General features: G+C 45.5%; 2 protein-coding genes across 11 annotated transcripts; one reads left to right on the forward strand and one right to left on the reverse strand.

Annotated features, from left to right (window-relative positions):
* The first annotated feature begins 15,716 nt into the window (after positions 1–15,716).
* On the forward strand, positions 15,717–27,674 carry HIKESHI (heat shock protein nuclear import factor hikeshi). 3 transcript variants are annotated; one of them, XM_086475780.1, is made up of 6 exons: positions 15,717–15,773; positions 16,216–16,326; positions 16,639–16,819; positions 22,561–22,712; positions 25,183–25,301; positions 27,572–27,674. In XM_086475780.1, the coding sequence occupies exons 1-6, from the start codon at positions 15,744–15,746 to the stop codon at positions 27,624–27,626; spliced, it is 648 nt and encodes a 215-aa protein (XP_086331906.1). In that variant the 5' UTR covers positions 15,717–15,743; the 3' UTR covers positions 27,627–27,674. The 3 variants fall into 3 exon arrangements, with proteins under 3 accessions (XP_086331906.1, XP_086331914.1, XP_086331918.1); XM_086475788.1 differs by lacking the exon at positions 16,216–16,326 and having other exon boundaries at positions 16,582–16,819; XM_086475792.1 differs by lacking the exon at positions 16,216–16,326 and having other exon boundaries at positions 16,582–16,819; positions 25,243–25,301.
* A 7,769-nt stretch (positions 27,675–35,443) lies between these two features.
* EED (embryonic ectoderm development) lies at positions 35,444–54,098 on the reverse strand. 8 transcript variants are annotated; one of them, XM_086475722.1, is made up of 12 exons: positions 53,979–54,098; positions 51,044–51,196; positions 45,697–45,789; positions 43,646–43,711; positions 42,777–42,902; positions 42,577–42,658; positions 40,904–40,995; positions 39,879–40,012; positions 38,637–38,742; positions 37,688–37,846; positions 37,177–37,250; positions 35,444–35,773 (listed from the first exon to the last, which is right to left on the reverse strand). In XM_086475722.1, the coding sequence occupies exons 1-12, from the start codon at positions 54,096–54,098 to the stop codon at positions 35,647–35,649; spliced, it is 1,332 nt and encodes a 443-aa protein (XP_086331848.1). In that variant the 3' UTR covers positions 35,444–35,646. The 8 variants fall into 8 exon arrangements, with proteins under 8 accessions (XP_086331848.1, XP_086331863.1, XP_086331856.1 ...); XM_086475737.1 differs by lacking the exon at positions 45,697–45,789; XM_086475730.1 differs by lacking the exon at positions 43,646–43,711.
* Between the last annotated feature and the right edge of the window lie 16,752 nt (positions 54,099–70,850).

The following is a 70,850-nucleotide window of genomic DNA, read 5'->3' on the forward strand; positions in this document are numbered from 1 at the left end:
ATTGGGGGAGCATCATGGCTTTGCTTTCATCAGAAGTTGTGTAACTGCATGTAATGAGCTGTAGATCACACGACAGTGCAAACAAGAACTAAGAGTGAGGAACCTTTGTATGCGCTGTAGATCAACAAGTGTAGGACAACACCTGAAGCTGCAGTGTCACATCGTCTGTGCTCCTTTTACCCACTGACATATTTCATTCACAATATGCCCAGTTAGCAGAGGTCTAATATTGAGTCTGTTTAAACTAACCCAGCTTATTTTGCTCAAAATAGTTTGCAGATATTTAGCAAGCAACCTGAAGAAGCAAAAAGCTTTAACACGAGGAGTGATGACCATCTACGGTTGGGCAGAAGACACAAACCTGGAGGTAGAACAGCTGGACCTAGAAAACTGTTCAGACAACATCTTAAAACTGTTCGGACAATACCTTTGGTTGTCATCCATCAAAAAAGTCGAGAGTATGGGTGTCTTGCTTATGCTATAAATCAATCCAAACTTTTTTCTTAAGCAGTCATATGCTAGTTTCTTTCTATTCATGTATACAGGAAGGAGGCAGAGCAACTTTAGATGAAAGAGAATTAAACTGATGTTAATAACATTGGAAAAGCCAGACTTGGCCATTTGAAGTGTTTAAGAAAAGCCGTGCTTGGAAAGACACTCAGACAGTGTAGGTCTCAAATGGGCTGTGTAACTTAAGAGGATTTTACATAACCAAACAGAAATGTCTTCAATAAAATCCCTACACAGTGACCTATGAAAAATAATTTTGCTATGAAGTTGATTTTAAATTCTAAATGCAGATGGAAAGTGAAGCGCTGGGATAGCACACCCAGAAAAGGTTGGTTTGCTTGTAACCCAGACCTTGGGGCAAGGAGTACCTGTGGGTGGGGGTGGGCAAGAGGGGGACCGATGCTTCTTGGGATTAGTTGCAGAAAGGTGTTTAAAACTTTAATAACATTCCGTAAGGGTCTGGCGCTATGGTTTATCTGTTGTATTACCAGTTTTGATCCTGAATGCATAGCTCACTGGCTGCCAGTTAATTACATGTCATTAACACATAAACTCTTTTATTCCAATCATGGTTTAAACTGAACGGAGCAGGTTTTCCCCTGAGATACAATCAGAGCCTCTCTCCACTTCTGACCCAACGGTTTGCTTTTAATAGGCCAAACCCTGGTATTTTATCACCATCTGCTGGAGATAAAGTGTCATTCACTTAAAAAATGTAAATTCAGCCTCAGCCCTAAAACTTTTGACTTCATGGACAAAATAATCCTCTCCATAAAGACCGAAAGATCTTAAAGGCAGCAAGGACATGTGAAACCTCCACGGAACTCGGCTCCCAAAAAGTCATCTGAGGAACAGACAGGAATTACACAATCTCCTATATTCTCCTACAATTAATCTGCTCTGTCTTTGCTAAATCTTTCACTGAACCAAAGTCAGGTGCCCTCAGATATCACTGTCATGACAAAGGCTTCAAGGTTGCTGCTAAGTGAAATAAAATTCACAGCACAGAGCCGATGTCCTCTGTCACTGGAGAATAAAAGATCACCCGCAGGCAGTCTGCCAGGCATTTATTAACCACTACAAGCCCAGTGAGCATCTCTTTCGGTTGCCCAGAGGATCTTAAAACTGTTTCTCAATTCTCTAAAAAGCAGCATGGTTTCCAATGCATTACTAAAAAGTAAATTATATACTCCCTCCTTCCTGCCCCTTGCTACAACCTAATGCCCTTATGGCTTCCCCCGTCTCACTATTCCTTCCTTCCCCTCTTGTACCTCCTATCACACCTAAACACCAGCACTGAGACCTGCAGAAATGACTGGATTCATCCCACTTAAATTCCAAACTAACTGGGGCTCCTCAATTAGAAAGTTGTACCACCAAGGTGTCTTCTGTAGTTACTGGCAATAAAGATGCTCTTCCAGATGACAATTTCAGTCTTAGAGGAGGCACTATCTAGAAAGAAGAGCAGGAAACCATGGTTTTAATTTAAGTACTTTCTTTAGGCTGTTAGGTGAGAAGGCCTTGGTACTCCCTTCTTGGCTTGGTGCTTAACCTAGAGGCAGCTACAGAGGAATTTCTGCAGTCCCCGGTGAGACCTGTTCAGCATGGATGGAATCTGTGGTGCTATCTAGATTTCTCCTGATAATGTATAAACTCGGATCCTTCAAATTATTTCATACATAGATACAGGTGAGCTTATTTTCATGGCATCATTTCTGACTCAAGGCTACCTGCCACCAAATCACAAGCCCCTCCTTTACAACATGATGGGATTGGGGCTTCTGAAAGAACAGGTCATACAATTATCTTTTTTTTTTTCTTTTCTTTTAGCAAAACGATGTCGTTTTTGACCCATGTCTTGGAAGCAACTGAAATGTTCTGGCTGAAACTTTCACATATTAAAAAAATAACCTAAGGAAAGCACTTAGTGAAAAGAACTTTAGTCCTAACAGTCAAAGTTTGGAAAAGTTGAGCAGCAGCCAAGGAAAGGTTATGGTAATGGCAAATTATAATGCAAATTAAAATATTTTATTATAAAACAGTACCACTAATTGCACCTGTGTTCACCGTCTCTGGATTTTGATTGCTTTACACAGTTATTTGAACAGACCCAAAAGAACACAGCTAGTCTGCTGTTAAGTTGGGCACTTTGGGTCTTTTTTCCAGTCCGCAAGTAAATATTCAACCTCTGCAGATTTATTGGGTAATTTGATCACTATTTCTGTGATGTTCACTGGCTCCTAAAGGGTGAAGATTAATACCACTTGGTCAACAGCACTGAAGAAAGCAGCAACACAACAAATACAGGCCACTGCCCAGCAGAAAGACAATTAAAATCTCTTTCTGAAATGACCTTAGAGTCGCTGACCCCGAACGATCCAACATCGCCTTCCCGTGTGCTCCGTGTAGCCCTGTTCCGCCTCTACCCCATAAGGCAGCTCCTTCTTCACCGATACGTAACTGCATCCTTCCTATCACATATTTCCATTGCCCCAAATGCCCTCAGCCCAATCACCTGCTGGTACCAGGGTGTCTCTGTGCAGCCTCATCCGATTTCTCAAGAAGCAGAGCTCTGAGATACATCAGCTACACAGAGGAACAAGTTCTTGAAACGTCCCAGGCCTGTTAAGTCAGGGGAACAGGTCAAGAGTCCATTCTTCAATATCGTCTGATGTCACGTGGCCATCAAAGAGAGCTTTACGACCTTCCTGAAATGGGAGAGACACCCACCTGTGTGCAGAACTGGCTAGTGTCTATCTAACCACTGACAGCTAGAACTGGCTACAGGGCTGACGGCTGCCCTGCAGTCACTCTGGGGGAAATGAACCACGGACAGCTTGCTCAGCCTAGATCCGGTAGATACCTCGTCTGGCAGTTGCAGCTGCCTGAATACTAAGAGGAAATTCTCTCCAGTTCCTTCCTCGCTGGTAGAGCAGCAGAGAGGAAAAGATCTCTGTCCCTGCAAAAGCAGATGCAAAGCCCTAACTCCCTTGTGACCATGAAATGAAAAGAACGATCAAAAATATGGAACAACTTCTGCACAATAAATTACTGCATAGGCTAGGACTCCTCAGGTTGGAAAACAGGTGAGTGAAAAAGGATGTGACATAGGTTCATGAACTCATTAATGGCCTGGAGACTAGAGAGACAGCAGAAAAATGCACTGGCAAACCAAGAGAAAAAGGTATTCAGAGAAGGAGGAAAGCAGAACTACAAAAAAACCTACCACACCAGCCTTTTACAAGCTATGGTTGCTTTTCCAGCTGTGACTAATTTGAAAAAAAAAACAACTTCAAAGTACAAGAAAATTACTCTTTATTCAGGAAAAAACTTACTTTTCACAGCTCTTGCTCATCCAGCATCCACACCTCACTGAACCTACTTTCAGATATCTGTAGACGCTGTTAGTCTGTGTGTTCAGGTGGGATCCCAGTATGTATTCTGGCACACCCTGCACCATCGTATGGGTGAAGTTTTGTATCTGTCTGGACTGAACTTGCCCAGGGTTTCTCCCTCTTACTCACACCTTTGTCTCACCCAGGAACTGCTACCTTCTTCTCAGAGGTTCTCTAGACATAACTGTTTCTTGTGCTGGGCCGCTATCTCTTAATATTGAATAGGAAATACTTTCACTTACTGCACAGAGGGAACACGCCTGCCCATATGACCTTCTTTTACCTAAACACCACCAAGCCACAGATCCTAGTGGAGATCAAAATTTCACAAGTACGTTCTAGGGCAACACCACAGCCAGGCTGAAATGAGCTTTTGGAGGGGTGGCAACAACAGCTCTGCTGCTGTCCTTGCACAGAAAGCTCAAGAAGTTTAGGCAAATACTAAAGAATTAGGTTTAAATTTAAAAAAAACAAACCACCACCTCATGGCTCAGCAAGAGTCATGAGACCCCTGCTGAGATCAGGCCTGCAAGATGGGGTTACCCTGCACCTTTCAGACATGGTGTAATCTCAGAGGTCTGTAGCAAATTGGCAATGTGAGATGAGCTCTTGCCTAATTAGCAGATTTCTCGTTGTGCCTCAGTGACTGCACCGCAGAGCTTGGCCATCCTCCACTAATTTGCAGCATCTCAAGCTTTAAAACACTTTCTTTCATTCCAGTTCATCAGGGCCAGCTGGAAAAGCACCTGCCAAGCAGAGAACTCACTTGCAAAGGTTCACATCCAAAATGAGGCCTGGGACTTGGGCAGTTCTGCACTGCTGCCTCAACACTTCTCACATCTGGGCTTCTTACTAAATCCAAGGGGTGCATCAGACAGGAACACTTATTCCAGTATGCCCATACAAATAACAGTGGGCTAGCACCAAGATTTTTAATAGATCTTGGTCTCATAATTCCCACACATTAACACATTGCAAGGCACAGGTTGGTTGCTGCATCTGGCAGCAGGCACCAGGGTCTTTATTTTGTATTTCTTAAGTTTTTAGCATTTGGAAAGGCAGCACCACCCTTTGCTAATAACTCTACTACTGCAAAGTGGGCAACAAAAGCAGCCCTGGGAGCTTTCTCAGTGACAGACTTCTACAATGACCCACAGGGGCAGCGCCCTGGGCATGTCAAGGCTGTGATGGGACAGCCAAGGACCCTGCCCAACAGCAGAAGCTGTCCGCCAGAGCTGAGCCTGGCTGCAGGAAAGACTCTGCCTTTTCCTACAGGGATGGGTCTAATCATAGTATGAGAGCCCAGAGCAGCACACTGGCACAGTAAGAAGGGTTAAGTTTTATAGAGATTTGTAACACAAATCATAATCACAGAATCACAGATTCACAGAATGTCAGGGGTCCAAAGGGACATCAAAAGATCATCTAGTCCAACCCCATGCTAGAGTAGGTTCACCTACAGCAGGTCACACAGGATCATGTCCAGGCAGATTTTGAGTATCTCCAGAGAAGGAGACTCCACAGCCTCCCTGGGCAGCCTGTTCCAATGCTCTGCCACCCTCAGGGTAAAGAAGTTTTTCCTCATGTTCAGCCTGAACTTCCTGTGCTCCAGCGTATGCCCGCTGTCGCTTGTCCTGTCACTGGGCACCACTGAAAAGAGCCTGGCCCCATCCTCTTGACACCCACCCTTTAGATATTTCTAAACATCGATAATGTCCCCTCTCAGTCTTCTCTCCTCCAGGCTAAAAAGCCCCAGGTCTCTCAGCCTTTCCTTATAAGAGAGATGCTCCAGTCCCCTCATCATCTTTGTATCCCTCTGCTGGACTCTCCCCAGTAGTTCCCTGTCCCTCTTGAACTGGGGGGCCCAGAACTGGACACAGGACTCCAGATGTGGCCTCACCAGGGCAGAGTAGAGGGGGAGGGGAACCTTCCTCGACCTGTTGGCCACACTCTTCTTAATGCACCCCAGGATGCCATTGGCCTTCCTGGCCACAAGGGCCCATTGCTGGCTCATGGTCTACTTATTGTCTACACAACCTCCAGGTCCTTCTCCACAGAGCTGTTCTCCAGCAGGTCGACCCCCAGCCTGTACTGGTGCATGGGGTTATTCCTCCCCAGGTGCAGGACCCTACACTTGCCTTGTTGAACCTCATCAGGTTCCTCCCCGCCCAGCTCTTCAGCCTGTCCAGGTCTCACTGAATGGCAGCACAGCCTTCTGGTGTGTCAACCACTCCTCCCAGTTTTGCATCATCAGCAAGCTTGCTGAGGGTGCACTCTGTTCCTTCATCCAGGTCATTGATGAATATGTTGAATAAATACTAAAACAGGTATGATTAAGATTGAAGCATGAATGAAAATACCTGCGTAAATACCAGAAGAAACAACAGAACAAGATTTAAAAGAATGGCTTCTATAGAAACTGCAGAACACTGTTCCCAGTCAATGAGGAATGATTGGTTTACGTCTAGCCCAGACAGCCTGTGCTGTGATACCCAGGAGAAGATGAGCAATAAAGCGTAGGAGCTTCCTTTGACCAAAAGAACATGAGTGCAGTTTAACAACTACTGCACTAACTTGGGAGAGAACTGCCCCATGAACAGAGATTGAAACTCAGTCCTTGTGTCCTGAGCTGTCCTTTCTCACCCCTCCAAAGCTTACACTCTACTCACTCAGTATTTTATTTCCTGTCAAGAAAAGGTGGATAGCAATGGAAAATTTGTTTTATTTAAACATAATTACCATAGAAATCCTACAGAATATATTCCTATACAAAAAGTTCATTGTCGGTCAGCAGTGATAAATAGCAATACGGCCTATTATTGATCATATTATTACAGCATTGCAAATTCAAAGAATGAACTAATTCCTTGCAAGAGAAAATATAAAAGGTGATGTGCAGGATTCAGGGTTGTATCTTGTATCTTACGTTATACTTTTCAGTCTTGTTAATATCTCATTTACATAATCTGCAATACTTAGACCCTCTTGCACTTGTCCTGTAGGTGGATCTTCCCCAGAGCAGCAAGTAATTGGAAAGAAAGATATTAAGTTTTAGGTTTTAGGAGAAAGGCAGAGAAATATCATACACTGACTTCCACCTGTACATTCTTGGTTCTACTTTTGGATGAAGCTTCAGTGGCCCCTGTAACATGATGCAGGCTCTGTGTCCGAGCCTTACTGTTGTAAGGTAACATTTGCAGCTAAATCACCTTGGAGCTAAACAAGACAGGAGCTGAGAAGGCTGCCTAAGCAGGTACCAAACCTGCTTTCCAGGCTCTGAGAGAGACAACCTACCCAATTTGAAAAGGCAGAATGCAACACCCGATACTGACAGAGAAGCCTGTAGCCACCAGCTGCCTGTAACTGTTTTCTCTGTATTTTTTAATGCCCAAGGACCACAGGAAACAGGAGGGATGACTGTCTCCAAAGCCTGCTGATGTCTCAAGAGGCATGTTGCAAAGATTCTTTCACCAAAGAGCTGCTTGGATGAAAGGAAGAGGTTTGAAGGAGAGGGGGAATCTTTATCATAATTTATGGAGATTTACCAGATGAACAGCTTCTCTTCATCTCCCTGTTCATTTTCTTCCTCTATTGTCTGCTTGACTTCATCCCACGTCTAGATTGCATTAACATAGATCTATCATAACGAAGCCTAGCTAAAACTAAAGCAAAACAAAGCCTAGATGAAACTTAAAAGCACAAAGATTCTCTCATTCCTCAGCTGAGAACACTCCTGCTCCTGCCTGCTCACAACCCTGGGCTGGGGGAACAGATACACCTTCTAACTGGTACCCACAAACAGAAGTTCAGGACAAGTTCCTGGCATGCACTTGGGCACAGAGGTCCTTAGAGTTAGAGTTTAATTCAGGTGATACCAGAGGAAGCTGTATCATTCTCCAAAGCTCAGCAGTTTTGACTCCTGACACTTCTGACGGGTTCCTGTCACCCTGCTTTTCCGGTGCCAAGTGGGCCTAGTGCATGCACACTTATTCATCCAGTATCCTCACCACCAATCTTGTTCCCTTCTCATTCATTCCTGTGGAAGAACAAAAAGTATTCTTTTTCTTCTCTCTTTTTCATGGCACTTCTCATTTTCCCAGGCATTTCACTGACTTCTTTTTCTCAGTTACATAGTTGTGAAACAGGAGTGCTGACTGAGCTTAATCACTTGCAACTTTACATAGAGCAGTTCAATCTGCAGAGGAATTAGATGAAGATACTACCGTGGCTCTAACCTCTCTCAAACACTTTGATAACACAGCAGTCAAAAAGCTAGTGATGAAAAGCGCTAGCCAGTCATCCAGCCCCCATGGTCTAGTTTGGCTTCATAAAGCCCACACGAATTATTCCACCAGGCATGGACATTTCCATAACAGCAAGATAAACCTAATCATTTCCATTCAGTTTTCACAGAAATGTCACTGTTTGATTACACTTTTACTCCAGTGTCCACTTGGCCACCCCTACATCCATCTGATATCACTCAGGACATCATAAACTACATGAGGCAATGGCTGTTTGCATAACAAAAATTAGAAAATTAATGCTACAGTGGGTTTTAGCAGGTCACACAAAATGAACCCAAGAACTCTTCCTGGCCAGGGCCTTCATCTTGGTCTTACTACTAACTGACCAATTGCTTCTCCAGAAATAGCCTAGAAATTTGTCCTGTGGACAAATATGCTTGACTTGAGCGGAAGACCCACTTTCCAAGGTTTCTTTGCTTGTTATGTGGATTCTGAGAAATAACTCTAGAGCTTTGACAAAGAAATTACCAGGAATTTTTTTTTTCTTTTCAAAACCAGTTCTTCCTGAAGGATCTCAGTTCAATACATATTATTCTTTCTCATCAGCTAGGCAAGCTTCTCAACATACAACCATACTCCCTTCCTTTACTGTTTTTCTGCCAGCATTTCCATCTACTTTGCAAGGAAAAGAATTATAATGCATTTTAGGTAAACGCAGAAAATACCACTGAACAGCCTGAAAGGCATTTAAGTAGAGTGTATCCATTTTCTGGACAGCCCACCTGGAGCTTTCTGCCAAACGACCTGTCCAAAGGAACCATCTCTCTCACATAAGTACAAAGGCACAGCGTTACCCTCCACCGTCTCCTGAGCAGGTTCAGCTAACTGAGGACTCCCTTCTCTTGATTTCCGTTTTTGGTCCTTCCTTCAAATCAACTGCAAGAGCTGGAAGAAACCCTGCGAAAATTAAGCAACACCTCTCTTAAAACAGCACCTTGGTGAGGATTCACATGAAAATGACATGCAGACATGTTCAGTCAGGTCATAAAAACAACTACGACCATTAATTTCCCATGTCTTACCCTTAGGCCCTTTTGAACACTAGAACTTGTCCAACACTTTGTTTCAGTCATCATTACTCCTGGGAGTAAATTTTTTGCCCTATTTTATCTTGTTCCTATTGTGAAAAGTTGGTTGACAGATGCCAGCGACCTAGCGGAGTCTCTTTTGAAGAAGCAATTTCATTTCACAGAATATAAGATCTCTGTATTTCCCCTGTCTGCACAAATTCAAACATAGATAATCTTCTGAGGAACTTCACAACCAAGCAAGAATGAAGGCCAGGCTTCCCAACTTGAAAAGTGAAGTTCCTTTTTGGTACAGGAAAGAAGCCATTTCTACAACCATCTCCAGGCGATGCTTCTCCTCTGAAGAAAACAAATGGGCTCCGTGAGAGAGAAAAACACCACCACTACCAGCAATTTAAGGCAGAACTTGGTATTCAGTGGCTTGAAGGATGTCCCTAGATGTTTACTCCCTGGTGCACAAACCAACTCAGAAAAGGAAAGAACAGTTTGCAGCAGACACTAGGCCCTAGAACATCTCCCCTGGTAGAAAGATCCACTACAGCTGTACAATCCTGTGCTACACAGGGGGCTTTAAATGTGCAAGAAGGAGAAAAGACAAATGCATAAAGCTTTCTGACATTACTTTTTCTTTCAGTGTTTTCCTGAAAATCATCTTCTCTCTGCTTCTTCTCCTGTGAGGGCTTTATAGGTCCCTCAGAGGAGGATTTCACAGCTGATGTAGGTGTTATCTTATGCTGCACGCTGCAAACAGGAAGACAACAGCAGTATGTATGAAGGGTACCACATTCCCTCTGCAGCTTTCATGAAAGACCTTGCCATGCCACAGAAGTATCTTACTCCTGGGATATGCCCTGCTGTCAGACAGAATAAAAGCGAGAGCGGGGTGGCTGGAAAGAAAAGACTCCTTCAAAACGTAGAGTAATACACCAGCCAGGGAAATGAGTCAGATCTCTCATTGCAGCCACCAGCTCTGCACTTCCACTCACCCGCCCGAGGCTCCAAGGTCGCAATAGCAATGTCTATAGGGTAACACTCTCTAGGAGCTCTGATAAAACAGCATCCTGAAGGCCTTCCCATCAGGGTTGAGCTTCCTGAGTGCCGGAAACATGAGCTTCCTTATATCACTGCTCATTCCTCCTCGACACCTGACAGAACCACCATCAAACGCTATCCCACTGGCTCCCTTTGCCTCTTCTTTCACACTGCAGAGCAGCTCTCAAGAGAAAAACAGCTGCGAGAGCAGCAGGCACCACCTGGGACCTCACAGTGACCCGCAGGCAGGTGAGGCGAACAGAGCTGGGCAGCAAAAGGGGCTGCTGGGTCACAGTCAACTCCACTGTCACCCCCACCCATGAGGCAGAAGAGTGGCTGCAGCCTTCTGGGCCCCCAGCCCTGGTCAGGAGCCAGGTCTTGAACTGGCTGTTTTGGACAGGACCAAGAACCAAAACCTGCTGTCCCTCCGCTAGGACTCAGCTCATGCACTGCGCAGTGCAGGCCCCTAAGACTGCCCCTGGAGCAGAGGACTCCTCTCACCCCAAAAGACTTCCTTTGACCACAGTCATTTTGAAAGAACTTACAGCAAGCCCACCATCAACATCTCCTAATAAGGACAGACGAAAACATTAGAAAGGGACAAGGAAAACACTTCTACACCTCCTGCCCTAGAGAACAACTGGGCAAATGCTGTATTGGGTGAAGGGGAGGGTTCTTTTTTTAAGTATGTGACCAAAATCTCACACAATGAAACAGAACAAAGTGTAGGAAGAGGTTTAACATTTTCTTTCAAGCCCGAACACTGAGTTTTATTGCAAGGTTTTTTTTGAGAAAATAAGACACGAAACTTAGGTGTGAGCCCACAAGACTCCCAATTCTGGTGGCACTGAACAAGTCCCCTGCAGAGCAGCATCTGTTGTATGAACTCTGACGATGCACACAAAGGGTATAGACATGAAATCTGTTCCACCAAGTTATACCTTTCCCACGGCCATCAGCCACGCCTGAGTATTCCAAAAGCACAGGTTCTTTGCCCACCTGTGTATGAGAAGGTACTGCAGAAGCGTGGTCTGTTTCACCACACACACACATCTGCAAAGGAGAGTCTAGGTGCCTTAAGTAAGAACTAAGCTTTCCTCCTGCTTTCTCTCTCGCTGCTTCTTTCCTATGCCACTTGCTCCAAAATTTTCAGAGGAAAACAGAGTCCAGGGGGTGGCACTCCTACTTCAAATATCCAACCGCAATATTTTCCTTTCAATAGCCCCCCCAGGATGCTCAGCTTAAGCAAGGCTGCTCCTTCTGCGATCCTTAAGACAAAGATGGTTACATGGAAAAAAAAAAAAAAATACACTTATAACACACCTGCCCAAGAAGGAAGATGGCAACCTGTCAGGCTCAGCTTCATTTTCATTTGCTTGGCAATGCCTGCCCTGTGATTTATGAAAAGCAGAACTGCTGGCAACATGGGGATCATCTCTTTCTTAAGCCTCTGGCTCACCTTGGCTTTTTCTAGGCAGAAATTAGATTGAGGCTCTGTCATCATGCAGTACCGGAGTTCGTACCTACGTGATCTGAATGAGGCAATTTGTACCCACAACTTTAAGCTTAGGATGAGTTTCAGCTACAGTCATGGTTTGCCCACAAGCATTTAAGAGGTAGGGTTTCATCCAAGTTATTTCTGTGTGTTAAATAACTGGAACAAGGAGCACCAAGCCCCAGGGCTCACTGATTCATGCTCTTGGCACCTCTGGTGGATTAATGCCACTGCCTGTTTTCAGGCCTTTGGAGGAGCTACCAACCTTGGTTTTGAGGTTCAACCTTGGTTTTGAGACTACTGCTGGTGTCACCAGCTTCTCTCCACTTAGCTTAAAGCACAATGCTTATTAAACTTCCCCATGGCACCAGTTGGCATCTGCCGTGTGGAACCACCAGCCCCTCACATTGCCACTGCTGCCCCGCCTGGACATGGCAGCCACCCCTCAGGCCAGAGCTCTTTGTCCTCTCTGCCACGGCCCTGCCCTCTCAGGGAGCAAGCCACACCAAGTAAAAAGTGTTGAGCTTTTAATTTCCCTGAAGGAACACGTCAAACCCAACCCTGAGGAAAAACAGGAGGCAGTAACGATACAAGAAGCATTTGTCGCCATGGCTGTTTTTTTCAGTCTGATGTAAATATGGCTTTTCAGCCACACAGATGCTCTTGCCTATGACTGGTTGGCCCCGCCAGTTTCAGGCACCAGATTTCTACAGGCAGGTCGGGCACCTCGTCTCCATCAGTCCACTCTTCGCCAGGGGCAGGTCTCGTGAGTTTAAACCAAGAAGTTGCCTGCTTTCGCTGAGTGTGGGAGGTCCTTAGAGGGAGTAGTCAGGCAAAACCTGGCCGTTTCACCTCACTCCCAAAGCTGGTAATGCCATTAGTGTGTTAGTTTTTAATTTGAACGTGGTAATTGATTCTGCCAGGAGTAAAATGACATCATTTCTCTGCTGAACTGCTCCACGGATATGACAGCAGGGATACCCACACAGGAGAAGAATCTTGGTGCGGTCCATAATCAAGTGGAGGCCCTGCTTAGCACCAAATTAAAGGAGATACTAAAAGAGCCCCGAATCCTGAGGGGTGCCTCCCTCTGCTTGAGCCTCAGCTGCCAACCCGGAGTGAGCCAACTAAAACAACCTTAGTCTTTCTTGAGAAAAATGTCCCGTTGCTGTTCCACAAGCAAGGTCTGGTAACCGGTGTGCAAAATGCCAATATACACACAGAACTGAGGTATTTTATCTCACTGATGCGCATCAGTGGGTGTCTGTGTCTTTTCCAGCAATCCTCCTGGAAAGGCTGACCTTGTGCAACCATTAAAGAGACACGGGAATGCCGGCAGAGTCAGTTACCTCTCTGCGTAGCCTAAGGAGCTTCAAGGTCAGCTTAGAGCTCTGGACACCTGATCTCTGCTCCTTCTGTTCATGCATTAGTATCCTCCTGCTAGGCTCCTTCTGGAGTATATGAACCTACTTGATAACCTTCATGCAGCAGGAAGTAATATTTCAACTTCCATTTTCATGGTGACTTTCCTACTAGCGTCAAAGCAAAGTCAGGAGAAATCTACTTACATAAAACTGCAGGAGACCAGGTATGAAGTGGACCCACCCAAACAAACTCCAGCGCCACATAATCCCCCAGAACAAAATAACTGTTTGCTCAAGGGGACTGACAGTGCCTGGCAGAGGCCTGGGGGTGGAGACCTCTGGAACTGTACTGGGAAATGTCTCAAACACTCAACCTCAAGCAAATGCTTAAAAGGTGCTTTGCTGTACGAACAAAGCCAAACAGCCTTCGCCTTGGAATGGGAAAACTGTCAGGATGAAAGGTGCAGCTGTGCTGAACTGCGCTCCCTCAAGAGCCCTAACTCTGCTTGGTAACGATCCAGCTATGAAGGTGTTAAAACCTAAAAAGAAGGGTTGCATTGTCTGGGGCAGGGTGACCATCCTTAAATTACCAAGAATGGTTAGTTAAGGAAACCTTATCAGGGACTGCTGTCCTTGAAGGCAAGCACAACCTGAAAGACAAGCCCCTAAATCCAGAACGAGTGGTTACTCCCTTGGGATGGTCAGCAGAACATAAGCTCGATAACTAGGTGAAAACCATACCATCAACCCAAAAGACAGCAGTGAAGATTGAAGATTAAGCATGAAGACTGTAGCTAATCAGGGACATAAACCCCCTGAACTGGAGAGTCTGTGGACTATACAAGGGGAGAGGACGGCACCCGAACTCAGAGATTCTCTGAGGACCGCAGTAACCTGACATTGGCTGGCCCAACACTGGATTCAGGACATGTAACTTCGTCTCTCTCCCTCTCCCCCTGCCCCCTCCCCCTCCTTTCCTATTTCCCAGTCTCCTATTTTCCTCCCTATATCGATGTTGTCACTTTCTGCAAAATAGACTTGTTTCGTGCTTGTTGCTTTCTGCAAGGTAGACTCGTTTTATACTTGTTGAGTTCTTCCTGCCTCGCTAACCTGATGATTTGCCAGATGTTGTGCAGCCTGTAGTAATCAATACATCCCGTACGAAACAGACCCTTGGTATAGGTTTACCTTAATCTGACTGCGGATGTCACAAGTCTGAGTCTGCCCCCCTCCCCTTCTGAGAGTGGGGCAAGACATCTCTCCTTCCTATTTTCTCCATCTCTCTTTCCTACCTTTCCTCCTTTTTCTTCCTCTTCATTAAATCTTCTCTGAAAACATGGAGTGCTAAGATAAAACACTAAAAATCATTTGGCTGATTATCTTGATATGATTGTTACGACACTGTTTAATGGTTTCTATTGTTAATTAAGAGTACACATTCAATTGTTTCGTTGTTTACCTGGGTAAGAAACTTAAAATTGCACTAATGACCACTTAATCGCTTATCCTGTTTAGCGAGTTGCTTTTTTGTAAGACACTGGTTGTTTGTCTTGTTAACACCGTGTTGGAATTTGCTCCCTGGGCAGCCTATTCCAGTGCTTTGTCAGCCTTAATGGAAAGAAGTCTTTCCTCATGTTGAGGCAGAACTTCCTGTGCTCCAGTTTGTGCCCGTTGCCCCTTGTCCTGTCACTGGGCACCACTGAAAAGAGCCTGGCCCCATCCTCTTGACACCCACCCTTTAGATATTTCTAAACATCGATAAGGTCCCCTCTCAGTCTTCTCTTCTCCAGGCTAAAGAGCCCCAGGTCTCTCAGCCTGTCCTCGTAGGAGAGATACTTCAGTCCCCTCATCATCTGCAGGCTAAAGAGCCCCAGGTCTCTCAGCCTGTCCTTGCAGGAGAGATGCCCCAGTCCCCTCATCATCTTCACAGCCCCCCCGCTGGACTCTGCCCAGTAGCTCCCTGTCCCTCTCGACACGGCGCTGAAGATCGGTTTGCACAGCAAACACACACGATGTGCGCACTTCTTCGGTGCAAACTCCCAGAACCTGACCTGTACCTGTGAGGACAAACCGTTTCTCGGTAGCGCAGCGCCACACGCCGTTACAGCCGCTGTCTCTCAGCACACGTGCTGTACGCCGGTAACCAGGTAGTTTTTCTGGTTAACTTTTCCCTTTTTTCTCTCTTTTATTTTTGAACGCAGACTCTATTCGTCAGCTTGGGCCAGCTGTGTCCGCATTGAACCACCTCGGACCGAGCCTTCCACTTCCACGGCGCGATCGACGCCGGTTTCGCGGCGCAGAGGACGCACAACCGCCCTCAGCGCGGTCAGTCACGGCTCGCTCCAGAACACGGAGCCGGGCACGGCAGCGCCGGGGAGCCGCAGGGCCGCGGGGGCGGCCCTCTCCCCTCCGCCCCACGGCCGCCCCGCCGTACCGGCAGGCGAATCCCGCCTCCCGCCAGGCCCCGCTCCCGCCCTCCGCCCTCCGCCGGCCGCGCTCCGGAAGTGACGCGGCGGCGCCGGGGTGAAGCGGGGCGGGTTGGTTTCCGGGAGACGGCGCCCATGGAGGCTCCGGAGCAGCGAGGCGTCTGAGGGGGTTCGGCGGCCGCCGCCATGTTCGGCTGCCTGGTGGCGGGCAGGCTGGTGAGCGCTGCCCGGGCCGCGGGCGGGGCCCTCAACCCGCTCGGGGCCGGGCTGGAGCCGCCGCAGGGCCGCCCCGCGGGGCTCGTCCTTCCCCTCGCCCGGCTCCGCCCGGGGCTGGCCCCCGGCAAGGGCGGGGGGGGGGCACCTCGCCGGCCTCCTCACGCCTGCCCGGCGCCTCGGCCGGCTGCTGCCCCTCGTCCCCGGGGGCAGCCGTGCTGTAGAGTCCCGGTGCCGGGAGGCGGTGGCCGTCCCGTCCGTGAACGGAGAGGCTTGGGCTCCTCGGAGACAAGCTGGGAGCTCAAAAGAAGCTTTTTAAGGCTAGATTGTGCGTTGGCTGCGAGGATGTGGCATCTCGGGTAAAGAGGAGGGTATCTTTTGCTCTGGCATTTCGCCATCCTGCTGCTGCCTGTCTCAAGGTCTATTGTATTTCCTATGTGAACAGGTTTCCATGATCCTGGGGTTGTGCCAGCCAGGTGGTCAACAGCCACTGCTTATAGACTTGGCAACCTCTTCTGCACCCTATTTTCCTCCTACGCACATGGGGAGCGAAGGTATCCTGATCCTGTAGTCCCGGGTGGGATATATGTTCAGCGCAGGTAGAACGAGAGTGTTGTGCCTTTTTGGTAATATTTTTTGCAGTTGTTCTTCTGCTGTGTTTGACTTTTATCTGGCGATTTGCTATTTAGGTTAGTACGTTCCTCACGTTTTGTTATGTTCCACTTTAGGTGTGTTTCTGTAAAAGGAAATTCACAGTTGCAGTCAAAGATGAAAAACATCATGATACTAATACAGGTTTTGTTCTCTTTAGGTACAAGCAGCTCCCCAACAAGTGGCTGAAGACAAATTTGTATTTGATTTACCGGACTATGAAAACATCAACCATGTAGTGGTCTTCATGCTGGGAACTATACCATTTCCAGAAGGAATGGGAGGATCTGTCTATTTCTGTTACCCGGACCAGAGCGGGGTGGCAGTGTGGCAGCTGCTGGGGTTTGTCACTAACGAGAAGCCAAGTGCCATCTTCAAAATTTCTGGTCTGAAATCTGGTAAGACTGGTAAAACGTAGCAGACTGTGAAACATGTGCCTGCATGAGGGGGTAAATGTTTGAAGGTGGTTTTGAACGAAAAGCTGCTCGTAAAAGCAGGCCACCGTGTGTTTTCAGATAGTTCCGAGCAGATGTGGTACTAGAAGCAGTCTGTCAGCTTCGTGGAAGTCTGTCTGTGTGTTTATGTTCCTCATGACATTTCTCACTCGTCTTCTCTTGCGATGCTGATCCAGAAATCCCTTTGAGCAGGCTGGGCGTGTGTTCCAGCGCTTCTGCATAGGGAACCTGAGGAAGAATGACCCGGTACCTTCCGTAGCGCGGGTTTTAGGCGCTTTCTTTCAGCTTCCCCTGTTAAGCCGTTGTATTCTGTGTAGGCACAGAGACAGGTTTTGTGATGAGCCGAGTCTGACGCAGTGATTGCAGCCGGCTGCTCCCCGTTCGCTGTGGTTGCACCATAGAACTGTCCAGCAGAGGGTGTCGTCATCGGAAAGCAGTTTTCCAAGTGGTTTAGTGTTTCTGATACAGACCCGAGTCGAAGAAGTCTGACTGGTATGGGAGGCAGAGAGTGCTGGTGCCACCTGAAGTAGGTGCGAGTGTGTTTCCCTAAATATATGGGGGGATGCCATGCTTATTAGAAAATGAAGTGCCCCAATGGCACACCTTTGCCTTATGAAAGGGACAGATGGGTCAGTCAAGCAGCTTGAAGCGTTACGGTGATAAAGTAATACCCATCTTTTGTAGGCTTCAGTGTGGTCTACAGCCTGAACTTGGATCTCTGCTCGGTGTTGAGGTTGCTGTGATAAAATGTAGTCGTGCATAACGTGGCAAGCTTCCTTTTGAGTCAGTCCTGGAGGGCGGTGTGGCATCAGATAAGGGCTCTCAAGATGCAGAGCAAAATGAATTCTGGTCGTAGGTGTTCCTCGGGAATTTGGGCTCTCTTCCGAAAAGAGAACAGGCAGAGGAGGCAGGGGTGTGTGTGAGGGGCATGTGTTTTTGTGTATTCCTAAGTTGTGTTATTGGTCAAACAGTAAAGTGTGTCGCCAGTTCTTTTGCCACCTGTTTCTCATGCTGGCTTATTATTGACCTGTATTATGTATGACATAATGCAGACAGCTTCATAGGAAAACATATTTTTTGTGTTAATCACTTTTTGCGTGATTGAGGGCTGCTCTTGAGGAAGAGCTCTGTGACGTGGTTGAAAGCATCTGCAGTGCCGTGAGGCAGCGCTGTGCTCGACCTGCGCCCCACCGTTCCCGTTGTTGCTCACAGCTCGCTCTGACTGTAGAGGCAGTATCAGCTACACAGCCTGGGTTTCCATGACCATAAACAGTTGTACAATGGAGACGACTGTGAGGCTGTAGGAAGGGGAGGCCAGAGAGGGATTAGAGAGAGCTGGAATTGTTGACAGACATTATTGACTGTTGAAATCGGCGGTTTGGGTTTAACCCCTTGTTGAGAGGAACAAATGTGTGTCCCTGTTTGTCAGCTCCCAGGACGCAGCGGTTGTAGCAGCGTTTCTTGCCGTGTGATGAAGAGAGGCAGCATGTTTCTTCCAGCGGCCAGCTGAAGTGGGATAGTGTTTTATTGCACAGACTTTGGGAAAGGTTAAATGGATCACTTGCAGCTCTTCTATCAAGTTTATGTTTAGTGTCTGAAATGCCGTGGAACTGTGCAGGTTCTGTGGTGTTTATAACTTGCCCACATTGGATGTTGTTGTAAGGAGCGGTTGGGCTGTTAAATACAGTATGTGGGGATGTGGTGGTAGACTTCTGGACTACAAGGGTTGAGTGAAGTGGAGTTGCCCCAGGTTTTTTTTTGTTTGCTTTGCTTCTTTCCTCCCTCCTGTCCCGTACTCACTTAGGAAAGGCAGTGCAGGTGAACATGGTGTTTCCCAGGGGGATACCGGGAGGTCGTCTCAAGAGACGAGCTAAAGGGGAAATCACTTTTGTGGAGTGCACTCGTCAACGTGCAAAAGTGATTCGTGGAGTAGAGACTAAATTAAGAACTTGGACACTTTTTCCTTGACTGCAGGTGCTATTTAAACTCCTGTAACCTTTGAATAAGACATTTCCAGATTGGGCCTTGAAGGTGTCTCACGGGATGTCACAGTACCCTTTAAAAGATTCCTTTAGAGCTCTTCTATAGCCATGAAGAGTTGATAGAATGGTGTCTCTTAATAGTCTGGGTACAAACTTAACACATCTAAAAGCAGGCTTTTCTGTTGTTCTTCTTGCTAACTTTTAACCAGCCTTAAAAGCTATGCTGTGAGGCTAGAAATGGGTGTGCTTGTGTGCTTCGTGGGTTTTTTGTGTTTGGTTTTTTGTTGTTGTTGTTGTTTTGACCCCTTGATTTAGTGAGTGAAGTCTTGCATCTGCTGATGTTGATTGTAAGTCTAAGACTCAAAGGCCCAGAGTCTCCAGCATTATTATGTGTTTCTTTTTGAGGATTAACTGTCATGTAAGATGGTGACTGGCTTTGCTATGAGCATTAAATCTGAATTTTATTCTTTTTTTCTCTTCAGATGCAATCTTCATGTTTGTTGGAAATAAGACTATTATATCAACTTACACCCGCCCCTGAAACAAAATTGGTAGTTGGATTTCATGCTAAAAGCTGGATAATGCGTGTTTGCGAGGTTTGGCGTTTTTCTGGTCGTTTCCCTGCCCCCCAGTGGGGTGGCAGTCAGTGTGTATTCTTTCAGGCCCTTACTGCTCCTGGATTTTTCATTACAGGTGAAGTGTTTAACAGCCTGTAGTCAAGGCAGAATAGAGTATTTCTGGCCTTCACAAACCTGAGTGCCTTCTTTAGAGCCACGAGGAATAAAGTAGCAAGATACCTTTGTGAAAGAGGCGGAGTCGATCTTCTGAAATTGTGCAATTTCTGTACTTGTGTAATAAGCTGCAGCTGAAATCAGATGTTGTGGTAAGATCCCTTGGTGCCTGCTGGAGCTGCACTGGTAGTGCTGACTGTGTGCATTTCTGAAGGTCACGGGCGTTCCTGAAGGCATCGCTGTGAGGTTCGTTGCTCAACACGGAGTCGTGGTCAGTTCTCGTGGTGCCACTGAGGAGGTCAAGTTTTTTGCGTGGGCTCCTGCAGAGCGTGGCTGCTCTTGGAGGGCAAGACGCAGGTTCTGCTGGGTTTTGCCACAGGTGTTGTGTTTAGGTCGCTTTGGAAAACGTTGTGTGTGGAATGTTCCTGCCTTTTCAAAGCAGGAGGTTAGGTTGCAGGGAAGCAGTTTGGGCCTAGAGAGTCAAGCTGTAGAAGAATGGCATCGCTGGCAGTTGTCTCTGTTAGTTACTGGGCAGTTGTCCCTGTTACTGGCTTGTCTGTGCTTTTCAGATCTGCAGAAGAGTAATGGCGGGTAACACGTTAGTGCGTGCAGTTATATTCTTCTCTGACTACGTGTTGTTTTACTGATTGAAAGCAGATGAATTTCATGTGATTGTGCATAAAGAAGGGGCTTGGAAATACTCCTTGCCTTGGAGTTGTGAGGTTTTTTTATCTTCCAGTTGTGCCTGGAAGTGCGGGAGAAACAGAAAGTGAACCTTGGGCTGGGATGTTGCACCCTTACTGGGATATCCTGCTTGTCAGCAGGATAAAAGTTCCAGGACGGCCTTTTCCATCACAGGCCTCTTCTGCCGTGCAGCATGCCGTGGTGCTGCTTTCTGCTCACAGGTACACCCTCTGATACAACGTCTGCGTTCGAGGCGTGCACGTGGGCAAGGTTTTTGTCACAGCTGGGCCGAAAGGCAATGAGGGCTCGGTGCCTTGAGCAAAGAGCTCAATGGAGTGAAAGAAAAGGGTGGAAAAAAACCCATTTTTCTGATTGCAATTGCTCTGCTACGACCTAATTCGTTGGAGAGCGTAGGGTCTGCATGAGAAAACCTGAGCTTGTGTTTCAGTACCAAGTACCGTGCTGTGTTCCCTCTGTCTGTAAGGTTGGGAAGGCGAATTGTGAGAGCCAAGCATTGAAAATACGGAGTGTGTTTCAGTTGCTGTAAGGGTGCTGTTCTCTCACCCTTCTCGTTTGACATCTTTCCAGGAGGGGGGTTCCAGGGGCGTGCGTGCAAAGTGACAAGCGTGGATGTGTTTTGTTATTTGGACCGTGTCTTTCTGTAGCGGTGATACGTTCTGGTGGAGCTGGTTGCTTGAGGATGTTAAGCTTTTATTGTAAGTGTCAGCTTCTCAGGTGAAGGTGTTACAAGATGTAAAAATTCTCTCCAGGTCTATTGCTATTGGGACTTTTAGTAATGAACTTGTGTGATATTTGGTTTCTAATAGATTTTCTTTCTTAATACTTTAATGAACTGTACATTTATCAAGCAAGCATCTATCTACAGTAATGGCTGAGAGCATACAGTAATGGCATGTCTCAAAAGTGCTTCTAAGTAGCATTTCAGGAGATGAACTCTCTTCTTGCTGGCCCTGTGTTAAAGTAACAGTTGAACAGCAAGTACCTCAGTTGTAAATGTAGCACTACAACGCAGTTGTAGGATCTAGGGTGAAGAGTAACACTTGGCTTCAGCTGAAAAAGGCGCTGGGTTTGTGAGTGTGCTTTCCATCTCAGTTTGCTATTGGCTTCTCTGTGGTAATGCCTTGTGTCCCTGCAGGAGAATGGTCAGGTTTCCAAGATCTTCAGTCTTGAGCCTGAGTTTGACTTCTCAAACCTGCGCTGGTTTTGCTGGCTGAGTTTCTGACCCTGGAACTAAGTCAGATGGTGCTTTAGATTTCAGTCTTTAGCCTTTCTTGCAGCTCAGTGAACAGGTGGTGTTCACTGGTCTGTGGGACAGCTCTTGATTAGTTTTGCTTTCTCCTGCTAGTAAGAGGCCAGAGGGTGCTACCGGAACATCACTTCTGTGTGAAGGCGGTACTTGGCTGTTGTGTTCTTAGGTGTTACTGTTTGTTTACTACTGGCATTGTGGCCCCCCTGACTTTTTCCTGTGTTCTCCTTTACAGATGCTGACAAAGAGGAGTGTGTGATTTAAGTGACTCTAGGTGCCTGCCATTGTTTGCAGAGACCCCAGCTGAAGCTGGGACTGAAAGTACTGGTTAATATTCAGTTGAGACAGGTCAGAAGTGAGCACAGAGGGTTTTTCTGCCTGATCCAGTGTTTTCTTTGTGGCTTTGGCAAAGTCAGAGGCCTTTTCTGTTCCATGGCTATTTCTTTGACCTTTGCTACTGTTGGTGGTTTTGAGCAGTTCAGATGAGACCTGGGGCTGCCCAGCCCTCCACAGGGACAACTTTGAGTCACAGTGGTCCTGAAATAATGCTCTCCATTTTGCAGTGCACAAACGGGTTCACAAGAACCTGGTTTTGAATGAGTGACTCGCAGTGCAGCAGTGCTGCGTGTTCCCTGTTCATCTGCACTTGTTACAGCGTGACTCCAAGGCTCAGTTCCTATGCAGGAAGGTTCTGCTGTCCTTTACTCACAGATTGTATTTTCTGTTTAATCCTTTTACTTCAGAGCAAGCTTTAAAATTATGTTTTTCCTTTTTTTTTAATAGAAATTTCCTTAAGATCTGCAGTGTTTTTTAAATGTACCTGTCACACTGTTTCATCTGTTGTGCGTGTGTGTACTTGTCCTTGTGGGAGGACTGTGTGATTTTTCTGCATTTCTGAGATGGGGAGGCCTCTCTGGTGGGAGCTGAGTACCACTTTCTACAGAACAACCACGGTGATTTAAGTAACACGGTCTTTCCATGTGTGCCAAATCTAACGTGTGCTGTTCGTGGTGCTTTCAGGGAAGGGAAGTCAACATCCCTTTGGTGCCATGAACCTCCCTCAGACGCCAACGGTGGCCCAGATTGGAATCTCAGTGGAACTGCTGGAGAACCTGGCCCAGCAGACTCCTGTTGCAAGTGCTGCTGTGTCATCCGTAGATTCATTCACAGAGGTAGCTTGGACGTTCTGTTTTCAGAAATTCTCTGCACTACGGAAGTCTTAAGAATTGAGCCTCTGAAGAGCTAATTAAAAAGAATTTTTTAAAGAGCTGCTATGGGTGGCTGTTGGTTTGTCCCCAGCCTAATCGTTGTCAGATCATTTGGCTGGATGCTTTGATATTTTGAGATGACTTTTTCTTACACTGGAGAGCTATGTCTCCCATAAAGGGTTGGATTTTGTGTGCTCAGTGGAATCAGGCCAATAGACTCCCTTGTGTTGATGTAGCTCTGCTGTAACTGTGTTTATGATACTTCCTTACAGAAGCAGCTGTGACTAAATGCACGTAAGAGACACTGGATCTTTGGCGATCTGTAGGTGCTGGAACTCCAGTGCATAGACTTGCAGGGATGGCCAAAAATTATTCAAAAGTCAAGGCAGACGCAGGCGTGGATGCAGATAGATGTCCAAGTGTACCACCAACCCGTGAGAAATCCTGATGCAGTTCTGTAGAACTACAGAATCGTGCACTCTCCCACAGAAAGGTGTGGGGTTTTTCCCACTTCTTTCACTGTGGACGAGGCCTTGGGTTGCAACTCTTGCCATTTTTTTACCCAAGCAAGCTAGATCTGCCTGGCAGGTCTTGCTTTCCCTAACACTGACCACTCTGACGTTATCTTTTAACATTTCAGCGCTTGCTGAGGCTTTTCTTGAGGCTTTCTTCTTTTTTTTTCCTTGTTCTTTTCTTGCTCGCTTTCCTTACAGATGCTTGCTGAGGTAGATGCTGATGTTCCTTGGTAGTTTATACACATAATACCTCCAGTTACCTAATGTGTCTTGGAGAAAGTGACTAGGAGGTGACTGACAGCTGGTTTTGTACAGTGTGGTTAACTGAGCTTTTCTGGAGTTGTTGGGGGCAAGTGACAGCTAAATAATATTTCTGATTCCACCAATTTTTATTATAGCAGTAGTTAAGTCATGAGGTAATAATGTGCCACTTGAGGTCACTTGCAAAGGTGGCTGGTGGATCTTTCTGGGAATTGTATTTAAAGGAAAAAAAAAACCCACCACTTCATGATTGCAGAACTTTTTTACAAATGTGATTTCTAGTTAGGTGGATTTTTCTGTTAAAACAAGAGTAGCATCTTAGCTGAAATTGTGTGTTGCTTTCAAGGAATGCAGTTGAGCCAAAGGTTGAAGTAATAGTTCCTCTTACAGAGAAAATACATACAGTCATAGCTGAAGGAAACCTTTGAGGGAGTAGATGGCAGGGGAACGGGATATGACTGGGAGTATGTTTGTGAATGACGAGTTGCTTTTATTTAATACTTGGCATCATCTGTTTGGAACTGCTACACTACAGCAATAAAAGTTGTAGGGTTTTTTTAAAGGCAAAATCATCCGTTGCTACTCTTAAGTTAAGGGGTTGCTCTCCCACTACATTTTTAGTAAGCTTTATGAAGCTTTATGATTGTACATATATTTTTATATATATATATATATATAGTTATATATATATAGTTATATATAGTTATATTGTAAAAAAGTTGTGTGGAAAAAAAGTGGGACAAAAGCACATAGTTCTGCATGTGAGTGGGGTGAGACTGAGGGTAGGCTCCTGGGTTCTAGGACATGAGTTCTTCCACTCATGTTGTCAGAGCAGGTGGAGGGAAGCACGAGAGTATGCAGATACCACCCCAGGCTCTGGTTTCATCTCTCATTTCACTGTCTACAAAAATAGTTTGTTCTCCCACCAAAACAACGCATACTTCCTTTAAAATAAAAAGAGTAGGGGAAAGAAGGGAGGTACCAGCAGTACCAGTGTCCTGCAGCCTCATCCTCTGCACGTGGGGCTTGCTACTTCTTGGCCTCGCTTTCACTCTTTTACTTCCTTATTCCTACAGTTTAGGAGTTTCCTATGCATCTCTTTCGTGTTTTCCCCAGCGAGACCTTGCGGCAGAGGACGCCAGGATAGCAGCCCTTCTGTGGTGAAAGCTAAAAGGAATTTCCCCGTTGCTGGAGTCTTGACGATTCGTAACGAGGCAGATGGCAGGGTCTTCAGCTGGCTTAACAACGGGTGTTTTGCTGTGAGCTGGAACAGCAGCCTTGCCCTGGCCTGCAGTTCTTCTGATGGTTTAATTTGGAGGAGAGGGAAAGCTCTGGTCACTGCATCACTGTCACAAAGAGAAAATGTTCTTCCCAAAGCTGTTCATCCAGTTGGATGAAATTGGGCAGGGAGAGGGTGAGTGAATATTCTGAAGGTGATTTCTGAACGCTGGATGGATCTGAGGGCCAGACTGAGAGTTAGGATGTGTGGGTCAATTTAAAATGAACACCCTGGGACCTACCGTATCTGCCTTCCCGTGGTGTTTTAGATGACAGTGTTAACTTTACTTCCTGTAGGAGTTGTGTATCTGTGAAACTTCTGCACAAAAACTCAAACTGAGAAAGGAACTTACTTGAACTGTCTCTCTGTTTTATTTCAGTTCACTCAGAAGATGTTGGATAACTTCTATAACTTTGCTTCCTCGTTTGCTGTTACTCAGGCACAGATGACCCCAAATCCTTCTGAAGCTTTCATTCCTGCCAACGTGGTTCTGAAATGGTAATGGCAACGATCGCTGGCAGCGAGCGGTCTGTTTTCTGGGCGTTAAACCAGCTGATTTCTGGGTATTGAACGACTGTCATGCTACTCAGTGACATGACTCAAAACTGTTTAAAAGCGTTTGTTGCTGTTTATCTCAAGTCTCGGAGGTTTATTTGCCAGCATCTTCCTATCAGGTTTTTTTTAGTTAAAGTGCCGTACAGCCTACGACATGGTTTTGCTTCTAGAAATGTCGCCCTTGACACGTGGATTTGCACTGTGTTGCTGATTATGCAAATGCTCTGGAGTCACGGGAAGGCAGAACCCACTGATACTTGTCAGTTTGTGCGTATTTGTTATGCTTGGTCTCTTCCCAGACATAGTTCCAGCGTAGCTACGTTGTTTAAGAGTGTGGCAGAGGTGGAGAAACCCTGTTCCTAGCTGACCTGGTTCTGTCGCCAAGACCCTTGAGCACAAACACAAGCGGAGAGTGGTTTTCCAGGGACTGGTTTAAGAAGTAACTGCCTGTGGGGTAGCCCATGTGAACTGCAGGCAGCCTGTTAGCATGTCTGAAAAATGCTTTCCTACAGTTTATCCTTCTTGAGCCTCTACAGTACGAACCTAAACCCTCTTTAAACCAGCATTGTGGGCGCTCTGACTGCGGTTTTATCGCTAGTACAGATCTCAGGAATATGCAAGGGGTTAACATAAGCAATGGATTTTCTTTGGGAGTGTAACTTGGTGCAGATCCCTTCTATTGAGAAGGTAACTCTACACACTTCATGAATCTATGGGGGTATCCATAACGTCCCTGAGGGAAACCAAAGGGGAGAACAGGCTGAAGAAGGAGGGTAATGGCTGGTCATTGCCTGGGTGATGCTGAATTTGCTTTTGGCTGTTGTTCAAAACTGTAGTGAAGTGAGGCGTAACTCCAATGAACTGAACTCATTTGTGTATAGGAATCTGTTAACGTGATTACAGCCACAGAAATCCAGCAGGTGTTGGCTCTGTTCATGTTTGTGAGCCGTCATAATTTGTTTAGAGCGTGTAATGTGTCAAGTATCTTAGGTCTCTAATGGAATGGAATTAATGGCCTGATTGGAATGGAAATTCAATAGTTTGGCTTAGAAACTCATTCATAAATAAGTCTTTCTAATTTGAGTGGGTTTAAAACCTTCCAGAGTCTCTTCTCATTTGAGTTGGGTCAGGAGCTGTGAGATGGAGGAAAGCCTTTTTGTTTGTTTTCTGTCTCATCGGCAGTACCTTTTGGTACCTTACAGCTTGGGTTTGTGGGGATTGCAGGGGGGGTTTTAGGCTTTTATAGCTCAGAGCCTGTAGGTTTTTGGTTTTGTTTGTTTTAGAAAGTCACAGAAATTACTTGCCCTGTTTCTTCACTGTAGGTCACTAATGAATTCTGATGTTCAGTTTGTTTGCACTTTGCTTGTTTCTGTGGGTATGGAGAGTGAAATTAGGACAGCACGTGTGTGTATGTGATTCCAGTATGTGCCAGAGAGTTATTTTTCCTCCTCAGATTCTACTAAAACATTACTGTATATAAAAAATGTGGAAGTTAGAATTATTTGGCGAGGATGGGAAAAATAACAGGGACTACTTTCTCTCAAGGTTTCTTGAGTTGTCTGAGTTGTCTCAGTCCCTCTGCCTTACCTGTGAGCAGGGTACACGCAGCAGCGAGGAGGAGATCCTGAGGCGGAGGCTGTGGTCTCTGTGCCGTCCTGCTCGCGTCTGTCCTGTGAACCGAGCAGCGCGAAGCCGGCTCTGTGCTGCCTCGGTGGAGCAGCACGGAAGGGGTAGGACAGGGACGGCAGAACTGGACTGGGAAGCACTGGTGTTACCTTGTTTTGTCCCAGTATTACAGGGTATCGCCAAATGGCAGGATTTCTTGGTTGGGTTTTAGTGGGGTTTCTTCTGTGAGATACTTGGCCGGATTACTAGGAGGATGGGCAGCCACAGACCCAAACTTCTACCTGCCCCAAACAGTGATTTCCTAGCCCAAAAAATGTTATTACAAAATAGCCACTTCCAAGTGGCTTACAGTTTTGCTAATAGGCATCCATTGGGACAGGCTTTAATGAAATAGTGTTTGACATACACAAGCCTCACTGTGAATGTTCTTGATACGGAATCAGAAAGGAGGATTTTGGATTTACTCCCTTCCTGGTGTGGAGTAGATGTGATTTATCGTGTTTTCTGCATAGACTAGATTATTTGTGTCATTGTTGAAGCCACTGTATTTGCAGCAGCTTTTGGGGTTTGTTTGTTTGTTTTTCTAGGTATGAGAACTTCCAGAGACGCCTGACACAGAATCCTCTCTTCTGGAAAACATGAGCTTACGTTGTGTCATTCAAAGTGCTTTCTAAACAGTGTTACCTGGAAGATGCAGCAGGTAACTCCACTGAAGAATTTCTCCACTGGAAAAAAAAAAAAAAAACAACGATTAGTCTGAATAGACAAACCTGTAACTTTTGTATTACTCTTGAAAATTATTTAAAATTAAAATCCATGAAAACTACTTGTGTGGTTGTTTAATTGAAGTACTTGACTGCAACAGGAAATCACTGTCCCCTGTGTGTCATAGAAATGTTCTTTTGAAACTGCATTTAAAGTGGAAGAAATAACAAGATGAAATATGGCAGCACTGTTTCATACTTATGTGATGTTTTGGGGTGTTCAGCTATAAACAAAATAAACAGTTTTTCCTTCTTTACCTCATTCTGAAGGGTGATCAGGCAACTGAGAACATGCTGATGGTTCTCCTGCTGGTTCTTGCACTGAGTTCTTTCACTTTGTGGACAACCAATATTCCTCTCCCCGGCTCATACAAATGGGACAATAGTGTTTCCCTCTTTTTGGTGTGAAGACGCTATTGAGGAGCTTGACCTCAGGGTACCGGTCTCTAACTTCTCCTGTAAGACAATGTAGTGAAGAGAAACCTCTGGGGACTCTTTCCCTGCTGCAAGTCAGATAGATAGCTTTGAGTGGCCGTTACAGGCCAGTTCAGAGTTGTAGGTTTGTACTTTGCGGCCCCGGACGGTTCAGCGAGACGAGAGTTGTTGAATTACTGACAGTGGAGGTATTGGATGAACTTGGCTTTCTCTTCAGCTTTCTCTGGTTATGGTATGAAGAATGATGTGGAGGAGGACAAAAATAAGCGTGATGGTCCTTAGTATCTGGAAGACTTTTCCTGTGAGGAAAGTGGGTTACATCAAAATGTCGCAGTTGTTTCAAGGATTTGTGGGGTATAGTGTCCGTTGTTTGAGAGGAAGCTGTTCTGCTTTAAGAAACTCTGCAGCACAGTGAACTGACGCTTGTTTTGACAGTCCCATGAGCCTCTCTTGGTCTCCTTAGAACTTGCCTGTGATTCTGCTCAGAAGGTCCAACAAAGCATCTCTGTAGTCTCCATCAGAACAAAGAACGTTGTTCTAAACTCTTCTGGAGGAGTTGGAAGAAGCTGATGTCCCTTCAGTTTGGTATGAGAAAGTGTGTGTTTTCTTCAGTAGTTTCAGTAACGCTCCAGACAGCACAGTGTCCCAAGGACTGCTCAAGGGAGTGAGAGCTTTGCTCCCAAGCACCCTTGGCTGTCACAGAGGCTTTGCTTGATGTTTGAAGTACACCTGCCACCCCTGCAGCCTGTTTTCCTGTGCGTCATGTTGGGGCAGCCACGTATGAAGGAAGAGGTGAGAGAAAGCAGGAGACCTTGTTCCCTCCACCCAGTTGTTGATGTGTGAGAGAGGGAACACTGGTGCTTACTGCAAGAGGGGAATAGAGGACCTAGTGCTTCTGAAAGGCCTGAGTGCGACTGATGGGGACTGGGGAGAGCTGTCATCCCTCAGAGGGGGTTCCAGGCGTTGTCTGGGCGCGTCACCCCGGTCTCTGCTGCTGGCTTGTCCGGCTGCCTCCGGGAGAGGCTGCCCTCGAGCCCTCCACCGGGAGACACGCAGCGCTGCTGGGAAGGAGCTTACTGCTCGCCGCCTGGTTAAAGGCTTGCAACCGAGTTTTATGTTCTGCTCGTACAAAAATTCTGCAAGTGGTTTCTCGTGGGGAAATACTTCAGGGCAGAGGGTTTGGGGGCTCGTTTTCCCATATGCTGTTCTAGGTTTCTCCCTGGCTGTCAGACCCTATGGACACGTTCATGATGGATTTGCATAAGAGTTTCTGGAGATAACAGTGGAAGTAAATGTGTCTGTAGGTAGGAGGAAACTTCTCTTCCTCCCTTCCTCAGAGCACCAAATAGTGCTCAACTGCTCCTTCCCTGACGCTGCAGAAACAACTCTCTTGTTTATTCATTCAGGGGAGAGAGAAAAACGTGCTCCCCCAGCAGGGGAGGCTGGGGTCCCTCCTGAGATCCACGGGTGATGGTGGGGCTGGTTGAGATCTAGCGGCCTCTGCTGCCCGGCCCTGTTGTCCTCGCCTGTCGCTGGGAGGCCCCAGCGCTGCCTGCTGCTCTGGTGGCAGCTGCTCTTCTCTTGAGCCGCTTTGCAGGGCGAAGGAGGAGGGAGGCACAGAGGTAGCGCTGGAGGACGGTGGGGGGGGTTGTAATAGCACAAGTGAGAAATATCTTTCCCCTTTCAGGTCCAGGTGCTCACCTGGAGTGGGGGTGTGACACCATGATTCCCTTTTTCTGGCCCTGGGAAGGTGACTTCAAGGCAGCTGAAAGAGTCTTGTTTCCAACGCTCGTGTCTCACACGACTGAAGGTAGGAGCAGCAGGAGCTATTTCATGAGTGTTCTCATACCAGCTGCTAACTACAGTGGCTGCTGTCTCAGCCTCGGGGTCTGGGGGGGGGGGGGGGGGTGGGCATGCAGGACTGGTGGCAGCTCTGACCACTTGTTCCAAGGGGGGCAGTAGGGCAGCCACACCACCTGGGTTCTGCTCTGAGCCCTGGCCCTGACTTCTAGCAGATCCGGATGATGCTGGGCACAGGATTCCAGCTCTCCCCACAGTGGGGATCAGCCAGCCTGGGTTTCTGCTGGGTTCAAAGAGCTGGAGCTGCTTGGGTGGAAGTTTAGGGGCTGTCTGGCCAAGGATCAAATGTGGGGGAACGTGGCCACGGCACACGACAAACTTGGAGACTCACATGTCTTCACAGCTCCTGTGGAGCCCAGCCCTGACCTCTTGCTTTGATGGAGCTCTGTGGCCAAGTTTCCCTGGTCATTCGGTTACGCTTCACGATCAAGGTCCGAAAGGGACAGTCAGAATGAACCACTGTCGTGCTCTGCTGCAGAGAAATGCTCAAAATTCATAGGTGTGAAAGGAATTGTTTTACTTTCCATCAGTCAAGCTTGAGTGCTTTTTCTTTCTCATCTGTGAAGTGTGTGATTATGGTGGGTTACTCACTAGCTATGTGAGAGCTGGTAATGTCACGGAAGCGGGCATTTAGTTATCTAGGAAAACTGAGCGTAAGAAGGCTCCAGGGGCTTGGAGCAGCAGGTGGTTTTTTTGTCATTCCTCGTTCTGCTTGATTAATTTGGGATTTGCCTTCAGGCCCCTCGTCAGCGTTCACTGGGGATTCAGCATCCTCCCAGGACCTGCGGCAGGCACTGGGTGTGCTGCAGGGAGAAGAGCGAGTTCCTGCTGTTCTGCACCAGCCCGTCCCATTCTGCTGACTGATCCGCTCACCGATGAGCCTCATACCCTGCAGCAGGTCCTGTATTTTCTACCTCATCCAGCTTTTGTTCCGTATTGTTTTGTCCTGAGAGGTATCAACAGTCTTTACTATTTTATTGTCATGACAGCGATAATAAAGATTTCTTGGTCTGCTTGCTAGAACACAGAAGTATTGCCTTGATGAGGAACGGAATAATCCTCTTACTGCCTTCTCCTGTTTCAGGAGTGTTTTAGTGTCTTTTCTCTGCACCTTTCAGATAGGAGATCCCAGGGAAGGGATTAGATTTTGTACTATATCTTCAGGACTGAACAGCCAAACTCTTCTGCAACCTATCTAGCTATATAGGTACTTTTTATACTTTGTCTATTTACAATACTTTCTACCTTAATGCAGTGGTTTAAAATGGGAGGACAGGATTATAGAGTAGTTCAGGAATAAGCCTGAAGAGAAAGAGGCAGATACAATGCATACAGCAAACTACCCTGCCTTCTATGTACATATTGTTCTTTTTTTTGCTCCCCCTCAAAAAAAAAAATCTTTCCCCTGGGTACTTCCAGAGAAGTAATGCCTGTAATAACAACCACCTCTGTGTAATTTAAATTATCTTGTAACAATCCTCCTACATTTATAGAGTATTTTTTTTCCCTTGTGCTGTTCCCACTTTCTTGCTACTAGGAGTTCAGGTCTCTTAAATGGAAAACCCCTTAAACCAAAGCAAACCAGCTTTCTGGTCAGTAGGCTGCCAGACTCATAACCATGACATTGATTGATTTATTTCCCTCCATTTCGGGACATTTTCCCAATCATTTTTCTTTCCAAGTCAACATGAACAGTCAGTGGGGATTCTTTTCACAAGGGCTGAGTCCGGGTCTGCCCTCACCTCCTTGCCCCAGCCAGAGGCAAATTGAAAAGAACAGAGGCAGCAACAAGTGCATGTACTGCTCCTGGTTTGTGCTGAAACAGCTGTGAAATTTCATGAAAAGCAGTCAAAATTCTAATGATGCAGAGGGGTTTTTTGTAGTTTTAAGAGTTACAATAATGAAGTGAACCAAACATTTTTGTGGCACGCAGCTCATGCTGACAGCTAAGCCTTCCCCGCAGCACTTGCAGAAGTATATTTCTTTCTTTCAGCCATGGAACCAGAGCTCCCCAACACCATCACTGGTGAAACATGAGCATGAAACGCACCCAGAAAACATGCACTCCTATGTGTACTAGGAAGGGCAAATTCAATCCATATTTGCATGAAATTCTTTGGCTTAACGTTAGAAGCCTCAAGAAGAACCGAATTTAAAATTGCCTTGTGGCAGGATTTTTTTTTTTTCTTCAGTCACCACCAGATGGAGTAAAACCCCCGCAAACAGGGCCTTGGCCTCTGAGAGACTCTTCTAACTGAACCACTGATTTAACCATCAGGAACCTGTTTTGTACCTCCAGCTATGCTACAACTTTCCTTGCTGACTCTGGGCAAAATCTGCTTAAAAATCAGGCTTGTAGTCCAAGCCAATCGTTTAGCCAGCTTCTAAGTCTCTGAAAGTTGGGGGAGAAAGACAAGGACCTCCAGGTACCCCTTCTCTCCAGCTTATTTTTTTTTTAATGGAGGGATGAAAGATTAATGTCTTCAGAGAGCTACTCGGTGTGCAGTAGCTGAAGGAAACAGCAGCTCTCAAATTGTATTGTACCCTCCAGGCAGAGTTCCCCCCGCGCAGCTCTGTAACGCCTGCAGCCTCCTCAAACAGCTTCCTGGCTGGACCGCAGCGCTCAATCAGGGAGAGGGGAGCCAGGCAGAGCCTGACTTTACCGCTCCCCCCGCCGCCTTCTGCCGAGGTGGGAAACAGAAGGACTTGAGGAAAGTGTTTGTCAAAGAACAGAACTCCAGCTGGCTTGCAGACAGTGGGGAGAAACACACGTTAATGTCTTTCAGGATATTTTTGGTAGGATTCTCCAATACTAGGGGTTCAAACCACGCTTCTTTTGCTAAAGAACTTAAGCACTGGCGCTCTCAAGGCACGTTACACAAAAGTATATACTAAAAGGTTAAAGGTTTCGGAGAATATTAAACTCCCCTTTAAATTCTTTTGCAATGATTCTAACTCTACTAGCTTTGTATCTATCTTCCAGAAGATGCACAATAACATTAATTACGTTTTCCCCTTTTTTTAAGTCTAAACAAGGCAACTCCAGGAAGAAAACACCCTAATGAAATATATGCACAACTTTCATGTTCACTTGGGCCTCACAGATCTGAACGTTGATGAGGATTTGTTTTCCCTTGTGCTGTATTTTCAAGATACTATTAATCCTAAAAGCAGATGCGGCTGATTGTAGTAAAGGAGATTTCCACACACACCCCCACCCCCCCCGGGGCTTGCTCCAGCTTGACTTTTGCAAGTTCACACTCTCTAGTTCCTTAACACCTTGAATCTGGTCTCAGCTCCATCCAGGTTTCTCAGGGCAAACCTCCTGGAGCATTTGTCTGCTCTTGAAAAGAAGTTTTCAGCACATTCGTACGTTGAGACATAAGTGAAAGCTGACCCTGATGGCGTTAGGCCCCTCTCTAGCCAAGCACCACCCTTCCTTTCCTTCCTCTGAAGCAGAGCAGCTCAGTCGCCAGAACGTACCACTTCCTTACAGGCCAAAAAAACCAACCATGGCCGAAAAATCCCAACAGCTTTTGTGCTTCCCAGTTCACTCTCAGCCCTGGACACGGGAAACCCCAGCAGCCCTAGCCCCGTGGCACGCTACCGTACAGCATTCCCAAAGGCTGAACGGTACCAGCCTCCCACCGAGCGTTCTCACTGCAGTTCAGCTCATCTGACCAAAGCTCTCTCCTTGATGGCTGGAGGAAGCCTGAGCACTCCCACGGACTTTTGGGCGCGCTCTCCCAACCACGTGCCCCCACCCCCGCTATTTTTCAGACTCTGCCAACCCCACACCCGTTCCACAGAACGAGGGACACGGGCCGGTGCTGTCGCATAAACGCTGGTTCGTGCTGTGCCAGCAGTTCTGTAGAACTGGAGGTTAACAACCGCCTCCAAACCCCCAGTCTCACCCATCTCCCTCGTCAGCTGACTGGTGCTCAACTCCCCAGGTATTTCAGTCTCCTCCCTCCAGCACTCGGGCTGGTACCGGGCTCTGCTTGACGCTGTGGTTTCACACTGGCCTTCCTGATGGTGTCCCAGTGACCAGCCAGTCAAGGGCACTCCGTCTGAGAACCACCATGCTGCCCACTTGGCTCGTGCAAGAAAAAGAAGGTCCAGAATGCAGCTCAATTGTTCGGACAGACCCGTGCTACAACGGTACTCCCGTGCCTCCCCAGTGGGAAGGACAAAGATTTAGAGAAAAAAAAAAAAGGCAGGGGGGAAATCATGTATCACAGACTAAGACTTGACAACTACTTGCCAGTTCTGGACTCCCAAGGACACAAACCACAACTGGCTTAGTCAAACTGACCAGGTAGGTTATCTGAACAGAGCGCTTACAAGCTTCCCAAACTGTAACCAACAGGAAAATGCAATATCCTGAAAGACAAAAGGCAGATACGCACTTAAGAAGTCAGTGGCAGACAGGACTACCTGACTTAACCTGCTGATCAAAAAGGCACTATGTTACCAACGGTAGCGGGCTTCTGTTTATCGAGTATCTTAACACGTTCTTTTCAAGTAGTGTGGGATGGCAGAGGATAAAAAGAGCACGGTAGGAAAAAAGGATGTAAATGGTTCGGCTTCAGTGAGTGTTATTCACCTTCTGCCTCGTTCAGGTGCACAGAGCTGCTGTGCAACGGCCCGGACCGCCGCCAGGACAGCAACACCGACACTTCAGCCACACGCTGGCAAGAGAGACACAAGCGTCTTGAACACAGGTTGTCACTGTTCATGATCTCCCCCATCTCACCCATTTTTCCCCTTCCATTTTTATTAACTGTACCTATTTTAAACCCATATGAAATAGTGTTGATTTTATAATTCGGGTAGAACATTGGGGAGGCTATTTGGGGATACTGACAATAGAGGCAATTAAAATGTATTTCCAGTAACTGACTTTGATTTAAGATAATCACAGTAACTAAACTGATTCCTGACTCCAAACAGTAAAGCAACATGATCCACATGGAAAAAAAAAACAAACAAACAAACAAACAAACAAAAAACCCCACACACAAACCACCAGCCAGTAAAGATTTTTCCCCTAATCAGTAACAGAAATGGTGAAATGCACATCCCAATTTGAGATTATTAAAACGGGATCAATTTCAATGGGCACCTAACCTAAGGAACGAGTTCAACATATTTTTAGCAGTGATTTAACAGGTATTTATACCATATGCTAAATGTAGTATCTCCTTTGTGTGGTCCCTGGATAATATTCAGTAACTTCTTTAGGTTTTCAGTCAAAAAGACACAAATACAGCTCCAAGCATACCCATACCAAATCTCTAGCAAGTCCCTGTGTATCTGTGTGACGGCTGTACGCAAAGCAGTTTCATGGGCCACAGGTGAAAAGTCATGGTGGGAAATAATTAAAATGGACAATTCAGAAAACTTTACAAAAATACTTCTTTTTATTAAAAGCAGCAATTTCAAGCAGAACAATACACAGAATGTAAACATCACTAAGTTCAGCTCCAGCCTGCCGAACCTTTGAGAAAGTCTACACTAAATGCATCTACCGTACTAGCGAGTTAACAGACTATATTATAATTTGAAAATATATTTTCTACTTTGAATTAAGAAAAAGTAATTTATCGTAGTCTGTCCCAGCGCCAGATACTGGCATCATCACACACAGCTATAAGGATACTACTATCCCTGCTAAAACTGGTTTGTCGAATGGCAGCAACACATTTAGGGTGAGTAAGAGTCGTACACCTATAAATAAAAGAAAATTATTCAGCTGCAACGTTAAATCTGCACTTGCTCCTACATTACGGAGCGCTGTTTCATCAGCCTCTCACTTCTGTGACCTAGGAGGAACTGAAGGGCAGCAGGATGATGCCCTTCATGGTGTATCTTGTATTCCTAATGTGGACCTGGGAAAGCAGGAAATTCCTGTTCACCCACCGCCATTTCTCAGCCACCCAGTTGTCACTGAAGTGCTGACTGAAATTCTATCGATTCAGAGGGGTTCGGACTTCACTATCGATGTGGCTAGAATGCAGTATCGTAATCGGGTGATTCAAGACTGCAGCATTTTTAGGAAATCTGTACTTTTATGTATACATACATGTGTATATATATATATACACGCACATATGTATTTATATAGATTATAGAATCATTAGGTTGGAAAAGACCTCCGAGATCATCAAGTCCAACCATCAACCCCACACCACCATGCCCACTAAACCATGTCCTGAAGCGCCACAACTACACGTTCTTTCAAATGTGACTCCAGCACCTCCCTGGGCAGCCCGGTCCAGGGCTGGGCAGCCCTTTCGGGGAAGAAATTTTTCCTCATGCCCAATCTAAACCTCCCCTGGCACAACCTGAGGCCATTTCCTCTCGTCCTACCGCTTGTTCCTTGGGAGAAGAGACCAACCCCCACCTCACTACAGCCTCCTTTCAGGTATCTGTAGAGAGCGACCAGGTCTCCCTTCAGCCTCCTCTTGTCCAGGCTGAACAACCCCAGTTCCCTCAGCCGCCCCTCTCTCTCCCCCCCGCCCTCTCTGTATAAAATACATGTAAGTACATACAATTCACTGCATAGTGTATATACAAATATAATGCACATATTATCTATATACGTAGTGTATATGCATTTTATATACAAAGTGTATATTTATATATATTTTAAATTTATTTATAGGTATTTGTATGTTTCTAGAGAAGACATGCTGTAAATTTTGTGGGCACACAGGTGAGGCAGTGGAAAGCCGTACTGTTTTCTCCACATTGTGCTCACAACCTTTACACTCTCATTACTCTAGTCCTTTCACCTATTTCTCCTCTGTCATGTGCTACACCCACATCTTCTCTTAACTGCTTTGTAAATTTTCCACCTAATTAGTTTGTAAGCTCTTTGAGGACCGAATTGTCTTTTACTGTGCCTACAATGGTACTCGGCACAATCTGATTGGGGCCTCTTGGCACTACTGTAATATAAAAAATACTAAGTGTTAACCTTCAGGGGCTCAGAATGTTTATTTACCTGGTAGTTAAAGTGGAAAGTGACCACCACTGTTAAAGCAGATCTATAGTTATCAAAGGAAAACAGAAAGTACCCCAAATTCCCCGTCTTAACAAAAATAAAGTTAAAAAAAGGAAGTACTCACTTGGCTTTATGAGGATCCTCTATTTCTAAATCCCAGACATAAAGTTTGCCAACCTGATTGCCCAGAGCAAGCATCTTTAAAGGAAAGCAGAGGATACAGAAGTTTTAAAACACTATCTCAAAAAATGGAAGTCAGAATTTTATGAAGGCACTACAGCTGATAAGTTGTGTGTGGATGTTTGAACATGAATGACTTAAGGAGTTTGATGGAGGCATAGAATTTGTCTCCTTTCTTCCACTTTATTATCCATCTCTGCAGATGGGGGGAGAAGATAACAGTAAACACACCCTTGATGGAAAATAAGTATTTATTTGGTGGAACTTTTTCCACCAGGAAGAACCCAGAATGAAGAATCTGGAGCTCGTCCAACTTCATATAAAGCCCCTTGCAGCAAATCATTCTGCTTCTCAAACATCACATCCCATGAACCAAGACTTCCTACGCCTGCAAATACGGAATCAAGGAAAAGTTATGCACCTTCAAATACGGCAAGGTCAAAGCTCACGCATACCTTTTGCCAGAAATCCATTGAAAACCTCATGTACCATATGTCACACTGGCTGTAATCAAATCTCCCAAGTATGGTCACATTTGACTCACTGGGCTTGATTTTATCTATATCGTCTTCCATTTTGCCAGGTTTCCAGCACACAATGGCATTTTCACAAGACTGGGGGGAAACAATAAAAAAGAAAAATCACCTGTATTTACAATTTATACTGCACATTGACTCTAACGACAAGTATAACCAAACATTTCATCTCACAGCTTCCCCAATGACATGAAAAAAAAAGTACAACTGAAAACCTCACCTCTGTCCTTAGATCACAGCCACACCACCAGCAACACGTCGCTGCCCGGCGCTGGGAGCCGGCTGCCCTCGCAGCTTTGCCCGCTAACGGGACTGCAGGAACCTCCCTCGCCCACTTCAGGGGAAGTCAGCCAGGTGTGCTCAGACACACTTCCACGAGCAGTTTAAGTTAACCTTGATTTGAGGACTGTTCACCCAACCCCTTCAACCAACAGGACCATGCACGCACCGATTTCTGGCCACAAGGCAGCTGGACCACCCAGTTTAATATCTGCAAGCCAATGCGCTACTGGACACACCACATTGGTCAAAGCTACTCCATGATGGGAACCCTCTTTTCTCCCTTTAGCAGCAGGAACCCTCACCAGTGTCTACACATTCTCCTTCTGTACATTCCATGCAGGTTCTGGGTAGCTGCTATCCCTGTACTTTCAGCAGAGGTAGAGCTGTAGTAGTAATTCTACTTTTTCAGTACCAGCTGCTGATCCACACACCCTCACAGTTGACAGAAATTCACGATACACGCCGTAAAATCATTTGACACAGCACAGCAATTTAGCCTAAGACCTAAACGCTAGCAAAACTTCTATTAGGATCCTCAAAACAAGCAAGTAAGAGTAAGGTAGCTGAAAAAAACCTGCAACGTTACCTTGGAAAGAATTAAATCTCCCAACCATCGTACACAGTCAACATAGTTTCTATGTATGTCTCTCGTAGAAAAGTCAGGAAAGTGAATTTTCTGGGAAATAAAAGGCCTGTGGAGAAAATTGCCAAGTGAGGTTCAGAGAAACAGAAGCACAATTTTTAATGGCCAGTTTTAACATCTCTTATATGTCAAATGCACAAGCCTGTCTTTAACAGTTTTATAACGAAGTAGATTTTGTATGGGTTTGGGTTTTTTTTAAACAAGAATGGGAACAGTCCCTGTTTTCATCCTCATTCCTAATGAAATGACCAGTTTCCCATGTACATGGCTGTGCAGAGACAGTGGTGAGCAAACCCACTCCTTCAGATGCTGGAGAGAGCTCCTGTTGCCAAATACTTCAAGAACCAATTAAATCTCAGTTTTCCTGATGCTGCTTCTGCAATATCTGAATTGTTAAATAGAAATACACACTATAATAATAATGATAATAAAAAAAATCATCATTTTAAAAAAAGCATGCTAAAAAGCATCATTTACTATTTGGTAACGTTACCAAAAAAAGCGAGGGTATTTTCACAGCTAGTCTCATTGCTGAACATGTTTCAGTGTGTTTTGGACTCTTTAGTTCTCTTAATGGTTTAACTGGAAGTTAAGATTAAGAAGTTGAGGAACTTCATAGAGGAGGATTTATCTATTATGTATGTAATTGCTATGTTTACTTGACAATCTACTCATACCTGAGGTCAGATCAGAGAATGAGGAAGACTAAGGTCACTACTACGTAACCAGTTTTGTCCCTGCCCTAAAGTCAAATGACAGACACAACAATTAGCAAGAACTACCCAATATACAACTATTTGCTACATTTAATTACACGGATCAGATTCCCTCCTAGAAATTGTGCGGTGAGAGGAAGAAAAGCCATTGACATCTTGAAACACAATGAAATACAAGCTTTAATTAAGAATGGTAAGATAATAATTCCAGATCTTTTCTACTCAAGCAGGTAAGAAATAATTAAGATATTTAAAAACAAAGGTTTGAGGACTTTGAATCTGAATTCAATAAAATTCTACAGAAGCAAACATCAGTAAGGCACATCTTCTAGAGAGATTCAGTGTCCAGCACAATCCCCAGGTCACCAACCATCCCCAAGAACTCCCAGTTTGGACAGGATTTAACCTGGGCCATTGATGAGAACATTCATGTTTTGCAAAGACAGCCAAGAAGACGAAGACTACGTACCTGTTGGTTTTATTTGGGTTGTACTCATAAGACTCTTTGATGGCATTTATCATTCTCTTGGAATTAATTCTCCAGAGTTTCAGAGAGTGATCCATCCCACAGGACATGATTTTTTCACCAAGAAGATCATAATCCTATGTATATGAAACAATTTTGAGCACCCCCAGCCTAAGCTGCGTTACAACGACTCAGATTTTATTCCATCATTTCCATCAAAACAGCATTTTCTGCACAGACAATGCAACAGAACTGCGTATTTCAAATAGAAAAATACTAACAACTTAATCCTGCTCACTGCAAAGCAGCACAGCATCTTAATAAGTGTATTTACTCTCTCTCAAGAAAGAGAGGCATGTTCAACAGCACTGACAGACAATGAATCTACTGCTAGTGCTCTCCCCTCAGTAAATTCCCTAGGTTTCATTTTATGGAGCAACTCTGGCAGAATTCCAGGGCTACGACATGGGTGATGACTCTTTTCAACCACAAGAGAATAATACAGGTGCGCCCCTCACCTTTCAGGTCACACAACAGTTCTTATGAGCAGCATATTAGAAGTCAGCTGTTCTAGTTGGTATTTGCTGGGCACCAGTGTCTGTTCACAGCCACTGAAAAGCAGCACAACTCACCTGAAATAACTTTCCTTCACTAGCACGTCTCTCAAGGCTTATGTGTTCTTGCTGCTTTGGCTTGGTAAGACCTCAAGAACTTCAACAGTGGGACCATCGTGAAAACTTTTTACTCTTTCTAGCCCCACTGAGCTCTCTTTAGGCTGCACTGTGAGAAAACTAGCTACTGAAAGACACAGAAAGTGAACACCTGTCCTGTATATTGAGAGGTGGCCAGATCACTCAAACCACCTTAGATTTAAACTTGTCTATCCCCTTAAAGCAGTATTTATGCACTTCAGGTTTTTGTAAAGTAGGTACAATATCAAAACAGTGCACAAGAGGATAAGAAGTTGCATATCGTAGGCTTACTACCCTTTGTAAATCTAAATCACTGCCCCACAGGCTTCCACTTACTGCACTTAACACCTCATCCCTGTGCCCTTCTACTCCTCCAAATATTGCAACCAGCGTGTCTGTCTGGATGTTCCACAGTCTCAATGCATGATCTATAAAGAACAAATAAAATTACATGCTGCTTTTTATATGTACATATGAAAAATATATTTCAGCTTAACTACTTTCAATAACAGGTGTTCATGTAAACATCAAAAAGGCACTTCATTCTTCTTCACTTACAAGAAACAACGGGACTGCATTAACTAAAATTGCCATTACAGCTGAACTACTGTTAAAGCAATTCTGTCATTGAGAAAGTGTGCCCACCCCCCTCCCCTAGGGACAGCTTCTCGCAAAAAATACACTCGGAACTTCAGATCATCTAAAAAGCAATGAAGAGTCTGAGCTTGGACAAGTATGCTTATATTCAGTCTTCTCTCAAAAATAATATCAAAAAATGCTAGAATTCCTTTCAGCCATTCTTACATCAGCATTCAGAGAAGTTTTGATTTTCATTTTTTTAACCTTTAAAGTATTATTCTTTATGAACCACCGACTGTAGGGATGGGAGAAACTGTTTCTATAAACAATATGTATTCCAAAATCCATCAGACTAACCCACCATTTAAAGAAAGTTTTAACAGTTTCTAATGAAGAACCTCTACTGTATTTCCCATTTGGAAATGGGAACCTCTACTGTAATTCCACAAATTCCACAAATCCACTGCACTGAATGACAGCAACACCAACTGGAAGGCCACACAGTCCCAAATATTTTCCTCTTTCTACTCATCTCAGCCCGGCAGCCCTAAGACCCCAGTATTCTCCTGCCTCATGCCTTCTCCAAGATAGTACCTGGTCCAGAAACTGCACATTAAAACTTGTCCCATGGCTGATGTCAAAATATTACTTAAAAAAAAAAAAAAGACAGAACCTAAAAAATATACAGAACTCAAGAAATTCGATGTTACAGACCCACAGCACAAACTTGACAGCTGCAAGAATCAGAGAGGTTCCCAACTCCTATTCTCACGTAGCTTCATCAGTAACACCAAATATGCTCAAGTCAAAAGTCCCCTTACGTGAACATTTCCAACTCGAGCGCTCCTGAAGGCTTGCTCTTGTGCCAGATCAAGTATGCCCTTACTGAGCTAAACAGGCCAGATGAGGAAGTTGTGACTGTTTAGGTGTTCTGGACCAGCCCGTAAGACATCATACCAAAACCTCGCCTCTCCCTTCACTGATGGGCCCTTTACACAAAGTCCAGTTAAAGTCAGAGCTGCTCCTGAGCGGCAGAGAATCCAAGTTTTCCCCGTGAACAGGTGCTGAATGCTGCCTGCGACATGGAGACATCCCCACTAGATGGCAACAGGATTCAACAACTGAAAACATTTTAACTCGACTGTAGAAAGGAAAGAGCAACCCCAGTGCTCGTGTTTCTTCTTCCCTAAAAGCAGCACTGTTCCCAATCCCTTTGCACCACAGGGGGAGTTATGTTTATTGTAGGCCATGGATTTAATAGGTACAGGATATAGAGCCAGAAAAGAGCAAGATTTGCTCTGGACTTTCAAGGTAAACTTGCTCAGTGCCATTCACAAAAAAAATCAGGGAGGTTTTGGCCATTTTCAAGACCAAAATCCAATCCAAAGTATCCTGATTTATACAGAGACAAAAGAGGGTTTTTTCCTCACCTTTGCTTACAGATAAAAGGAGATTTGGATCTCTTGGGTGGAATTTCAGTTCATTGATTGCATTCCCATGGCCCACGTAGTGCTGGGATAGAATTCAGAGACCAAGTTATCATTTCCCCTCATGTTTACATGTATTTAGAAGACATAAGTTTCATGCCTTACTGAAACACAAGCTGTATCTCAACGTTTGGAGCACTCACCTTTATGCACTGCATTGTAATAGGATTAATTATCCTAATAATACCCCTGGAGCCCGCCACAGCCAGCAGAGGATGGCTTGTATTGCTATCATATGTCCACGCACAGGTATAGAAATTTTCATCTGCCTACAACGTCTCACGTTAAGGAACACATAAGAAACAGGAGATTTTTTTTTAAAAAAAAAAAAAAAAACGTGTTGGTTTTTGTTTTGGTTTGGTTTTTTAAGTGAACTTGTTGCTATTTTATGCAAGTGTGCAGGAGCCTCTGCTGGACCCAAGAACCAAAAGATACATATTTGATTACACATCTGCAGATACAAGCAACATCGCCTTTTCTACAGATGCCAGGTCCATAATACACAAGGTACGCCTTCCCTCTCTCGGCATCACTTTTCAATCTCTTTCCCCAAAATATCCGAAGACTGGGAATAAAACAAGGATGTATCACGACTGAGTTCACAAGTTACCGACTTGTGTACTGCAAATGATCCACGCAAGGTATCCCCACTTCAGAGCGTAAAACGTAATTCTCAGGCTTTAAACCCAGTTCCAATTCACAGGGAAACGGAGACCACTGTAAAGCAGTGAATGTGAAACAGGACGCAAATATTAGTGTTGGGAAGACTAAACTGATGGAGAAACAGCTTTCAAATATTTTGGTCCACGAGTCTTGCGTTTTTTAGTATTTTTTCAATAGGAGGGACTCTAGGATGTGGGAAAGAGGTAAGGCTTGGACCCAACATAAGGAATGTGCCACATGAGCAAAGTATTAAATCACAGACAAACCCTTCATATGCTTTTTCCTACAAAGCCTCTTCATTTTTGATAAACAGGACGCAAACAAGCGGCTTTTTAAGGTAAAAGGATACATCAGCATCCACATAGGACTGCAACAGACGGATTTCACCTTGGGAATGACATTCATATAAAGTAACCTGGAGATAAAAAAAAAAAAGTGGGAGAGATTGCTGCTTACTTGTGATATTTCAGAAGGAAATCACATGCACCTGTATATTGTCTTCCCGATGGGGAGAGGTAGTGTGCCTTTCTGGTTTAGATCGCATCCATCATCTGTTTGTTTCCAACAGGTGGAAATGGTTTGATAAAAGAACGCTCAGAGCAGTTTGAGTAAAGCACCAGTCCAGGACTTGTCAGCAGTCCTTCCTAGATATTTAAATTTAATATTTGAATTGTCTTAGTAAGATTAAACTCTACTTGTAATTATTTACTGCAGCCATCTGTATTGGGTTTGCATGGCAAGGGTTTGGTAGCAGGGGGGCTGCAGGGGGGGCTTCTGTGAGAAGCTGCCAGAAGCTTCCCCTATGTTTGACAGAACCAATGCCAGCTGGCTACGAGATGGACCCACCACTGGCCAAAGCTGAGCCCACCAGCGACGGTGGTAGCGTCTCTGGGATAACATATTTAAGGAGGGGAAAAAAAGTTGCGCAACAGCAACTGCAGTCAGAGAGGGGAGTGAGAATATGTGAGAGAAACAACTCTGCAGACACCAAGGTTAGCGAAGAAGGAGGGGGAGGAGGTGCTCCAGGCAACAGAGCAGAGATTCCCCTGCGGCCCGTGGTGAAGACCACGGTGAGGCAGGCTGTGCCCCTGCAGTGCATGGAGGTCTATGGTGGACCAGATATCTGCCTGCACCCTGTGGAAGACCCCACGCCAGAGCAGGTGGATGCCCAAAGGAGGCTGTGACCCCGTGGGAAGCCCATGTTGGAGCAGGCTCCTGGCAGGACCTGTGGCCCCATGGAGAGAGGAGCCCAGGCTGGAGCAGGTTTGCTGGCAGGAGTTGTGACCCTGGGGTGGACGCACACTGGAGCAGTTCATGAAGAACTGTAGCCCACAGGAAGGACTCATGCTGGAGAAGTTCATGGAGGACTGGCTCCCATGGGAGGGACCCCACGCTGGAGCAGGGGAAGAGTGCGAGTCCTCCTCCCCCTGAGGAGCAAGGAGCAGCAGAGACAACATGTGATGAACTGACCACAGGTCCCATTCGCCACCCCCCCTCGGGGGAAGGAGGTAGAGAAATCAGGAGTGAAGTTGAGCCTGGGAAGAAGGTAGGGGTGGGGGGAAGGGGGTTTAAGATTTAGGGGTTTTTTCTCATTATTGTACTCTGATTTTATTAGTAATAAATTAAACTAAATTCCCCCAGTTGAGTCTGATTTGCCTGTAATGGTAATTGCTGGGTGGTGTCTCCCTGTCCTTATCTCAATCCACAAGCCTGTTGTATTTTCTCTCCCCGTCCAGCTGAGGAGGGGAACAATAGAGCAGCTTTGGTGGGCACCTGGCATCCAGCCAGGGTCATCCCACCACACCATCTCTAACATGACTTGGTGTTTTAATGAGCCACTGACACCTTGTTTAATCAGTTTAGCACTTCTGGTAACTGCCAGGTGGAACAAACCTGCAAATGAAAGGCTTCTTGTTTAGCCACAACACTTGAACAGAATGCACTTCAGGAGTTATTTTCAAGACTGAAATGACAGAGATCCTCATTCAGAAAAAGCCTATAAATTCACTGCACATAGGTCATCAATTTAGTTACTGAGCTGCCTGGCATCATCCCATTTTACAGCATATGCCCTTTTGGAAACAACAACATCTAAGAAGAGTAATTTAAGTGAGAAGATACATTTATGCACCTTTCTTCCTTATCCCATGTTCAGATTACTGAGATATTTTTTTTATTATTTACTAGATAGGCTAATTCCCAAATAGCTAACACACAACTTCATAACACAACCCAGGGAATGCAACTCTCCCAGATAACAGACGCTACAGACCTCAGAAATACAACTTCCTATATGAAGTATCCTGTGTCCATACTAAGCACAGGTAAAGGGACTGGTTGGAAAAAAAGTGCAAGCAGAACCACACGGAACAGCTTTATGGTTAAAAACAGATTACTCACTCTGTTGCTGCCTACAGTGGCAAAAACGAGAGGATCACCTTCTTTACTGTGCCAGTTAAACTGGACTCCAAACAAAGGCTGACCATGGTCCTCCTGCAGATGTAAAGTAAGATCAGAGAGAAAAAAAATAAAATCCACAGGCATGTTATTTCTGTGAAATACAGCTGTGGTGGTAAACCATTTAATTGATATGTTTTCCTCCTCAAACTACCGCGTTCAGATCCAGTATAATTTCAGATAGAGAACAGTTAAAAACAACAGTTTTCTAACATCGCATTTTGACTTGGCTGTCTCAAGGGAGGTTAAAGGTCTATTTTGACACACACACCCCCCCCCCCCCTTTCTTCTCCCCCCAAGCTTTTTAAAAGTGAAGACCTGTTGTCTCACAGTTACAGCCAGAAGCTGGCAGAACTCCCGAGCTGTATTTGCAGCTCTACTACTTTGTTTTGCAATTTTCAACAAGGCAACCTCTGCATTTAAGGCCACATCATTTCACATCATTATAATTACCTTCACACAAGGATTTAGAACTTCAGAGGAGAATTATTAGGACAGAGAAGAATTGCACTGGCATAAGGGTGGAGAAGAGCCGCATTTAACTATTGGAGCACAGTTAGTTCTTGCGACTCTAACACAGACACGACGAACTCAACATGTCACAATGCTGCTGCAAAGCTCATGTCTACAAAGTGTTACAGACCGCCTTCAAAAACAGTTAGCAGAGAAATGCCAAGTATTATTTTTATCCAGCTTACATCAGTTTCATAGAGAAAAAAAAAGAAGCAGATATGTTTATGAATTGTGATGAATATGGTGGTGCTTGTTAATAATTGATAACAGTATTTTGGCCTGTCCTGACAGGATGTTTTCAGTAAGAATAATGTTCATTAAAGTGCCTCCCCACAGGGGACTGTCTGGGACAGTGCAGGCAGGAAGGAAGTGTCTCATGATGGCTGTTCAGCAGCCTTCAAATGGCAGTGCTTCAGAGACACCACCAGAAACGTTAGCCCTGGCAGCTCTGGTTTATCCAAGAACCAAAGAGTAAGTCCGAGGAGGGGGTGTGGGTAGGGAGTCCAACACTGCTCAGAAAAGTAAGGAAGTCTGGAAGAATTGAAAACAGCATTCTTTACTGAGAAAGGCACTATCTGTTATTAACAGACATAGCTAGAAGAGCTAGAAAAAGGAGGGAGAAAAACTTTCAGAGATGAAGGCCCTCCCGCACTTCTTAAAGAGAGGTAACAACTTTCAAAGCTGAATACAGATTAAGAAGAATTGTTCAAAGCTTAACTCGAAGTATTACCTATCATAACACAAGAGAACAGACGAATGGCTTTATGTGATGAGGGATACGGGATATGAGCAAAGGGAAAAGTAGAAAGGTTATTAGTGACCCCAGGACAGAAGGAAGCAGCAGGTATTCAGCATCTGTAAAGCATTACAGTATAATTAGAGATGAAGAATGAGAAAAACTATACACCATAAAATTGCATACATGAGGCCACGATTTTCAATAAAGTTTTGAATTTTACTTTCTAGGCTTATTTTTGAATGTATTTAAGTCTCCCTTGAACAGAATAGCCGAGACATCAAATACAGAATACTCAGGGAAAAAAAAAACAACTTCCACTAATAACTAGTTGGTTTTGAATTTCTGTGTGAAAGAGCTCATGCTGGGGAATACTGAGGGCTTCTGACATACTGCATGAAGACAACACACGTAAAATGCGTGGATTCTCACTGCTTTATTGCAGAGATATATTAGCAGGTTTTGCACTTGTTCTTCTGCAATATCATGTACGCTGTTTCTGATAAATTTAGGGAAATGGGAAAAGTGAAGAGGAAGATGTTTTTTCCCCCGCAAGACAGGATATTTTTCCAGCATAAGCTGTGACTAAGGCAATACGCAGCAAGTAGAGAAATACAACAGAGTGGCTGTATGTTTCTACATTTCTAGATTTGAGTACGTACCTAAAGTATTTAGTAAGCTTTTTCAAAGACAACCTATTTCCCTGGAAAAATGACTCTGTGGGACAAGTGTCTTTAGACTACTTACATCATCTGCACTACATCCCTACATCGAGTGCGACAGCCTTCGAGAACGTGACCATACATAACGGATGAAGGAGTCAGGCAGAGGCTCTTGCAGGAAGACACGAGGGTATCTGAAGAAGTTATGCTCACCCCATTTGAACCTCACTGTCCAGAGACAGCACACAGCTATGCTGATAGTACTTGCCCGCTCTAATTTTTCTCCCAAGTGCTTAACAATGGAGCAGGTTTCTAGAAACGTTACACTTTTAGGTGCTACACATTACGGTTATCCTGAGATGCCAAGCACCTCATGCAAATCTGACCTCTGGTTTGTACAGACAGAAGGTGACTCAGACGCTGGTTCAAAAGCAGAACTGTGAACTGCCATCTTGCCCCTGGTAGGAATAAAGGGCACAAAACCCAAAGCACTCAGGTTTTTCATGCACCAGAGAAAGAAGGCAGAGGAGAAGATAGACGTACAATTGTTACAAAAGCAAACAAATAAATACTCAATGGTCAGTTCTGCCCTTACTCACTCAACGCCAACTCAGGTCCCGTCACAGAATAAGACCAGACCTGTTTTTAGACTGAAGGCAGTGAAGTAAATACTATTTCAACACAAAAAATAATCACCTGCGACTACATGAACACATTTAAAATGCTGTCACCCACACCGCCAGCAGGGAACCAACTGACCACACATGCATTTCCAGTTCCCTGAAGTGGAAGCAAGCCATAACTGGCAGGGGTTTCAGTTACCTCTCCTGTACACACCAAGCTCAAACCTTGCATGTGGTTGGTTACTGAATCCCAGCTCAGGGGACAGCCAGCAGAAGCTGAGAGACAACACGGGACTGCTAACAACCAGTGAGCCACACCCAAAGCAAGAGCAAAGGGTAGGGCAAATAGCAGCGCTGTTTTAAAGGCAGCAGCTCAAAGCAGAATACACACGGCTCTTTGCTGGAAGATCTGTAAGCAAAACATGTGGACGGATGCAAGGGTGTGCACTTGTTAGCTGTATATTTATGAACTACATTTCCATTCAGCCCACAGAGAGCAAAGATTTTTCAGTTCACCTTACAATAACTTAGTACTGCAAAAAGAAAAAAAAAAAGGCAGCTTTTTATTTCCTGTCATTTTCCAAGTTATATTTTTGCTTTCCTGATGCTCAAATTTCACCCAAAATATCTTCCACAGTAGTGTTTAAAAAGCATATTTAGCAAGCACTGAGTTTTTCAGGCTGAATCATAACCATTTAACATTCAAAGCAGACAGTAATGGCCATATTTCTTTGTTTTCTTAAGGAAAAAAAAAAAGTAAAAAGCAAAATAAGAAGGAAAAAAAAAAAGTAGAAAAGTAGAAAACCATGTCATTTCTACATCCCTAAGGAATATTAAAATTCATTTCCATGTCTTTAAATCATGTTGACTCTTCATTAATTTCAGTATATGCACCTTACAGCATCAAAGTCATACAAAACTACGGGATATATGATGTGATATCCAAAGTGCCACAAGTGTCTTTCTGAACCCATATACAACAATAAATTGTTAAATGTTTATCTCCAGAGTATCTGCAAAATTAGTATGGAGGAACAGGAGAGGTTTCCTTAAACATGAAGTAGTTAAAATTTGGCTGCTACCTAGTCTTTGTATTAACACGCACTGTTATTATTAGTTGATTTCAGTTCAAAAAGAAATGGGGAAAATAAGATAATAAAAATACCCCACTTAGCTGAAACGCTACATTTACTCCCTCACAGCTTGATTCCACGTGCACAGGAATCTGTTGCCAGGCCCTGATCCAAATCCACAGGAGTCAGGGATTGCTTAACTTCATCGGGCGGCCTTTTAGGTCACCCTATAGTGGGGCCTGGGTTGAAGGTGGTGTGAGGGAATGTTCTTTTTTCCCAGAAGACACCTGAAAAGTACTAACTCCTTTGGAGTATTTTGTCTGCAGGTAGAAAACAAACAAGCTTAGCAAAACTCAGAACTTGTTAAACATTTGGGTGCCAGAAGGCCCAGGCTTGGAGTATGACTTGAAGCCACAAAAAGCACTATCTGCAGGGGCGTTTCATGCGATTCACAGGAACAGCTGCCTACCCAGGTGAAAATGAAAGAACTTCCCTTCCTCCTACGCCCTGAAAGGACTGCAGGTCATTTTTACACTTAAAAAAACACATTAAGATCAACCTGGTTCCCGGATAATTTTGTCAGTATAACTTTGCAACGCAATTTCTCCAGTGCCAAAGCTCATTTAGGAGACTTCCATGTCCCAGACCTCTCATCCCCTCCCGCTCAGCTACCCCAGCATTTCAGAGAGGCAGTCTGAAGCCAAAGTTCAGAAACAGCTGCATCAGCACAGCTCAAGTGTGGGGGAATGACAAAAACCTCTTAAGGCAACTCTGCAGAAAATATGCACTATGGAGCTCTACATATATCCTCTCGTTAGCTAAATATAAAGTTTAACAAATCTCCTGTCTTGTTCCAGACACAATCCTTCCTTTATTTAGAAATGTTATAAAAATCAAATCAGATGGCACATTTACAGCTTTTGACAGATAAATATCCCACACAAGGCTGAGGAATGAAAGAACAACATCCTGACAGTGTAAAAGAAACAAAATTCATTCAGTCCACCACAGTCTGTCACCAGTGCAGAAGAAAACAATATTACCCTAAAACACAAGAACAGGGAGTAAAGACCGTGAATCCACATCCCTTGGTACCATCAGGTATGATGTGAGAAGATAAACATGACCTAGATCAGGTGGGAACACATAATCGCAACACTCACGATAAATTAACCGAACTGCACGATACAGCCTATGTGACAATTGCCAGAGGACAGAAAACAACTGATCTGGTAAGTGTGAGGAAACACCTACTCCATGATTGTTGTGTTGTGAAAATACATTTCAACAGGCAGAAAAACCTGTGCAGGTTCTGAGCTTTGCATCAAGCTGTTACAGGTTTTGTTTTACCTGAATTTGTTTATCCAGTTTCTCATCTTTGTCTCAAGCAATGACAGCTTCAATGAAACGCATCAGTACAACGTATCACACGTAACTTTGCAAACCTGTACAAAAACTGGGTTAACGGCAGCACTACCCACCGTTTCCTACTTCTCAGTATCCTTTTTCTTCAAAACTTCAGCTGCTCCAAATAAAAAAGGGGCTTTCTTCAAATAAGCACGGAACATAATTGTACACAGATATCTAAAAATATCTCCCTTGACACTGTCTCACAGTCAGCATCAACGTCACTGCCAGCAAGCAGTACCCAGCATTCCCAGGGTGAAGCTTACACGTACCTACCTTTAGGCTATTTACACATTTGAAGGAATATTTGCACTTCTTTGACTTCCATTTTCCTTTCCCCCAGCTTTTTCTTCCTGGTGCATTTGGAGTGTTTGTCGGTGTATCAGGGCGTTCGGTGTTAGTACCGCTTTCAATACTAACAGCATCATCCTGAAAACAGTCAAGTTACATAGAATGTCATAAAGGTATCATTAACTGCTCTATAAACTCAACTAATTTTGCAGCACTTGGCCTTTTCACTTTCCTTCTCCATAAGAAGAGGTCTCTTAGGAGTTGGTGTTATTTAGATTCACGTATTTAAGTCTATTACTAACATAATAGCATTCCTCCTCGAAACAGAACTCGAGTCACATGAGGACTAATCCAAGAGGGAGAGACATGAACTGTGATCTAGTGAAGTCTCTCCAGAATACTGGTAGCTGCTCTTACGAAAACATCTGAAGACAAAGTCGCTCTCCCTACAAAACATGTTTGACGTAGATGAAATGAGTAATTCTGAAGAGCTGAAGAAGGAGGTTGTTTGTACAAAAACATTGTGCTTAGCCACACCAAGCATCTAACCATTCTGAGAGTTCTGCACACCCCCAGAGCACCAAGCACAGCACAGTTCTGCAATAACTCAGCATTGCCACTAGAAGAGGAAGTCTCACCTCTCCCTCCCGCTCTTTCCTACAGAGACTTGCTTCAACTAAAAGCCAAGTTAAAAAAAAAAAACCAACAAAATCAAAACTAGAACGAGCTTGCTGTCTGATCAGCTAACTAATCCAACTGGCCCCCCAGCCATCAGCAGCCAGAGCTAAGGGAAGGATGGGGAGAACTGAAATAAAGGGGTGTGCAAAACAACCCTCCCAGTCGCTGAGGAATTTTAGATCAGCTTTGGACAATTAACTACAATTTGGACAAGAAACTACAATTTCATATGCAGCCTGACTGCAGGATGCTACTCAAAAGGACATTTCTATTCCCTGCATCACCCTGCATTTCAACTTCACCTGCATCAAAACTGGCAACGCTGTGCTTCAATGAGCCAGTTCAGCTTGTTAAAAATAAAATAATATTTTTTTTCTCCTGGCAAGGTAGTCTGCTCACTGCCCATCAGAGCAGTGGAGGGAAAACAACTCACGCCAAAGCCATGTGATTTCTAGATCTGAACTAAAGGAGACAGAGGCAGACAACAGCCTGTCACTGGAGGAGATAAAGTGTAACATGCAGCTGCATCAGGAATATTGAATAAGGTCAGCTACAAACATCAATACCCCAATTCCCACCAAACGTCTGTTCTTTGTCCCAGTTTCATATCTGTACCATCAGAAGCTGGCAGAGGTGTATCGGTCTTTCTTTGCCCAACTACTCTGAAAATCAGGACATGGAGAGGAGAAAAAGGAGAAAAGACAACACACAAGCCTGTAAGCAAACTGCCCAAACCTGGAGTCATTCCCTTCACATTACACCCCTAAAAGAGCCAACCCTCCCCCAATACCCATAATCGAGTCTAACAATTTGTACGTTTTCTCGTTTCTTCCCCTTTACCCCAAGAAATTTCAGAGCTTGCCAAATTCTTGTCTCCCAAGTGTGCTTGCTAGCAAGAGACCTAAAACTTCACAAGACTAGTCAGATATTGTCAATATAAGACCACCAGGTAACTGGTATAATGCGACTGCACCAGGTATCTGCAACTACACCGTAACTGACCAACTTACATCCAGGATCCTTGTGGAACAAAACGCACTCTTTTTCCAAATCAATACTATTACAGCAACTTTGAAGCAGAATCACTGCTTTTCAGGAGTGCTGGAGTCTAGCAACAAACTCTTGAAAAGGGAGTCCTTTCACCACTGAGACAGGTCACATTTTCAGTAACCAGTCAGCCCACCTCCACGGTCACTGACAGCCTACAAACCTGAGCGCCTTTGTCACCAAACTCCACTTGGATTCACAAGTGCTGCTGAGCAGTAAAAAAGAATCAGCAGCAGCAGAGGTGCAGAGCACCTCGAACCCGCCTGTCACCCCACACGCAGCACTTCCACGGGTTGGGGGGGATGTGGTCCAGACCCCTCACTTTCTGGATAAGTGCTCTAACCAGAAAAAAACACACACTGCATAAAGCTAACACCCAAGTAACACCCCGCCACACGCCCATAACTACATAAAATGACTGCTAGAGAGCTTAGATTAAGTCTTGTCTTCCAAATATAAAGCTATTCTGTATCAATCACGTTACCTTTGTTCTGACCACTAGATTTTAGCCTAGAGACTAGTCCTCAGCCCCCGCTGCCTTCCTCTGCTGACAGAGGCTCAGGAGCACTGTCCCCTCTCCCTCATTCACCAAAAGGCTGCACGCACAGATTTATGCTGCACGTTACTCCGCAACGCGACGGCGAAAACCCACGACACAAAACTGCAAGAAAGACGGAAAACGTTGCTGTTTGGCAGCAAAAAAAAAAAAAAAAACACCACAGAATGTCTGACATTTTGAAGCAGACTTCGAGCCAGACCCCGCTTAAGAGTTTGGGCCTCAAATTGTCCCTCACCCACGTGGAGGAGAAGCGAGCGTTTCTCCCCCAGGCCCCCGCCGGTCTCTCCCACCGGGGCCTCCCTCCAACGACCCCCCCCCCCCCCCCCCGCTCGAGGGACAGCCACCGGGCCGAGGCGGGCGGGCTGACACCCTCCTCTCCCCCTTCACCCCCAGCCCCTCTCCCGCCGGGGTGGGCCGGGCGGCGGGACCCCCGAGGGAGGCCGGTCCCTCACAGCGGGGCCCGCCAGGCGGCCGCCCCCCCCCCCCGCCTTCACCGCCCGCCTCAGCGCTCCCGCCCGCCCCCGGCGCGAGGCCCCGCGGCCGCCGCGCGCCCGCGCGCTCCCGCCTTCACCGCCCACACACCCACCCCCCCCACCCCACCCCCGCCCCAGCCGCCTCCCCCCGGCCCGGCCTCACGTTCTCGTCGCCGGACAGGTCCCCGGGGTTACTGTTCTCGTCGCTGCTCAGCTTCTGCTTCTTCGCCGGCATCTCACCCGCCGATGCCGCCGCCGCCGGGGCTTCTCCCCGCTCAGACATCTTCCCCGCCCCCCACCCCGCCACGCAGCCGCAAAGCGCGGACGGGGAGGTCGAAACGCCTGCCGTAAAGCAGCCCCGCGTCCCGTTCCCCGGACGGGGAGCGGCGAGCTGCCACACTGCTGAAAAAGCGCTCTTCCCGCGCCCGGCGGCGCCTCAGGGGCCCGGGGGGGCGGCGCGGCCCCTTCTCGGTCCCCACTCGGTCTCCGCTCGCCGCGGTCCCGGGCGTTACGTCCACCGGTCTCGCCGCAGCCGGCGGCGCTGGGTGTCGGTGCCCGTAGCGCGGGAACGCGGAGCGGGGGGTGGAAGCCAGCGGTCCCTGCCGCCGCGGGTGTTAACGGTCCCTCTGCCCACCTTGGCGCGGCTCACGGGTGTCGTTTCTTGCGCCTAAAGGTTTTCTGTTGTTTATTTTTGTTGTTTGTTCTCCTGTTGCTCTACAAAAGTCCTTCAGTCTGAAGAGGACGATGGGCTTTGCCCTGCTGCCTGCCCCTGCGCTCCCCGGCAAGTCCCTGCCACAGCTGTAAACGGAATGATCGCAGGTGCCGGAAGGGTTTGGTTTTTTTTTTTAATTTATTTATTTCAGAAACCACAGATGTCAGAGTCATAATAATTAGGAACAGTAAAAAAAACCTCCTACCAAAGGGGAAAAGTAATCCGCCCGCAGGTACGGCATCTTATCTGCTTTTCTTGCAGGGGCACAAACAAGTCTGTAGGGGCACAAACAAGCCTGTCCACCCTGAGGGAGACATTCCGGTCGCAAAAAAAGCGATTCCTTTGAGGGCAGTGACAGGTGAGCCGTACCCTGTATGTATAATTTAATCTCATGTGGCATTCAGGGGTAAAGAGGCAGAGGTACTCTTCCAATGGTGCAGGTACTATAGTGGTTTTAGCAATAAACAGTCTTTTCATCTGCAGAACTGTAGCCTCCAGTGAAGCATTACATAATACAGCAAAAGGTTGTAGCTCACAATTAATAAAAGCTCTGCCCGGGTCTGTGCTGTAAGATCAAGGTTGTGATAAAAGTGTTTGTGTGAAAATACACAAAGAAAGAACAGGCTTGTTTTTAAACTATGACAGGATGTTTTTAGACTGGCATCTCAGTTAAGACTAAATCATGGCTGTGCTGCAGATCTGTTGAAGGAAGGGCAGGCACAAAGTTTTCGGTGGGGAGGGGATTTAACTTCTCCTCATGGGTGCCCTCGAGCTACTGGAGAAAAGACAGCTCCTCTTCATTTTGCAGCTGTCAAGTGATGTCCTCCAGATGGCCAGCTACACCTCCAACTCCACCACTCATCCAAAACATAAGGAAAGTGAAAGCCTCAGCTAGCCTGTGCTTCTTGGCCCGCACACAGAAAGGTTCCCTGCCCACAGCCAGAACAAACCAGTTCAGTCTCCATCACCAGCTTACTGGGCCCGGACTGGTCTATGTCAGGACTTCCTTCACCAGGTGACAATCCTGCTGGCCTCTCTAGATCTTAGTCTAGATCACGTGCCTATTTTTTGCTTTCTCGGAAGACGTGAAAGGCCAGTACACCAGGGGAGCTGAGTTTCCAAAAGTCATCATACACTTCATCAAGCTTCTATTTAAAGAATTACTTGTGCGATTAAACACAGCTTGAAAGTTCAGCGAGTTTGCTTCAATTTCTGCACTGCCAAGATTCTCTTTGGAAATCCTCTGTGCTTTTCTGTCCTTCAGTTTCTCGGCTGTATTATGGGAGAAGCATTTCTTACATCCCAGAGGGTAATATGAAAAAATACATGTATTATAGTTCATGATTTAATTAGTATGATACTGCTACATAAATACCATACATAGATTAGCTAAGAAGTAATAGGGCCCTTGACATAGTGTACAGAGGAAAATGGGAGAACAGTAAAATATTTTTTAAAAATCTGCAGTCAGTTTCAAGTAATGATGATTCAATGGTATTTTGAAAGCACAGGGCAGGTACCTGGGAGGTATAGATTTGATGTAAATGGGAGGATTTTTCCCAGTGTGAGTTCTCATAGGATTGCAATAGTAAATGTCAGGAAAAAAAAAGAATTTCTGGAATGCCTTTAAGACATGGGATCTTAAGAGATGAGCTCGTTTGGGGGGGGTTTACATGCCAGAATATTTCTGGATCATTCAGGGACATTGAAATACTTTTTATATATGTGGGTTGAAAGTAAATCAGTCTCACTCGCTCATTCTCTTCAAGGCATGCTTTCTCACAGAGTCATGGGATCGTGTAGACTGGAAGGGACCTCCAGAGCTCATCATCTCTGACCCCTGCCCAAAGCAGGGCCAGATAAAGCTGGTTCCTCAAGGCCTCGTTGAGTCGAGTTTTGAACGCCTTCAGCACAAGAGATTTTGCAGCCACTGTGGTCCCCTGCTTTCAGTGCTTCACTACCCTCATGGCAATCTTTTTTTTTTTTTTCCTTGTAATGAGTAAGAAATCCCTATACCTCAAGTTGTGTCCCTTGCCCCTCATCCTTGCCTCTCATCCTTTCCCTGTGCACCTGTTTTCCCTACATCCTCCCGTGAGGCAGCTGCAGACAGCAATAAGCTCCCTCCTCAGCTTTCTCTCAAGGCTGGACAGGCCCAGCTCTTTCAGGTTCTCTTCATACATGGTGAGCTCCAGGCCCCTGACCAGCCTGGTGGCCCTCCAATGGGCTCAACCCAGCGTACCAATGTATTTCTTGTACTGGGGAGCTCAAGACTGGACGCTGGTAAGATGTGGTCTCACCAGTGCCACAGAGAGGGGAAGAACCGCTTCCCCTAACTAACTGGCTACACTCTCGCTGACAACAGCCTTGTGTGTGGTTAACCTTTGCCACAAGGGCACTTTGCTGACTCATGTTCCACTCGTTGCACCCCAGGACCTCCAAGTCTTTTTCTGCTGGGCTCCTTTGTTGACCCCTAACCTTTACTGTTGCATAAAGCTCTTTCTCCCCGAGTGCAGGACTTTGTATTTGCCGTTGTTGAACTGCATGAAGGTCCTGTGAATCCATTCCTCCACCCCGTCTCGGACACTAGAAGCATAGAAGCCCCGCCCTCCAGCCTATCAATTGTTCGCTCCCAGTTTAGTATGGTCCCCAAATTTGCTGTGATTGCCCTCCATCGCATCATCCGTGTCATCAGTAAAGGATACTAAACAGTACTGCCCCTCGTATCCATCCCTGAGGAGTACCACCAGTAACCTGCAGCCAGTTGGACTTTGTACCACTCACCACCCTTTGAGCTGATGGCCAAGCCAGCTTCCTGCCTGACTTGTAGTCCACTTATCCGGCCATATTTCACCAATTTGACCTTAAGGATACTATAGGAAAACATGTCAAAAGCTTTGCAAAACCCTTACAACTTCCACAGCTCCCCTTTTGTCCATACAGCCCGTCGTCTCATTGTAGAAAGCAATCAGTTTGCCCTGATAAATACGTGCTGGCTGTTCGCAATTACCTTCTTGTCCTTCGTGTGCTTGGGCGTGGCTTCCAGGAGGGTTTGTTCCATCACCTTCCCAGGGACTAATGTTAGGCAGACTGGTCTGTCATTCCCTGAATCATTCTTCTTGCCCTCCTTGAAGACAGGTGTGACCTTTACCCATCTCCAGTCATCAGGAACCTCCCCAGATCACCATAACCTTTCAAAGATGATAGAGAGTGGCCTCACAATGACATTGGCCAGCTCCTCCAGCAGCCTTTCTTGTGGACTTGTGTATGCCCAGTTGGCCTCAGCGCTCCCTACCTGCTGTGCTGGGCACTGCCTCACTCCCACAGACTGCTACTGGGCTGGGGCAACTGGGAAGCCTAAGGACAGACTATATCAGTGATAACAGCGGCAAAAAAAGCACTGAGGACCTCAGCCTTTTCCATGTCCTTTGTCACTGTGTCCTCCGCTCCATGGAGCAGTGGCCCTGTATTTTCCTCAGCTCTCAGTGCCTTCCCTGTTAACCTCCACCTCCCTGTCTGGTTTCAACTCCAGCTGAGCTTTGGCTTTCCTAACACCAGCCCTGCAGGCTCAAGCGATGTCTCTGTCCTCCTCCTGGGCAGCCCATCTGTGCTTCCACTTTCTGTACACTTCCTTTTTCTGTTGGAGGTCGGCTGGGAGTCTCTTGTGCATCCATGCTGGCCTACTGCCACACTGGCTTGGTTTTCTGCACACCAGAACGGACTGCTCTTTCTCTTAGAGGAGGTTCTCCTTGAAGATCAACCAGCTGCCCTGGGCCCCATGCCCTCTAGGGCAGTCTCCCATTGGATCCTGCCGAGAAGATCCCCAAGTAAGCCGAAATCTGCTTTCCTGAAGTCCAGGGTTGTAGTTCTACTACTTGTCTTGCTCATTTCTCTCAAAATTTTCCACTCGACAGTCCCGTTTGCTGCAGCCAAGACGGCAAGTTCACAACTCTGACCGGTTCTTTCTTGTTTGCAACAGGTCCAGCAAGACATCTCCCCCGCAGCTTTCTTCCTTGATACGCTTCATGTCGTCTGTGTAAGAAGGACCTCCACCCTCCTGCATGCTTCTGGTGGTGGTTTTGGCAATCAGCTGGTCCAGGTAGCCCAGTACTTTTTTTTCTCCAAGAGTAGGCGGTAGAGGATACTTAAGAAAGAAGGTAAGAAATAGGGGTGGTTTAGAGAGACTAAGGGTTAGCTCAGGGTTTCTCAGCTGTGTGGGTAACACTGAATTTTGCCATCCTAAAGATGAAGGGGTTGTGCTGTGCTGGGAAAGGAGGATACCTGAAATAGCGAGCTAGCGGGCAGACAGATCAGGGAGCAGAGTCCTGGAAAACTGACTGGTTGTTCCCACTGCCACAGGGAGCATGGAAGAGGCCGAAAAGGTATCCTCCCCCGGCAGGACCTGTTGCCTTCAGACCTCTCCCATTACTCAGTGGAGCAGCTCGAGTCTGACTTTTTAGAGCTCCAGCATTTACGGTGGGGCCCTGGACTTTGTGCTGCCCCTGCTCCTGTGCTGCCTGAGGCAGCAGTTATTTTACCTACGTACAGAGATAGCCCTGCACCTACATTACCTGATACTGGCATCTGCTGTGTAAAAAAGTGTTCCCTCTTATTGATATTCACTGTTTTCTGTGTGTATAGGTTAGAATTGCTGAATTAACTGGAAAAAAGTAATTTTCTACATTCTGTTAGCTCGATGGGAAAACATAGCCATGGCAACTGAGGTGGATTCTGTTCCGCTTCATGTATTGTCGAGAGCCCTGTCAGTTATTCTCCAATTACAGAGGCTGTTTTACTGGTATTTTTGTTAAGAATCTGGAAACACAGCTGGATTTTCAAAACACCAGTTGAGTTTGTAAGTCTGACAGCTAACGTTGTGGGTTTTGCCTTACGAAAACAGCAAATTTAGAAAGCAATGAAAAAGCATTAACACAGAAACCCATGGTATCCCTTTTACATAATGGGAATGCCACAGCCAGAAAAGCCTGCAGTCTTTTTTCCCCTCTCACTTTGGAAAGATTAATGGGTCAAACCTTTAGCTGACTCATGCTCTGAAAGCAAGGAACAGCTCACACCTTTAAATCTTGCTGCAGGAGTTCAGGATGATATGGATAAAAGTCGTGTATTTTATCCATCTGCTAGAGCTAACAACCTGCATAAAAATGGAGGGTGTCTCTGAATGAGAAGATGAGGCAGCTGAGCTGATCTAACAACTCACCACTACTGAAGGAAGGAGATCTCACCAACCTCCCTTTCCAAACCTTCTCCACGTGCCTAGTTTTGGTTTTCCACCGCTTCTCTTCCATGGGCCCTGCTTTTCAAAAGGCTTTCAGTGAGCCAGTGCAGCTCACTAACCCAGAAGAAAACTGATCAAGCACAAAGTAACTTTATCTTTTCTCTTTAGATAACGAACAAGAGCAGATTTCTGCAAACTCTCTGATGACCACCAGAACTGGTGCAAAGGAAGGCTGGAAGCTGCAGCCAGGAATGAAAGGTGGCTGAGGAACAAGATCTCATCCTGAAGGTAGCGGTGAGCTGCAGCTCAGCAATCTCCTGAAATCTCCCTGTGTGCCACTTTAGTTCGTGGTTTGGCTTCAAGGGTGAAAGAGTTGGGCCCAGCGTGTAGGACTGTCTGTGTGCTCCAACAGCTCCGCTGCCGTGATGACAGAGAGGCAACACCGTGGCGTTAGCACCAGTAAAGCCTGAACTCTGTCTGTGGTTTCACAGCCAGCAGCAGGCAGTCCCATCCCATCCCATCCCACCCCATCCATCTAATTTCTGCTTCCACCTGGCCTCCTGTTCTCTGCCAAGGAGTGATTGATGTAGCCGTGTAATGAATCACACAGGTCAAATGATCTGGCAGAAGAAAACAAACAACATTTCTCCATTTTGCCTAGTTGTATTAGATCAGTTCCCTTGTTTGTTCACGAAGTAGCTACACAAACAGTTCTGCCGGCGCAGTGCAGGGAGTGGCACACGAACAATTGGTGGGAAGAGAGGGAGGTGGGAGGTGGGAGGAAAAAAGCCAGAATTACTTAAGCCAGTATCGTCACCAAAGAAATCCTCATGGACCCACAGCTCTTGAACAGAGCCTTTAGTCTAGTTTAAAGTGACCTTTCTTCCAGAATAGCTTGTTCTGTGTGTGAAGGAGCTCTCACTGAACCAGCAAGGCCCATTGCAGTGGATGAAGCATATTTATAAAGGGACTTTAGACCCCAGTGTGGGGAAGCAATGTGGGGGATCTGCAGCCCCACACTGGCTCTGTGACAAAAACCAATAATAATGCAACCTCCACCATCAACAGGAGTTCAGCTGCTGGTGTGGCAGATACGCCTCTATCAGCAGCAATTAAAAATGTCCCGAATGCTAAGGGCTGATGTCTGTCCTTCTGGCTGTTCCAGAACTTGTGCCTAGAAGTGTGAATAGTAAAGTACTAAATCTGTCACCACAGCATCAAAGAATCTGAAAGGCCAGTGCAAGAAACTAGTGTTCAGATAAACTGCGTTTCACTTGCCTTGTCTGTACAGTGAACCCCTGTTCTGTGCAGCTACCTCTCTCAAATTTTTTCCGCATCTTCCCAAAACGCGTTACAAGGATGATCCCCACTTCGGCTTGGGCAAGCTGCGAAGGTCAGGACCACCCAGGGAAGCCCCATGCTTCCGTTCTTCCGTTCCCTCTTGGGCAGCCTGCTCGTGGCCTGGCTCTCTCCTTAACACCGGGGAGTCTTGGATAAACAACCCTGTTATGCGGCCAGTCCGTAGGGAAGTTAGCGCAGAATTAGGCCTTGCGCCGCATCATCTGCTCTGTGTCAGCATCACTCACCAAAGGAGCGGCTAATGCAAAAAAATATACAGATGATTGAATAGAATTTTGCAAAATGTGGCTTTTGCCTTTTTCTCTGTGTGTGTAACTTTTGCCTATTTTCCCATGCCTCACCCCAGTTTTTCTATGCACTGTGACAATACACTTTCCCTTAAATATTTTGCTGTTGAAATAGCCACACACAGTGCTTAGCCCAAAATATTTTCCACTGAAAGACACACAGCCATGATGACTGTGTTGGCAACATCTTCAGAAGCTACTCAGAGTGCTAAAATATCAGTGCAATGATTAGCTGCAACAAAATCTGATTTAGAAATGCCTTGGAGACTTACTTATTCTTTCTAATTCAGGCTTTCTTTAGCTGCATGGTGCAGGAATTGTTTGCTGGGAAAAATGGTCTGACACCTAAGGTTAATCTATATTTAAATAAATGGGTTATTCTCTCAGCTCACATTTCAGTTTAATTTTTCAGTAGTTGTACTGGAAAAACTCCGAAGTAGCTGAGAAACCTCATCACGGGGTGCAGGCACAGATTTCCCAGCAGTGCTAAGGGGGCCGCAGTCCTCACCAGCAGCTGCTGGAGCGGCTCCTGTGTCCTACCACCTCATGACTTTGCTGTTGCTCTTTCTTCTCCCAAGAACCCTGCTCCCCAGACCTCCCTGTCTCTGTGGTGACTGGCAGCTTTCTGTTCCTGAGGCATTCCTCTGGTTGCACCCATTCATGTAAACCTGTTGACTCTCTACAAAGAGGAAACTCTTGGGGATTAGTGGCTTTTCTTCCCGCTTAGAGTATGGCTTCACCCTGTTCCAGTCCCGAGCAGCTGCAGGCTACCACCAAAAAGCGTGTTCCCATTGCACTGTCACTCTTCCCTCCTGCCCCAGCCATGTCCCCCCTTCATTACACGTGATGGCAAACCCATCAATTAAACCCATTAATTTAAGCTGCATGGAACTGCGCTCTTACCCAGAAGACGCTGCAAGGCTAGCCCAAGGCTGTGTGGTTGCTAAAGCCGGGGGCTGTCAGGGGATTCCTGCCTTCGACGCCTTTCCCCTGTCACACAGAGGGTGTGGGGACAAGCTCACACGCACAAAGATTTGGTAGAGGGGTTCATAGCTGAGGGCGTACATGTATCTAATTGTGAAAACCAACTAAAGAGAGAGAGATTGGGAAAGAGAAGGAAAAGGGAGAACTCTTCCAAGTGGGCAGCTGTCAAAAAGGTGATGGGAGGGTCCCCAGAAAGCATCCTCTCCCCGACTCCTCTCCCGGCCCCCCCGCAGCGCTTTTCCCTTCGTAAGGATATAATGTGCATTGGGACCCGCCCAAGTGCTATGGGTGGTAAGTGCTTACGTTGCGGTGCTGCACGCTGGGTGGGTGTTACGCCGTGTGCTCCCAGCAATGTGAGCCAAAAGCTACAACCAAAGGGTAGGAAAAGGAGGGAAGAAGGGGTGATTCTCACACCGACGGCAATCACTTCCCATGAGAACCTGCCGAGAACGCTATCGGGGGTTTGCAGGTGCAAGGTCATGAGAATAACAGCACGAGAACCACAGCATGAGAAAAACAAGGGAAAGATGCTGCTCCAGAGGCTCTGGGAAACATTGCCGAGGCAGCGGGGGTGAGACACTTATCTGAGATACAGACAGCAGGATCACTCTCACTAGTTTCTGACAACTCACTTTTTTTCATGTCCATGTATAAAACTGAAGGAAATAATAATGCTGATTTCCTCACTTATGGACCTTGGACCCTATTGAGGGAAAGTGCTCTTTTAAGACCTGCTTTATTATTTTCAAGAGAAAAAAAATAGTCAGAGTTTTAAGGACTTGCTGAGAAAATTGCAGATTTAAGACTGCATGAAAAGCTTGTTACTCAGCCTTCATTCACCTGTAACCTCTGTTGTATCTAACTAAATTTGCTTCTTTCTACTTACCTTTCACTTGGTACTAAGCATACTTCTTTTTCCCATAATTCATCGTTCTGCTCTTATATAACACAATCTGAATTAGACACAAAGAATGTTGAATTGGAGGTAATCATAGCTACGGGGCTTCAGACAGAGACAGACTGACCTCAGAGGAGGGTTCAGCAGGAGTAGGATGCTGTCCTGGACACCAGGTCATCAGGAGCTGCAATATTCCAGCCAAAACATTGCCCCTGACAGGGAAAGTGTACGAATGAACACCCCAACCGGTTCCATAGCGGAGCTTTCATTTGCACTTCATGGCTTTTTAAGATTAGAAGGAGTATTATCACCCAGCTTGACCTCCTGTTTAATAAGCACAGCAGAATTTTACTGAGTTACTGTTGAGCCCAAAATCTCATGTTTATTAAAAGTATTTTCCACAAAGACATCCAGTCCTGAGCTGAAGACCTGAAGAAATGGAAACTCTACTGCTTCCCGTGGCAGTCTGTTCCACTGGTTAATCACTCTCACAGTTGAACAATTGTGCCTTATTTCTCATGTGAAATTTGCCTGGCTCCAGCTCTTACCATCTCTTCTTGCTATGTCTCTCTCTGCTAAAGTAAAGAGACCTGGTATTTCTTCCCTCTAAGAATAAATCTTGTTATCAAGCCACTTAGTAGCCTGTCTCTGGGGTTTTTTTTTGGTTTTTAAATATAAAATATACAGGCTTTTTAAGGGTGGAAACCAGCATGCATATTGTAAACAGCTGTGACCACAGGAGTACTCGCTGTGAGTACCCTGTGTACCCAGCCCATCAAACCTCTTGCCATGTTCCTCCTCTGGACGTTACTGTGCCCTGTCTGCTGGCAGAGCTGTCTCCCAGCCCATTTCAGTCCCACACAGTTTGGTTTACTTAATCCCTTTAACGGAAAGTGTCCTGGCTCACTGTGACTGAACGGGACGGCTCTCCTGGCCGATGTCAGGCAGCAGCACCCTTTGGTGGGAAGAGGAGGCTGGGGACCCGCAGCCAGGCTCAGCTGAGCACAGGAAAGGATCGCCATCCACGGCCATGGGGCTCTGACCCACAGTGGTTGTCCAGCTCTGGTCATGATTCTGTGACAATTTGAGCCAGTCTAGTTGCCGCAGCCCCAATCAATCTCTCGCTACGTGATCCCATCTTGTTCCTAGTGCCAACTCTCATGCTCGCATGACCCTCAATGACCCACTCCGAGGCAATAAATCAGCAGAAAGCTTTCACTCCCCCCTCGAAGTAGTTTCCTACCACTTTGGTGCCCAGAATCAGCTCATCAAGGGACTGGACAAGTTCCAGTGTCAATGCAATGGAGGGCATTGAAATCTGTGGTCATGGTATAGGTGTCAGCCTCTACAGCCACTTTTAATCTGCCTGTGACCATGAGTCACAACCATAAGCTTCTCTGACCTCATAGGAAAATGCCACAGTTCAGCACCATTCTCACAATTCATCCCTAGAGCTAAAATGACCTCAAAGCTGCCGATTTTATTTATAAAGTCATGTTTCAATACAATACAGATGCATGGAAGAGGTAACATTAGGACTGCATTTCAAATTGTTGTTGGAGGAGCCCTGCCTACACCTTGGACTGCACACTGCAAAGAAAACCAGAGATCAGCATATTTTCGAGGTCCCTGAAGATACTCACTGGGACACAGCCACTTTGTTAAAGACATGAACTGGAGGCCAGAGGTTTAGGGAGAAGGTCCCAGTTAGCAACTAGTTAGCAACCTTGACTAAATCTTCAGCTGCTGCACATCAGGATAATGCATCGACTTCTGCAGAACAGATGTGGCACTTCGGGACATGGTTTAGTGGGCATGGTGGTATTAGGTCAATGGTTGGACTTGATGATCTCAGAGGTCTATTCCAACCTAATGATTCTATGGTTCTATGAGCAGCGATATTTCACTCTTGGCTCAGCACAATGAGCTGTTTAAGTACTGGAAAAGAAGAGAGAGTGCGCTTTGTTCTGGTTTAAGACTTGTAACAATGGTGATCACCTAATCTCACCTTTGTTTTGTTTTACCCAAAGAATGGCACTTCACAGTTAAAGAAGATGTAATATCTTGATACTCACGCTCACACACAGATTCCCAGAGCAGCTAAACTGGCCGTCAGGCTGCTGGTCACGATTGTCTGTCTTCCCCTTGTGCGTGTTCATTTCCTACGCACTACAGTTCTGATTCATAGCAACTTGTAAAGTAGTGAATTCCTTACCAAAAGCTGGTGACACATCCTCCAGAAGCAGAAGTCTCAAAAGCTTTTGAGTAAAGAAAATAATTGACATACCTCTGTTTTCTAATACAATCCCAGGAATTATTGTGTCTCATACTGGCGTGGCTTTATTTTTTAAATAGACATTGGAATATAGCCAGCTGCCACAAACAATCAAAGCAGAGTTAACCACCTTGTTTCTAGGTTGAAGAAGTGTGTCCAGTACTAAAGCCAGATGGTACTTGGCTTTACAATCTCACAGCAATTAAAGATATGGCTAACTTTAAATGCATATACCTACGCAGGTATTATATGCACAGCATTTCCGCACCTTCTCAGCTGTACTTGCATGCCGCAGTTCTATCAAAGAGTTTAACATTGTGCTGAGTTTTGAAAGACAAAAAGGCTCTGAGAAGGAAATCTAAAACACCCAGCAAATTCTGCCTTCAGTGGGAGCCTTTTATCATATTGAGAGTGTACCATTTTGGAGACATCCGAGGACAAAGGTTTTATTACACACATCTTCCCATGTAGTACCTACAGCACAAGACACTTCAAGTGAGAGGGAGGATCTGAACGTCTTTTACAAAAAAATTACAAACACCGTATTAAGATCCCAGTATCTCACACTGTTGACCCTCAAAGCCCCCAAAAAAGGTGATTCAATACAGATGTCTAAAATTTCCTGACATCATCTGTAATCAGGATGCCCACCAAAGTGCTGGTGCTTGCATAGGAATTGTCATATTGGGCCTGCATTGTGATCTATTTAGTGAAAGACCCAATCCTTGGTAATGGCTGGGTCCTATGAAGCCAGGCGCATGAATACTTGCTTAGTGATTTCTCCCTAACAGTATCACTTACAGTTTGGCTACGTTCATGCTGTGGAGTTTTAGGGTTTATATCTCTTCCATACCACAGTTTGATCTCTCTTCCTTTAAGTGAGGATGTTTGTATTTTCCATGAAAATACTCAGAAAATACTCATGAAAAATTCAGAAAATACTTTCTTCATCCCAGCTAATCTCTCACCCTAATACCTCATAAGTCAATGGAGGTTGTATAGTGTTTGAAATAGTGTTTCCCTCCTTCCTTTCATGCTCACCACTATTCTGTTTCAGTGCATGACTTCTTGTGAAAAGCACATGAATGGAAGAATCCCAGTGTGCCTCTTTTAAGCATACATTTCATGCACTTCATCATAGTCTCCCCTCATTGTCCCATTTCTAAAATTAAGTTTCAGCATTTTTGCTTTAATACCTGTGGTTTTCCATTCTTGCATGATTTTTACTGCCCATCTCTCAACCTTCTTCTGTCAGCTATATTCTTTATTAGACACAGTGGCCAAGCTGAGCACATTATTCCAGAATATCCCTTCAGAAACTCTTTGCTCTGTCTCCAGGTCTTTCCTTCCTTAAATAATACTGACTAGTCTGCAGGTTTTGCCTCCTACTTCTCACCTCTTTTCCAGTTCAGTAATGAGCATTCATAAATAAGTCCGTGAACACGACTCCAAACAAGGAATACAATATGAGTAGTCCCCAGATGGCGATTTTACAGTTGATAATAAGTTTTTCTTACTGCGTAAGCAAGAGTTTTGTCTGGGTAGAAAATGCTTTGTTGATGTCTGTATTATGATGCTCTTCCTTTGGGAGAGTCATGGCAAGTAGAAAGAACATTTGTTCTCTCGTTTAATCCTTCTCACCAGAACAGATCTGGGGACAGCATTGCTTCTGGCATTTATGACAGAGTAGGTGACGCTGTCCCCACCATCACTCCCAGGTCTGTAAAACACGCTATTACAGCAAAAGTGCAGGTGCTGTAGTAGGGCACCAAGCTGTGACAACTGGAATGTCTCCTGCCATTTGGCAGGGTGGCGAGACTGTGCTGAGTACTGCGGCTTCTACTCCGAACTTTTGGCTACTCAGAGTTAACTCTTGGCGATGATGAACATGGGTGGGGTCAGTACTGATTTCTCCCGTCTCTGGCCTGTGATGGTATTTTACTTCTCTCGGGCAGCTTAGTTATTCCTTGTAAAGAACGTATTCAAAGGCTCATTCAAGTCCAACTCTGCCACCTGATTCTCCTCTTCTTGTTTTACTGATGGATTCAGAGTACTGTAATGTGAGAGACAGACACTTCCTTCTCAGAAGATGTGTGATGATCTGTCATATTTTGATCATCTTTCTAGTTTATCATTCCATTTTGAATTGTAGCTCAGCCGGTATCCCAGGCACCGAAGCATGGCTTCGCTACTAGCTGTGTACGTTGGCTGCCCACGTTCTTTCTGAATAGCAGGCAGTTTTAGTCTGTGACCTCATACCTTCCTCAAGATTCAGCTGTGACACTGGAAGAGGTTGTCATTTCCAAATGTTCTTCACTGCCTCTCTTCTATGGATTCCTGACCCCTCGTATCTGTCAGCTGAGTTGTTCATGTAAACACTTCTAAACCCATCTCTGGCAAAGTGACCTAGATTCTGGAAATAAATTATTTAAACATTCTAAGCCAAGTTGGTTGTTTTTCACTCAAATGGGTGGGAAGAATTCCTACTGCTTCACCAGAAGAAAACCATGGAGTTGGTATTTTAAAAGGGGAGAAAGAATAGCAGCCTTGGTGAGGAGGCATGACAACACAGGCAGAAGTGGTCAGTTCTTCCACCAACAGCTGGCTCTGGAAGAGAACATCTGTCTATAGACTCTGTCTGGCCTGTGGAGCCTATGAGAGTAAGATATGTGGCTGGGACTGAGTGAAGAAACACCAGGAGACCCAAGGTAAAGAGTTAAAAGTAGACTCACAGGACTCAAGGGCAATGGCCCATAGGTACCTGCCAGGTACTTATCCTGGAACACGCACAAGGAGAGGGAAGTTACCTGCTAGGTAAAGGAGGCAATCGGATACGGCTAGCCCTTGGAGGGGCTAGCCATATCCAAATTTTCTGCAGCAGAAAAGTTTCAGAGACTTTTAGCCCTTTGAAGAGCTTTTACTTTCATTCTTACACAGGAATGATCTAGAGGTGACACTGAACTTGTGTTACCTTACTGATTAGCACAGGGAATCTCAGTTCTCAGCTGGAAGGATGTAGCCCTGGGGAACATTCAAAACCAGGCAAAATAAGTGCTTTGTATCTTTGCACATTGTTGGGCAGGACACTTGTAGCCACAATATATCACTTTGACCAATACTTAAAGATGATTCAATGAAAAATTAGACATGTACACGCATTCCCAGGCTATCCAGAGAAGGCAAGGCCAAAATAGGTTTTTGGAAAGAACGTAAGACATCACACTTCGGATTTAAACCTAGTAGCTATTCTACCAATAAGACTTTCATATGGGATGCATTTTTCTACTGCTTTCTTCAGAGCATCTTCTCCAGAGAAATGACAGTGGACAAGATCAGGAATATCTCTGCTATATGGATTTGCAAGCGTGGATCAGCACTTACTAGAGGATGTTCTACACGGGGCTCGTCTGGACGATACAGACAAACATTCTGGAGGAGAGTGTGAGCTGGAGGAGCTTGATGTAAGTCCAGCCAGGACGTGCCACTAGAGCCACCATGGGGCTGACAGTGCCTCTGTTTTACACCTAAGAAATCAGTGACAGGTTAAATGAAGCACATATTGCTGAAGCTTCTTTTCAGAGATCGATACTGGAGTTTCCAGACACAAAATAAACATGAATTCCCCTGTCCTCTCAACACTAAAACACTGGATGAGCACTCACAAGCTATGTAGTTTTATTGGCATCTCATTGAATCTTAAACTCTTTCAAAGCTCTACAATGAGTATCCACAGTTTTGGAGTCATGCTACCATTTATTCTATGCTCCCGTAACTTCCTTCCTTAGTCTTTGCTAATAACTTCATTTTTTCTCCTATTCTCTGCCGTTTCCCAGCGTGCTTTGTGAAGAAAACCAGTGCTAAAAACTAACCTCATTTATCTGCACTGTCTTATCCTATACCATTCCTCTCACTCCCGGACTGCACCATGAGCAGGATTCACAGGCAACTTACTAATAGATCTTCTATATATCCCATGCAAAACATCATGCATATAGGTTGGAAAGCTAAACAGATGCCAGATGGAAGGTTGTCCTATTTCCTTCCTCTTGTGAAATCGTTCTGTACCCTGTTCTGTGGGACAAAACAGCATGTGATTATGTAAATAAAGATGTAATCCTAACATGTATGCTATAGTTGAACAACTAGTTCCCTTATTCTTTACGTTTTCAGGGAGGAAGAAAGAAACAAATATTGCACATGTAGAACCATCGTGAATCTTGACCCATCTGCTTGACTGGCTCAGGCTGCTGGAGCTATAGGGACAGACAATATTCATTGGCAGTACAAAGAGGTTATTGTCCCGTAGCAACTGTCAGCATGCACACCCTGTGCTGGAACACAGTCAGTCAAGAATTTTCAGGTATTTTCAGGCAATTTAGATGGGATTCACGGTCCCCAGTGCCTTGTGTCCATAGCAAAGGTGACTCTGTCTCAGCTAATCACTTTGGGGTCCACATGCAGTCAGTGGAGGAGGCAGGACCATTCACATACTCTGTTTTAGACCTTACTTTAGGATGGGGTGATTTCTGTCCTGTCTGTCTTGCTAAGAGTGTAGTAAAAGGATGCAGCACAAACCAAGACTCTTAACGTTACAATTGAAAAAGAAAAAAAGAAAAGGTTAACTCAGGGCTTAATATTACAGTCTTTAGTTCCTCTCAAACCTGATGTGCGTAGGCCCCTGTTGAGTGGATCCTATTAAATAAAGCCTGAAATTTTGAAGTATAAATTGAAGATTTCCTTTTTGGAACAGTGCTATGTTACATAAAGGTGACTAATTTCACAGTGCTGCACAGCCGCTGCATCAGATCCAGACGCTGGTGAAGAGAAGGGAAGTGACAGTGCCTGGGACTGTAATAGAGAAAGTCGTACACAGATGTTACCAGAATGTCAGGATCAACTGATTTGAAGCAGCAGCAATCACTGCGATCAAATGACTAACATCAGAGAAGTTCACTGCCTCTCCTAAAAGTTATTTGTGTGGATGATAAAACACCAAGCTGAAGATTAGGTCCTCCTCCACAGACAAAATAATGAGTAGAGGACAAGTTGCTGCTGCTGAGCACGAAAGGGAGTTAGAAAAACTGTTAAGCACATCTCTTGATGTGAGAAAAGGAGAGTTATTTCCATTCCACCAGGTATTCTCCTCCCTTTTTCTTGAGAATTGATATTCTTGCATTTGGAGCGCTTTCTTTATCAGAACAAAACATTTTTGCCCATCTGCAGAAGCTTTCAGGCAGCATGCCAGATCAACAGCATTTCCCAAGACATAAGGCATGTTTAGCAGAGA

This window comes from Leptosomus discolor, chromosome 1 (genome assembly GCF_034619465.1).
Source record: "Leptosomus discolor isolate bLepDis1 chromosome 1, bLepDis1.hap2, whole genome shotgun sequence".
In the NCBI taxonomy this organism is placed as follows: domain Eukaryota; kingdom Metazoa; phylum Chordata; class Aves; order Leptosomiformes; family Leptosomidae; genus Leptosomus; species Leptosomus discolor.

Excerpts from the sequence above, each read along its gene's own strand:
- HIKESHI (XM_086475780.1), top strand. The coding sequence starts at position 15,744 with ATGTTCGGCTGCCTGGTGGCGGGCAGGCTG. Across the intron at positions 15,774-16,215 it reads GCCTGGTGGCGGGCAGGCTG|GTTTCCATGATCCTGGGGTT; the intron begins GTGAGCGCTGCC and ends CTATGTGAACAG. Across the intron at positions 22,713-25,182 it reads CCGTAGATTCATTCACAGAG|TTCACTCAGAAGATGTTGGA; the intron begins GTAGCTTGGACG and ends GTTTTATTTCAG.
- EED (XM_086475722.1), bottom strand. The coding sequence starts at position 54,098 with ATGTCTGAGCGGGGAGAAGCCCCGGCGGCGGCGGCATCGGCGGGTGAG. Across the intron at positions 40,996-42,576 it reads CCTTTTATCTGTAAGCAAAG|ATCATGCATTGAGACTGTGG; the intron begins GTGAGGAAAAAA and ends TGTTCTTTATAG. Across the intron at positions 35,774-37,176 it reads GAGGATCCTCATAAAGCCAA|GTGTACGACTCTTACTCACC; the intron begins GTGAGTACTTCC and ends TTTTATTTATAG.